Source organism: Tachysurus vachellii, chromosome 25 (genome assembly GCF_030014155.1).
Source record: "Tachysurus vachellii isolate PV-2020 chromosome 25, HZAU_Pvac_v1, whole genome shotgun sequence".
Classification (NCBI taxonomy): Eukaryota; Metazoa; Chordata; class Actinopteri; order Siluriformes; family Bagridae; genus Tachysurus; species Tachysurus vachellii.
Window position 1 is genome coordinate 13,627,674 of NC_083484.1, and position 72,089 is coordinate 13,699,762.

At 38.4% G+C, this 72,089-nt stretch overlaps 2 protein-coding genes across 4 annotated transcripts; one reads left to right on the top strand and one right to left on the bottom strand.

Moving 5' to 3' along the window:
- Nucleotides 1–26,878: 26,878 nt before the first annotated feature.
- On the top strand, nucleotides 26,879–42,309 carry fam110d (family with sequence similarity 110 member D). Of its 3 annotated transcripts, none has more exons than XM_060861463.1 (2): nucleotides 26,879–27,010; nucleotides 39,245–42,309. In XM_060861463.1, exon 2 carries the CDS (start codon nucleotides 39,864–39,866, stop codon nucleotides 41,133–41,135), a length of 1,272 nt encoding a protein of 423 aa, XP_060717446.1. In that variant the 5' UTR covers nucleotides 26,879–27,010; nucleotides 39,245–39,863; the 3' UTR covers nucleotides 41,136–42,309. The 3 variants fall into 3 exon arrangements, with proteins under 3 accessions (XP_060717446.1, XP_060717447.1, XP_060717448.1); XM_060861464.1 differs by having other exon boundaries at nucleotides 26,948–27,045; XM_060861465.1 differs by lacking the exon at nucleotides 26,879–27,010 and adding an exon at nucleotides 36,654–36,861.
- Nucleotides 42,310–56,901: 14,592 nt separating this feature from the next.
- LOC132840440 (uncharacterized protein C1orf232) lies at nucleotides 56,902–63,128 on the bottom strand. Its single transcript, XM_060862093.1, has 4 exons — nucleotides 62,888–63,128; nucleotides 59,382–59,459; nucleotides 58,330–58,439; nucleotides 56,902–57,620 (listed from the first exon to the last, which is right to left on the bottom strand). Exons 1-4 carry the CDS (start codon nucleotides 62,966–62,968, stop codon nucleotides 57,266–57,268), a joined length of 624 nt encoding a protein of 207 aa, XP_060718076.1. The 5' UTR covers nucleotides 62,969–63,128; the 3' UTR covers nucleotides 56,902–57,265.
- Nucleotides 63,129–72,089: the final 8,961 nt, after the last annotated feature.

The window sequence follows — 72,089 nt, forward strand, 5'->3', positions numbered from 1 at the left end:
TGACTATATATAGTGAGGGTGATAATAGTATTAGTAGTATTAGTAAAGTGATGTTTGGAATTCTATAATAGTTCTAGAGTTCTAGAGTGTAATATCTGTAGTGCACTGGTGTTCAAAACAAAAATTTGATGTTAAAACATGGCATATCCTTTACCCTGCCTGGATTAGGCTTATCAGAACTCACCCCTAGAGCCAAGCCTGGGGGTAGTGTCCATATGTAAGTGTGTGGTGACTGGGTCATCCATCCCATGTGACCTCGACAATGTTCATCCCAAAATGGCACTGTGAAGCCATCTTGAGGACCTGTAAAGTGAATGTTTGGAGTCAGGTGCAATGCCAGACAGGTCGTGGGTATGTGATGGATGGCAGGTGATGTTACATATGAAGCTGTCTTGCATGCTGAAGAATCTTACCTTTGAAATGTTTAACCTTTTGTAAGGCCAAACATCTAAAAAGAGGTGGGGTTGACTGAATAATATGTCCTGTCGTCTTTCTTCATAAACAGTCGGTGACAGAATAACTGCGCTCTCACTTTAATCCTTCACTCCTTACCCAAGGCCACTAAAAAAAAGCTCAAAATCTGCAATGCAGCTTGGACTTCAGCCATGACTCGGCATGAACCTTTTTTTGTTTTTACCTTTTTTTATAGGTTTAACTGCTATTTTAATAAACTGGATATCCTGAAAGCAATATTTTTTTGAGCTAGCTGTTTCACATAAGCCCTCAGATGAGTGAAATCAACATGACTTCAGAGAGAATCATCATGAGGTGCAATATACATCTAAAAATATGCTACAGTGATGTTTGGTTGTTTGTTGGACTCACATGACCGTACAAATATTCCTGACACACCGTTTCAAACATGAGCTCAAATGGCTCTTATTTTTGTCTAGCTGTCTTGGAAATGATTTGTTTCTGTCTTCATTTAATAATCAAAACAGTTGCATTAGACAGATATTCTTTTCCAGCCAAGCACATAACCACTGTTTTGGTGCCAAATGGATGAATATGAACTTCACCTGCCAAAGTTTATGTAGCTGTTTGAGTTGATTATACATGTCTTGGTAGAACAACACACACAGCTGTGACCTCAACAAGGAATTATGTTAATAACGTAACCTCGGACCACAGACGGATCCAAACGAGAGACAAACAAATCTGTCATTAGTCTGTCCTACACTGCTATGTTAAGTAGCATTGTTTGTTAACTATATATAGACATTTGGAATATACAGAACGAGGTCAAAGCTTTCAACTGTGTAACTGAGCAGAAGAAAAGTGCACACTGTAACTATATACTGTAAAATGATGAACCATATAAACTTTTTAGCTTAGATTGCTATCTATTGTGCATTTATTATTATCAGTAATCAGCAATACCAACATAGAGTATGGACAAATTTATTGTTAGTGTCATTGGATATATACTAACATGCCAGTTTAATAAGAAAACCCCTTTAATTTTTGCTTATTGATTCCAATCAGCCAATCCTATGACAGCAGTGACATGCATAAATTTACGCAGATACACTTTAAAAGCTTCAGTATTTACTGTTCATCAGGTTTACGGAAAAATGCGATCTCATTGATTTAATTGACGGTGGTGTCCAGGATTTTTGAAACTTTTGGGATTTTTATGTTCAGAATATATAAAAATATGTTTTTGATGAGACAGAATCCGAGAAGATCGGCCAGACATTGTCGAGCTAACAGGAAGGTGATGGTCACTTAATGAATGAACAGAAAAGAATATCAGAAACCACGTTCTTCTGCTGTTGTAGCCCATCTATGTGTGTTAAAACCTGAAAACCTGTTAAAACCTGGGGTTTGGGAAACCTGCCAGATTCCCAAACCCCAACATAAACTTAACAGAATGAAAAGGTTTGTGTAAATTAATATATACATCATACCAATATTTTCATAAAAGCAGTCAATCATCCAGTACATGAGCCGAATAACTTCAAGCTCTATTCAATTTATCCATTTAAAAGACAGACAGAAAGAAAAATGAAAGAAAGAAAGAGACTTTTTTTTTTTAAATTTTCCAATAAAGTTATATTTTTAAACAATCCAAATAGAAACCCAACTGATTATCCAAGACATGTTTGGTGTCTATTAAACTTAATAGAGCTATTAATAAATAAAAATCTGTACAAATCAATCTTTGGACAATTTTGTTAAGTTAGAAATTTCATTCGGGGGGCACAGTGGCTTAGTGGTTAGCACGTTCGCCTCACACCTCCAGGGTTGGGGGTTCGATTCCCGCCTCCGCCTTGTGTGTGTGGAGTTTGCATGTTCTCCCTGTGCCTCGGGGGTTTCCTCCGGGTACTCCGGTTTCCTCCCCCGGTCCAAAGACATGCATGGTAGGTTGATTGGCATCTCTGGAAAATTGTCCGTAGTGTGTGTGAGTGTGTGAGTGAATGAGAGTGTATGTGTGTGTGTGCCCTGCGATGGGTTGGCACTCCGTCCAGGGTGTATCCTGCCTTGATGCCCGATGAAGCCTGAGATAGGCACAGGCTCCCCGTGACCCGAGGTAGTTCGGATAAGTGGTAGAAAATTCAAGTTTGTAATAATGTCAGCTTGTGTACTTATTGTGACATCAGCGACATAAGCTCCGGATCACAATTCAAATGCAGATGTTGCCAAAATGGCTGCTTTTATAATAGGAACATATTGTAGCTTTATGTTTACAGAAGTCATACTGGCAGATATGAACAATTTGAATGGATTTAAACTCACAACCTCCCAGTTACTAGCTACCATTACTAAGCTACAAACTTCTAACCTACTAGCCTTCACATTTAACCACTGATATTTTCTTTTCTTATCAACAATGAGCGAGCGTCTTATCCTTCACAAGGCTGGAATTACACCTGTTGTATTCTTCATGATGTAAGCGCAACATGATGGTGGGTTACAACGGCACGGATTCTAAGTTCATCTTAATTATGAGTCTCGTGTCATGTTCAGTCCTCATGACCACCATCTTTAAAGTGAGGCTTCCCATTTCAGAAGGCTAAATTAAACCTTCAACAGAGAATGCGGTAAGCCTGATGAGCAGACACATGCAGTTAACCGAAACCACGCAGACGTGATGTATTTTCAGCAAACTTCCCAACGTTATTAAAAACTCACAAACAGAAGCATAACATCATTTGAACATGAACAATTTAACTACTACTTCAACACTACTACCATTTCAACTACTATGCTGTGATTTGGGTTATTGTTTCTAGAAGATTCTTGTTTATATTTAGAAGATTAAGTTAAAAATATATGATTAGAATGACGTTTTAAAAAAAATGTATAAATTTTGTCAAATTTTCGTCAGTTTTCTTTCTGAAGTTTCTGTTTTTAGCTTTTCACTGGAGACATGAGGCTAATTTTGCTAACATAAATAATTTATAAATGTTTCTGTAAATACACAACAACAACAACAAAAACAAGAACAACACACAGAACAAAACATGATTATATCCTGCTTCACTTTAAATTTAAAAATTGTCCTTTTTTTGTTATGTAGCTTAGAGATATGACCTGACTAAAGTAGGTTTAAAATGTGTTCTCAGAAAAGAACTGAACAACAAACTTCTTGTAGACTTTTTTTTACCAGTGCATCACTTTAATCCCCCACACACCCCACTGTTATTTACAGTGTTATTCCTACTTCAAAGCAAAAGATCTGTCTTCAGCCAAGACTCGTCCAAGTTATTTTTGGACTCCACCGATGATGGACGACAGGATGGATTCATTACAGGCCCCCCAAAGCAGACTCCTTTTTAATCACAAGCTTACTTAAAGGTACATTAGAGGTTCAGGGATGAAGAGTAGAACGTAGATGTTGTATTTATGTATTTCATAGGTCACTAACAGGCAGACCGCGGTCCGGGTCCGGACCCAGAAGCTGTCCAATACGGACCCGGAAATACAGCCAAAACAAAAGGTTATGATTTAAAACTTGACGATAAAAAAATAAATATTGTCAAAAGGTTTTTGAATTGTACTGAATTTATTTGATTTGACAGTCAGGTATTGATTGCTTGCAGATGTTGATACAACTACTAGGCTACTTATATATAGCTAGGCTATACTTATATATATACACTAGGCTAAATATATATCACACTAACTAGTTACACATTATGATCTTCCGGACCTTTGCTTCAAGAAAAGTTCTCTTATTGGACCTCTTTAAATTTTAGTTGAATACCTCTGATGTATTTAACTGATTGTATTTGAAGAGTTACACTTTCACAGTTTGTACATGTTTAAGTATTGAACATTTAATATTATTTACATGATAATGTGTATGTGTCCTTGTGCGCTAAATAATGTGTATTACTTTAAAGTTTGTGTCCTTGTGTCCATGAGAATGACGTCTTAGATGGTGATCTAATGTCCCTACATCTAATGTCTAATCTAATGTCAGAGTGCTGGAGGCATCTACAGGTGTTAATAACGTGAAACACTGTTTTTAATGAATTTTGGATTCTACTCTATTCCCAGTTTGCGTATGCTTCTATTTTCACCAGCAGGTGGCGCTATGTACCAACGTTCCATTGCTCGGATGGTCAGAACCCTCTCTGGTTTTACATTTTAAATGATTTTATACTTATTTTAAACATGGATTTTTTTATTATTATTATTTCCAACCATTTTATCAGGCAGCATGTAGCATATATTTATTATTATTATTATTAATATTTTTATTATTTTTATTTTATTATTTATTTATTTATTTATTTTTTAAAGTACACAAACTTACTTTGCGTCATTTAAAAGTTATTCCATTACCAGCTGTTAAATTGCTTCACAACACACACATACACACAATACAGTCCACAGTCAGCAGTAATAATAGAGCTATGGTTGTTTTCTGTCAGGTAAGAGTTTCCAACATGTGTGTGTGTGTGTGTGTGTGTGTGTGTGTGTGTGTGTGTGTGTGTGTGTGTGTGTGTGTGTGTGTGTGTGTGTGTGTGTGTGTGTGTGCGGGCTGTAAGCAGACCCCCAGGGAGAGCTATAACTCTTGCCTTGTAATGATGAAAGGTGTGCTTTCTCAGCAGTGAGGCTTGGACACATCTGGTGCTGGAGGAGAAGAGAACAGAGGAGTGGAGAAGAGAACAGAGGAGTGGAGAAGAGAACAGAGGAGTGGAGAGGGGGAAGAACTTCTTTAAAGTTCAAACAGGGAGGTAAAGACACAACTGTGAGCTACTGCACCCCCTCTACACATGATATACCTCCACTAAATACTGTAGGTAGATATCTGTATGTGTCTTCCTTCTGGATGTGACTGATCTAAAAGACAGAGTCTCCACAGTGTCTCTCTTACTATCATCAGAATTTCACATAAATTCACTAGATGGCTCATGAGCATTCTTCCTATCAGCGTCTACTTCTAGCCGACTTTCCGCTCAAGGCCCAAGGCCGAAGCAGGACCTTGGCTTTATGTGTGGTTATAAAAATCCAAACAGATCTTAGGATTTTATTTTCAACAGCTTTTCTTCTGCATTACCACAAAGTTGGAAAGAGTTGAAATTTATGTTTCACAGCATGACAATGAGGTTTATTTGTCAGTAAGCAATTTAAAATGTGAGAAAAGATGCTTTGAGCCAGCATTAGCTACTACCTCCTTTCAATCTGCACTCACTGGGCAGGTGAAAAGAGACAAATTGTGATAAAATTACACACCTAAAAAATACAGTCATGATTTTCAACCCAAATTCATGTGTGTGTATGTGTGTGTGTGTGTGTGTGTGTGTGTGGGATGGATAGATAGATAGATAGATAGATAGATAGATAGATAGATAGATAGATAGATAGATAGATAGATAGATAGGAGAGAAGTCTGTCTAGGGTCCTGTTCCAACCACAAAGCCTTTGTATACATGAACATACCCAGATACTTTGGATTTTTTTAATCACATAAAGTCATTCCATCAATATTAAAAAAAACTAGATTTGTAAAGTTCGTCACGACGAACTTTGATGTTGGCTTTGACGAGGCAAGTATTCGCAAAGGCCAGTGCTTTTTGGAGGCGAGTGGACATAAGAGTCAGTGTTACTTTTGGAGGCAAGTGGACAGAAAGATAGGGTGCCAAAACATTTGGAGGCAAGTGGAGATGAGCATGTGACGTCATCCGAATACTCCTGAGGAAGTTCCCCTCATTGGGCTGAATGTTTTGACATGTCACATGTCCATGTTGTGCAAATTTTTTTTATTTTCACGTGACATCACGTGACGTCACGTGACGTCATCAGAATACCTGTGAGGAAGTTCCCCTCATTGTTCTGAGTGTTTTAGTATGTCACATGTCCATGTTGTAAAAAGTTGTTTGAGTTAGCATACTTTGGGGGTGGGGCTGTGGCACAACCGAAAAGGCGCCATTTTGAGACCCGGTACCGGAAGTACCGGTACTCGGATCGCTTAGAAAAGTAATAGCAACAAACTTCAGACCTTCAGGGTCTACAACATATCTGTATTTGGTTCATGTGGCTCAAGTCCTAGGCTGCATTAAATTTTATAAATTTTTGTCTAAGCTTAAATAAGAAAACAGAATGTTGGCTTTTACAAAGCGACATAATTAAAGAATTGTGTGTAAATACGTGGGGTAGAAAAAAAAGAAGACCAAAATGACAGAAAATCTATTTTATCTATTAACTAAAAAAAAAGCAATATTTTTGACATGTACTATGTACTGTAGTATGGTTTAGGGCTGGTGCATTATGTACAGCTGATTTCTGAGGTAAAAAAAAGTAATCTATTGTGATTATTAGAGCCCAGTAAAAGGATTTTTACAATCTGAATTTAGGATTTTGTAGAGAAAGTTCATAAAAAACAGACAATCGAATAATAATGAATTATGTGAAGTGCAACAGTTAGGATTTACATTCATTACAGAAATCCTTTATCTAGAGATACCACAAGGGCTAAATCCCGCTGCATTACAATCAGCAGGTCATTGAAAGGCATTGTGGGTAATGTAGAAATCTGTTGTCAAAACAGTGAAAGAAGTTTGGGCTAAAAAACATCGTCAGAAATAATTTATAAAGATTAACATGAAAATAAGTGCATTTTAGTGCCATTTTTTTAAGTAGTCGTATTTATATGGAGCGATTATGTTCCACAAGCTTCATATGAGTCATACAAGCTCACAGCCTGGAGCTGAAGTCCCTCTCAGGTTTGTGCCGGATGAGTAGATGTCCCAGCGTATGCTCTTACATGTCAGTGAAGTGACTCACCACGGTAAAAATGCCTCAGTCATATATTATTAAACACAATAACCTGTCATTAAGGTCAACAGAGCTAAAAGTGAGTGAAAGCTGCCTTACAGATTCAGGGGAATCAAAGCGTGTAGGGATTTTGACTTATTGTATATTGTGGAGACCAAAAAGAAAAAGAAAAAAGAAAAAAATTTCAGTCTAAAAAATTTCAAGTTGAAGACTAAAATGACAGAAAATCTATTTTTTTAATCTATAATTAAAAATATGGCCCTATTATTATTAACATGTACTAATTCAGTATGGTTTAGGACTGGTGCGTTATATAGAGCTCATTTCTGAGGTAAAATTTAAAAAAGCAAGTAAATAAATAAATAAATAAATGCTATTGTGTTTATTAGAACCTAGTGCAAGATTTTTTTTAAAAATTTTATTTAGGATTTTATAGAGAAAGTTTGTAAACAGCACTGTTTTATCATTTAACATATAGTATTTTATGGATGAAAAGAGAAAAAAAAATCTGGAATAAAAAAAAATAAATAAATAAAAATCTTTCAATTTGTTTGTTATCTATTTTATCCATAATTAAAAATATAGCTATATTATTAACATGTAAGAAAATCTATTTTTTTAATCTGTAATTAAAAATATGGCCCTATTATTATTAACATGTACTAATTTAGTATGGTTTAAGGCTGGTGCATTATATAGAGCTCATTTCTGAGGTAAAATTTCATTCATTCATTCATCTTCTACCGCTTATCCGAACTACCTCGGGTCACGGGGAGCCTGTGCCTATCTCAGGCGTCATCGGGCATCAAGGCAGGATACACCCTGGACGGAGTGCCAACCCATCGCAGGGAGGTAAAATTTAAAAAAGTAAATAAATAAATAAATGGTATTGTGTTTATTAGAGCCTTGAGCAAGATGTTTGTTTTTTTTTCATTTAGGATTTTCTAGAGAAAGTTTTAGTAATACAAGTAAACGACATCGTATTGTATTGTAACCTATTATATTTTGTGGAGACCACAACTTTAGCACAAATGCTCACAAACTGCTAAATTTGATTCTGAGGCTAGACATAGTAAAGCCTCCTTAGTTAAACGCTGAGGTACTGCCCATGATAATGCAGCGTCAGATCTCCCAGAATGCAGTGTGTCACCCCACGCCGTGCCACATGAGAGAGGCGCTGTGGGATTCTGGACTATAACCGGAGCTCTTTTCACCCTGCAACGGCCACAGTCTAAACACGGCCAGGAGCTAAAGGTAAAAATAGAGACGGTTATTTGTAGAAGCGGTAAAAAAATGTGTGTTACAGGGTCAAGGCGACAGTTACTGACATAGAGACATTACTTGTGGGGTTTGTTTAGCTCAAACCTACAAATACGGGGTTTGTCTGAGATGTCGAGACCGCCGGCTGAGTTAAAGGATTTGCTGCTGTTTTTTTTTTTTTTGTTGGCTAGCAAATATCATATCGCTTAGTTGTATTTATAGACATTGCAAACAGTTTTTTTTTTTTTTGCTGTACCACTTTTATTGTGAATTCATATCTATACACTTTGGCAGACACCCTTATTCAGAGTGACTTACATTTTATCTCATTTACACAGGTGAGCGTTTGAGAGATAAGGGCCTTGCTCAGGGGCCCAGCAGTGGCAGCTTGGTGACTCTGGGATTTGAGCTCACAACCTTCCAATCAGTAATCCAATACCTTCACCACTAGGCTGCTACATCCCCACAATTGCTGTATGTATTTACATTTTTTTGAGTTTCTACTTTAAAACAGGAGACTGGACACATGGGCACTGAAACTGGACTAAAACAAATGCTGGCCTGTTATTCAAACCAAACTGTACAGGATACTGTAACTGCAGCATCTGGTATCCATGTGTTTTCATGTATGAAGCAAAATTAGCCTTAGACCCTAATAAGCACTGTGTTTATATTAACATCCCTGTCGCTGTAGAATGACTATGAAGAAGATGGCAATGTGAGGTCAAGCAGTAACCCTTTCAGCTTATCCACTCTTTAAGGATCATGGTACAAATAAAAAAAATGAGAAAAGAGAGAGTGAGAGAAAGAAAGAAAGAAAGAAAGAAAGAAAGAAAGAAAGAAAGAAAGAAAGAAAGAAAGAAAAGAGAAATGGAAGAATTAACAAAAGAAAGAAAGCCTGAGAAAGAAAGTGTGTGTGCACGTGTATGCACGTGTGTGTGTCTGTGATGTCACTGTCACTGAACTGCTTTATTTAACTGAACACACAGAGTCATTAAGCAGAGCAGTACAATCAGCTTACACAACCACAAGCATGCAGGCTTACTCACACACACACACACACACACACACACACACACACACACACACACACCCACACACACACACACACACACACACACACACGCACACACCCACACACACACACACACACACACACACACACACACACACACACACACACACACACACACACACACACAGAACAAGAGTGAGAGTGACTGAACAGTGATAGTGTGTGAGGTAATCAGTAATAAATCAGAACTCAACGTTCACCCTCAACTTTATATCTTAGATTTCTGTTGTATTTTTCTTCCTCTCACTGATTACTGATTCATATATTTCATAAGTTATTCTTAATTACCTACTTTGTCTTTTACGTCATTTCTATTTTCTATTTTATTTACTCTATATGGAAGATGCTTTATTATTATTATTATTATTATTATTATTATTATTATTATTATTATTATTATTATTATTATTGCTTCTGTAAATTATAATCCACTCCTTAATCAGACTTTTTCTTTTTTTGTTTTGTTGTATTAGTTTTACTTTTTGTATATATTCAATGTTGTCTATTGATAATTGCAGCACAATAATTGATAAATAATTAATAATTAATTACAAACTTGCCATTTATTGGAGCTTTTTACCCACAGAACCCAAACAAATTACTCTGAATGTTATTTTTTGTTTAAATTGAATAATTAATGATTTAATATGCCATTTAAAAGAATTACTTCACATTTCCCTGTATTTATTTATTTATTTATTTACTTATTGTGTATCTATCTATCTATCTATCTATCTATCTATCTATCTGTTGAGTTTTATTTTTATTGACACCATCAGCACAATAAAAACATTTATCAGTACACATATAAAGGTTTAATTGAAATGATGAATTATAATATCATTACAATATAATTATTTATTGATTTTATTCTTTTAGATCACCCTCAGCCTTGTGCTCTTGTGTCACATGTTCGGTTTTGAGTTTTGTGACGATTCCTTCCTCACACTTTCTGGTTTTCGGTTCAGGTCAAAGTTAAAAGACAAACAGACATTAAAGCAAGTGCATTACTGCATTAATACAGCTGAAGTTTCTGCTGAGCTCCTCATGGTCCAGAGTTACAACAGCTGTGGTGTTGCAGTGACATTGCAGTGACGGCTCCTGGTCGCTCTTCTCTTCACTCACTTTCTCACTCTCGTTCTCTTACACGCACACCACACCACACACACACACAAACACACACACATTCGCTCCTCTCTACTCATTATGCTCGGGCTTGGCTGTTGCTCACGAGTGGCAGAGAAGGAGCAAGGACAGATCTACGTTTGTTTTGTGCAGCTGCTGTCGTGAAAAGGGAAGAAAACGTGGCACATCTTGGAGTTAATTGACGTCAGCTGTCGTAAGGGCAAAGAAGAGAGCCGTGAGACAAATCTCTGTGTGATATTGTGTATCTGTGCACGCATCAGTTTATTACACTTCGAATGTGGTTGTAGTGTAAACAGTAATGAAAGAAACCACTTGCAGACATGCTGTTACAGGAAAATAATCAACAATGTGAAGCAAAGTTACCACCAAAAAAGTGGATTGTTTTCAGATTATATCACATTATAATAGCATTTCTAATTTATTGAATCAAAGTCTATACTTTTCTAACCGTTAGTGGTTATATTAGTATATTTAGAGAAACAGATTAGTTCCTGTTATCGAACTAAGTTGCCCCAGAGGAAACAAAATCCAGACTCAAATTCATGGATTGACAAAACCACCAGACACCAGGAGAAAAACTGAGCAACTAAAATACAAAACAATACAAAAAAAGAAAACCTAAAATATAAAACGGAGAACACCGGGTAACAAACAACGCACAACAACAAAGACTCAGCAAAAAACACACAGGTATAAATAAGGAGGGGAAATAACACAACATGAGGAACAATAGTGCAGAGGTTGGAACGGGATGAGGAAAGACAGCAGGGGAAAAAAACGTGAGAACACAAAACTCATCACACAAGACAGAAAAAAACAATGTCCAAGTCATCTTGATACAAGCAGCATGTCATGTTCCCTAGAAACATTCTGGGTCCTGATAACTGAAACTACTGACTACTGACACTGGAGACTCCTTCCATAAATAAAGTCTCACTGAGATTAAACATATTTCAGAGTGACCTGAAGGCAGCAAAGGACACAAGAAAAATGAAAGTCAACAGAATTTAAATAAATTAATACATTCATTCTTTCATCTTCTACCGCTTATCTGAACTACCTCACGGGGTCACGGGGAGCCTGTGCCTCATCGGGCATCAAGGCAGGATACACCCTGGACGGAGTGCCAACTCATCGCAGGGCACACACACACACACACACACACACACACACACACTCATTCACTCACACACTAGGGACAATTTTCCAGAGATGCCAATCAACCTACCATGCATGTCTTTAGACCGGGGGAGGAAACCGGAGTACCCGGAGGAAACCCCCGAGGCACGGGGAGAACATGCAAACTCCACACACAAGGCGGAGGCGGGAATCGAACCCCGACCCAGGAGGTGTGAGGCGAACGTGCTAACCACTAAGCCACCGCGCCCCCCCCAAACGTGTACATGATTATTTAAATAAAATGGTCATTCAAAAGATTTAGAAGAAGAGATTTTATCAGGATGCACTATGTAAAGAAGGCAAGTCAAAAGAGGCAGTGTAAAGCTCTTGGCAATGAAAACCCTTGGACACTGAAGTTCATCTAGATGTTACTGTACTTTGACACACATAGCATCTACCTAAACAGTGTTACAGACCACATTAACACCTTCGTGGCAGAACACTACAAAAATAGTACAGGAACAGTTTGAGGAGCATTACAAAGAGTTCATGGTGTTGACCTGGCTTCTGAATTCCACAGGTCTCAGTCTGATCAGGTATCTGTGGGATGTGTCGGATGAACAAGTCCGATCTATGAAGGCTCCACCTCTCAACTTTCATGAATTAAAGGATCTGCTGCTAATGTCTGGGTGTCAGATACCACAGCAGAACTTCAGGGATGTTCAGAGAAGAGGCAGAGCTGTTATGGTGGCACAATGGGGACACAATATTAGGCAGGCGATTTTAATTTTATGGTTGATTGGTATGTATATATAATTGTATGTAGCTCTGTGACATCTTCTTGACTATTTTTATTACATTTTATATAGTAGGTCACTTTATGCTAAGATTCTGAACAAAAGAACTTGAGGCACTTGTCTTACCATTACTTATTAGCTACATCATATGTAGCTTCTGTGCAGCAAACCTAGCGTCGTTGATTAGCCTGCCGTCTTCCTTTAAGCTGTGTCTGAGCTCACTGAGCTATGAAAACACAAAAACAGTGCCGTTTCTCAGCATCCTCCTGCCTCTGAGCATTTCCTGCTTCACGTTTTCAGAAGAACCCGAGGAGGTTCTTCCCGGCAACATCAGTCACACACATGCACGCCCGAATGCGCACACACTTACGCCGCATGCACACTTTTTGAAAAGGCCCAAGGGAGTAGCTCCTACAGGAAGAGACCGAGCTACACAAACACATTCTGTCTCAAATCCTTACATTTCCTCTCTCTCTCTCTCTCTCTCTCGTTATCTCCCTCCTTCTCTTCCTCCACCTCCTCCTTTACTCTCATCACCCTCTCCATGTCTTCCTCCTCTGCCTCTTATCTTTCTCCCATAGTTCTTTGCTTTTAATCCTCCTCTTTATTCACACTATGCTGACACAGCTGTAAGTCAAAGACGACATTAACAATCTCCATCTGTTAGGTCATGCTGTTGTATGTGTGTTTATTGAGAGAGAGAGAGAGAGAGAGAGAGAGAGAGAGAGAGAGAGAGAAAGAGAGAGAGAAAAGTTGTAACCTTTGTGTCTTTGAAATCAGTGACTTTTTAATACACATATTACCAAAAGTATTCATTATGTCATTTTTCCTTCAGGAAGCATGGATTCAGAACTGATTCCAAGATTTTAACAATATCCCAATGAATCACTGTTATCACACCATACAAAAAGAAAGGAAATTAAAACTTGTTTGCTGTAAATGCTGTACTTCTGGGAGACCAAACAGGAAGTTCGCTAGAAAGGGTAGGAAGTGTGCCATTATTTTCATACTCTGGCACCGGATGAGTTTTGTTTGTCCAGTATTATGGTTATAATGATTTTTTTTTTTTTTTTGTATTCAAACAAGTGAAAAGCAGATAAAAAAATAAGACAAGCTGCATTATTCTCTCATTAACTGATTAAAAAAAGTGAGATGAAAAGAAAGACGTAAGCCCCAGCTCTGCCAAGCTGCCACTGTTGGGCCCTTGAGCAAGGCCCTTAACCCTCACTGCTTCATGGGGCCCTGTATCATGGCTGACCCTGTGCTCTGACCCCAACCTCCAAAGTTGGGATATGCAAAGAATGAATTTCACTGTGCTGTAATGTATATATGACAAAATAATGGATTCTATTCTATTCTATTCTATTCTATTCTATTCTATTCTATTCTATTCTATTTGACCCCCACTCATGTCTGGACATCTCTGACAAGGACATTGTGTGTTTTCAGCTTTACCAAACGTCCTTTAAAATGCTCAGGAGATAGCTTTGCTCAGTGCAGAATGATGCAGCGTTTGTCCCGTTTGAGGGTTTTCTGAATATCCGATATGATAAAACGCCTGGGAGGACACTTATACCATGGATCTAACCAAATTCAGGAAAAACAAATGCAGAACGTGTTAGTTATGTCAATTCGTCAATTGATCAACTTTTGCTTTGTTGGTATAAAAACAAAACACTTTTGGAGAATTCACAGCAGAAACAGGAAACTGCAATGTGTTATCTTTGCAAAGAATCCATAGCACCATAAATACCGTCTTACCAGAACTCATGTGTTGAAAGGTCAGAGGTCTGGGTTTGTCTGAAACATTGTCTCAGGGTTGTGAAAGACCAGAGCTTTATCTACACTTAACAGAGAGCTGGTGACTCCAGTATGACACACAAAGTTGAGGTTCATTACTAGCAGAGGCTAAAAATAACAAGGAAACCTAGTATCAAATTGTCTACTACTGTACTAAATAGTATATAAAAATATAAATAGTATATACAAGTCCAATTGTGCATCTCTATCCGTATTTTAACAAACTATTTAATCCAAGCATTTCAGGTGATGTCACACTGTAGAATGGCTCTCATTTGGAGAACTGGATGGTGAAATGACTGCGCTAACAAGATTCCTTCAATTTGTTCTGCTATTGTTTTCAATAACCTAAAAGAAAGAGAAAGATAATTTTTACATTTGGATCGCCATCATAAAGTGGTGTCAAAAGAACACTCCTGACTGTAATGACTGCTTTACTTCATGTTAAGTTACTAGTCGTTATTCTCTGTTAGCAAATTCTTTGTCATTAACACTAGAGTTAGCCATTTCGGGTGTAGCTGGAGGTAGCTGAAAAACTAGCCTAGCTTAACCTATTTCGTACAGTTAAATCTGTTTAAACAATCCACCTTTTTTGATCAGAGATTTTGCTGTGAAAATTTATTTGAGTCCGATTACAGTTGTTGTTGGGTTTTTGATTCCCACTTTCATCCTGTGTGCTTGGAGTTTGCATACCCTCCCAGGTCTCTCTCCTTCATCAGTTTCCTCTGGGTTCTCTGGTTTCTACCCCCAGTCCAAGGATGTGTTATAGGCTGACTGGCATCTCTGAATTGTCCATAGTTTGTGTGTGTGTTTGTGTGTGATTGTGCCCTGCTATGGGTTGGTACCATGTCCAAAGTGTCCCCTGCCTTGTGCCCCGAATCCCCTGGGATAGACTCCAGGCTCCCTGTGACATTGTGTAAGATCAGCGGTCGAGAATGGTTGGATGGATGGATGGATGGATGGATGGATGGATGGATAGATGGACTGATAGATGGATGGATGGTTGGATAGATGGATGGATGGATGGATAGATAGATGGATGGATGGATGAACTGGTGCGATCAGTGGAGTATTGCCTAGTCCTAATAATACCATCAATGTGATGTTAAAATTCTCAGCTAAACTCTTTCGTCTTATTATTATTTAAATCCCACACATCACATACAGACTGAGGAAATTCCACCCATTTATATGCATTTATATTTAGGTTATGTTAAGGATTCTGGTTAATCCTTTTATACCTCATTTCCTCTGTTGCATACCTTTCCCACAGGAAAAGAAACTTTATTCTCTGGAGAAGGCAGAAATTCCACACCCCACTTCAGCACACATATACTGTATGTTTCAAACAGTAATCTGTCTCTTCATAATGATATTCTGCCTATCATTAAAGACGAGGTGCTTTTTATTCCACAGGATATAGCACATTAGCTCCAAGCTCACCTTATTTATATGATATGTTTGGATGAATCCCATGTAATTCAAGTGACTGGATGAGCATAAAAACAACTGTGAGATCTCAATAATAAATATGATAACCTCTGATAAAACTGTGATAATGGTGGGTTGTGATTTTCGACTAAAATTTTAAAAATAAGAGACTCCCAGCTTTTAAAACCCGTGACCTGGAGGAGGCTGAGAGGAACTGGAAAGAAAACTGGATTTTTTTTTTATTCAAAAAATTAATATTCAAGTATTTCTTTATAAAGGTCTTAAAAATTCATGTGAATTTTCTGTTACTTTATAAAATACAGTGCATGAGATCCTTTGATTATTTTTCCAGAGGCGACAATCAAAGTAGACACTCTGAACTTTACAAAATTGTAATATTTTTGTTTTTTTTCAGGAACAATATATTTATAGAAAAGTTCCAAAAAAAAATCCAAAAAAATTTTTTTTTTCACACAAAAGTTTCTAGCTTTAAAGTTTAAAGTAAATCGTGATATCAAACCCATTTCTGCTCTCTGAGATGCTCCAAGTGCTTGTTCATAAGCATTTATTCTGTGTATGGTAAATTCTGTGTAAGATTATCCCAACTGAGGGAAAACATACTGTTCCTGACTCATTTTAGATCAAACTTGCAGACACAAAATAATTCATTTACTTATACTGATTGAAAATGTCCTACAAGTCAATTTCCATTCCATCAGGCAGACTGTGATAGAAAATCTATCAACGTCTTCTGACCAATCAGATTCGAGGGTGTGGTTTAATGTAGTAAATAATGTTAGTTAAGAGAATCTTAATGTAAACTTGCCTGGCTGATCCAATAAAAAATAGTTTTGTGTATTTTATTGAAAATTAATATGTGTAAATTTCATTTTTGAGTGTAGTATCACTTTAATCTTTGATTTCAAAAATGTGCATTTTCCTCGTAGTACATATACAAGGTTCTGCTTATTTACGACTATTCTTACGTTAAAAAAACCTCATCAGTTTCAGACAAAAGGACCGATTTGTACACTTTGTCCATGTCTGTTGACTTTTTATGAGACCTGCCTTTCTAAATAAAAAAGAAACCCAATTCACTCCAGTTCTAGCCTGAGAAAAGTTCATCTGTGGCTGCGATGATGACATGCTCTTTAACCCCATGCTGTGGTGAAACCCGGAGACGTGTGAGGATAATACACACCCTTGAGTGTCATAAAAAGCCCTTATTGTGTCCAGGACAGACGGCGACCAACAGGCCCTGCGATGGCTGCATGAAGTCTTGCAGTGTCAAATGTGACCTCTCCTGTTCAGAGTAACCGTAAAGTCCATGGAAAACAAGCGTAGGACATCAAGCCCTGGGGTTATGTAAGCCTGGTGCCAGAGTGGCTGTGCATACACACTTCAGACAGACACACACATCCTCACACATACACATGCCCTCCAGATACTACTGTCTCCCCAGGTCATTAAAGAGATTAAATACAGCAGGCTTGTCCGTGATAATCGAGAACAGAGGAACAGTTTGGCATGAACTTAACGATACAAGTGATCGACTTTATTAAACCCTAAATCCTACTGAAGTCTAACTTCAGGGCAGACTAATAAAAAGTCAGTTGAAGCTTCATTTATATGTAACATACTCATCATGACTCTGAGACTCTATGCTGCATTCTGATTATTTGTAATGAAGACTATTAAAATGACTACAAACATTTGCCTCAGACTGAATCCATTTTTTAACAATGTGTTTGAAGACTAAAAACATGAACAAACCTTTTCAAACTAGACTATTTTTGAAATCAGGTTGGAAATGAGGGGGGCACGGTGGCTTAGTGGTTAGCACGTTCACCTCACACCTCCAGGGTTGGGGGCTCGATTCCCGCCTCCGCCTTGTGTGTGTGGAGTTTGCATGTTCTCCCCGTGCCTCGGGGGTTTCCTCCGGGTACTCCGGTTTCCTCCCTCGGGCCAAAGACATGCATGGTAGGTTGATTGGCATCTCTGGAAAATTGTCCGTAGTGTGTGATTGCGTGAATGAATGAGAGTGTGTGTGTGCCAGTGGGTTGGTACTCCGTCCAGGGTGTATCCTGCCTTGATGCCCGATGACGCCTGAGATAGGCACAGGCTCCCCGTGACCCGAGGTAGTTCGGATAAGCGGTAGAAAATAAGTGAGTGAGTGAGGTTGGAAATGAGTTTACAGTGTCATTTTAGTTGTGTATGTAAATTATCATGCCATGTATTTACAGAAAGCCCTGAGAGAGCTTGACGATTTGTTATCGTCGTTCTTCATCTAACATCCAACATTTTGAAGTACAAGGAAATTTGTCTATTCGTTTTTTTCCCTGATGCTTAATGGATGAAGAAAAGAAATCACATGAAACTGATCTGAGCTCGACTGAGAACAGTGCATCCAAGGGTACAAGCACTGTTAATGTTTGAGTTCTCCAGAAGCATTTAGGTTCCTCATTTCAAATCATTTCTCTTGGTTGCGTCTTCTCTAAACATTATACACAATAATTAAGGTGGAGTCATACACGGACAAGTCTGTACAGATTGAGTTTACATGGGGTACGTATCTTTTCTGATTCATCATCAAGCACCATTTGCTGAAGTAACAAAACATGGCAAGCTTTCAAAAATCTGCTCTCTCTCTCTCTTTCCTGCGGTCTCTAGCAGGCTGAATAAGCACACAGGAAACATTTGGCAGGGTGGGAACAACTCTTACAAGCCTCTGCAAATTGCTTTTCCCTCAGCCTGAAACTCATTAGCGACACTCCTACAATTCAATTTATAACACAATATTTTCGGTCTTGAAGAACGAACTGCCACATGTTTTCGGGTGGTTGAAGATCGCAAAGCGTTCTAAACAACAAACAGGTTGCACTCTTCTGCTTTTACGAGTCGTGTAAAAAATATCCTCTGTGTTCCTGTGCTCTGTGTTTCGTCTTCTTCACAGACTAGAGGGGGAAGAACAGAGAAGCCTCAGAGTTCAGTTTCCCACCCGATGGCACTCAGTTTCCAACGTAACACACACTGTCCGCTTACGGTGAACGATTATCGCTACAAAGCAAACAACAGCTGAGGTTCATCAAGCATATTTTACCTCAGATACTTACAAAATAGTTGGTAGAAGGAAATTTGCGTATACAATTTTTTCCTTTATTACAAAAGTGAAGTCAATAAACTATGCCATGTTTGGTTTTATTGTTTAGCTTTGAGCTAGAGCTACAAGGCTAATCTGAATAACAAAAGGCTGTTTTACCGAAACTGGTCATATCTTAAGACTTCAAGCTTGATATCATTTATTTACATTCAGTTTTAGACAAACTGCAGCTATATTATTAGCAACAAACTTTCCATTCCACTTTCTGGAAGGCAAAATAGTATTTAAAGATGGCCACCACCCTGACATTCAATTAGGCAGTAAAGTTTTATTCCCATGTTTAAGATATCTACAAAAAAAGAATGATCTGAACAAAATTATTTCTAGAAAGTGACCTCATATTGAGAAATATTACATCAATCTGCTTATATTCAAAAGATTTTCAGCTGAGTTAAAAGTGTGGAAATGTGATTTTTTTTCCCCTAATTAATCCTTCAAAGGGTTTTGTACCAAATAAGATACTATCATGTCCATTATGGCACTAAATCATTGTAGTTTTCGATGTTTTGAAAACTGAGTAAATCGGAAGGAACCGAAGGAAATGCTAACAATGTTGACTGATGCTAAGTGCTCGTCACACAACAGCGACTAATAAAAAAGCCAAACAGGATCTGAAAATACAGAAACACACTTTCATCTTGTCTTTACAAGCCATGTCCACTTAGACGTGTGTTTAGGGACAGCGGAGGTGTCAATGGTCTTCCTGTGCGGCCGCATCCTTGAAATATGATATCTGAATTAAACGCCTGACTTGCTGTAGCAAGTAGAAAGGAAGCGGAAAGGGAACTGAACAGCTATGACAATAGGACACTTTAGATAGAGACGTTTTTTAAATACATCCCTTCAGGACACAGGAGAGTGTTTGGTGTCGGTAAATGCCATCTGAGCAGACTGGAGGAGGAGAGCGATCACGTTCGCAATAAAAGGATATGCTAGCATTCTTTGCTAAGTGTTTGAAATGAATAATTTTTAAAAGAATAAAGTGTTTTTTGAGGACAAAAAATGAATAACTGAGTCAGCATAGTAACATATGTACCTCAGATTCTGGATCAAACTCAAAAAGGATGTCCAACATGCCATTTTTATTGTCATGTAATATTTACATACAGAAAGTAGTAGTGTCTCTTTAGGATATCTTGTTACATAACACTACAGAGTCGTGCTCAGCTCTTAAGCGCAGTGCTGTATTTATCTGCAGACCCTGCAGACAAGAAACAAACCTCACCTCATCTAAGGCCACTGCAGTCCAAACCAAAGCTAATGAGTATTTAATGCTCCCTTATAAGTTACTTTGCCCATGAGAGATGACCGTTATCCAGTTATCTACTTGCAGATTAGCAGTACAAGCCCAGGATCACAAAACCAGTCTGTTCCTAACACTTCAGTGTGATAGAGAGCATAAAGTAAAACACACTCAGATACAGAAGCAACCTCACAGGTATGCTTAGATAAACAGGGCTCTCTGCTTATCTGGGTATAACTCTGCCTTAGAGAGTGAAGAAAAAGCTCAAAATCCTGTTTTGATCCAACTTTTGGAGCCTGGAATGCCTCCTACGTCTGCAAGGCTTAATTTACATCACCTGGTCTGGCATATCAGGAGGAGATAAATATTTCTGCAGTGTGGCTTGAAGTGAGAACAGCCTCAAAGAAAGGAGTACAATGCAATAACACATAGATATGTTGTTTTTGTTGTTGTTGTTGTTATTGTTGTTGTTGTTGTTGGCTTGGGATCAGCATTGAGAATTAAACCCTCAGTGACTGCCTTGGTTCACGTGGTGAGAACACAGGTTCCTCTACATATAGATGAATTACGTTCACATTTAGCCCACAATTCTGACCAAGATTCTGTTTTCATATCTCTTTGATGCTGTTTTATTTCACTTTCTGTTATCAGACCCTCTTAAGGAGACAGTTTGCCAGATTAATACATTATTTCAGGCTTGTTCTTGGACAAAATCTTGGACAAAAACCAGATTTGTTGCTATCACTTTGGTAATGCAGAACTATATATGTTCTCTAATCTTAGTAGATCCTTTTGCCTGCTTTCCCAGAGCTGGTTTGTGTTTCTTAGCCTGCTTGTTTAGTTGCTGTCATCGCAAACTTCACACACTCTCAATTGAGGGTGATGGTGGACTTTACACTGGCCTGGGGTCATTTTCACACTTGAAGATTTGATAGGCTTTTTTTTTTGGTGTATGGCCTTTGGTTGCAAATATTGCCAATATTGCCACAAGGTTCCATCAGTGTCAAAAATGGTGACTGCTTTGTTAAATAGTTTACTTTTTTTTGCTCGTGTATTTGCTTGGTTATTACTGTTGTTTTGTTTTGTTATCACTGTCATAGGTTTGGTTGTTCCAAGTAGATAAACTAATCTCTATTATTCTTGACATGTATTATCAGTAAACTGAAAGCTGCTCACCGTTTTACACTGTAGTCCATTACTACACTGTATGAAGAATTATCATCATCATCACATTAGATTGATTTGTCTTCCATTGTCACGGACGCGGGGGTAAAAACGGACCCAAATGCAGGACAGCTTAACAAATAACAGGGTTTATTAACTTAAAAAAACACGAAACAGGACAAAGACGAACCAGGCGAAGACAACAGAGGATTCCGCGCTGCACAAGGCAACGCGGCTCAACTAAATAGTACAAATAATTAATCAGACATGAGGGACAGGTGTGCGGAGGCGGGGAGGAAAAGACAAGGGCGGGGCAGACACGTGAACACAGAACATAAACAAAAGGCACATGGCCAAAGTCCAGGCAGAGTCCTGACATCCATTTTAGCATTTCAGATTTTTCTTAAAAAGGTTGACGCATTAGTAAAGGAATAGCTGAAATTAGATGATATTAGAACTTAATTAGATGAAATATGCAGTATTTCATCTATTGAAATGAAATTCCAGAAAGTTCCACATGGCAAAAGGAAACAAACCTTTCACTAATGTTTCCAAGTAATGTTTTAATGTTTCATTAAAAGAAGCCTATAACCATCCAAAGTAAATTCATCACTACATAGTCATATTTATTTTAAATGTACACTCAAATCATATTTTATTTTAAAGATTTAAAGTTACCGTTTTTACCATAGTATTGTTCTCTAGTTGCTCTGAGGAAACCGATAAAGCTGTCATTGTGGGAACCTTTTTCAGAAAGTGTATATTGTGTTGTTTTGTGGTTCTGAGAACAATGTTATTAGAACATTGCAGGAAAATTAGTTAGAACCTGTCAAATACTGAATAATCTCTGTAAGGTGGAGACCTAAATTTGGGAATTATGTTCAGAGAAATTATCTAAAATCTATAAATACTTACTGAAACTTATAACATTCAAAAGGTTATCTATTTTGGATTAACCACTCCTTTAAAAATAAAACATTTATATGTTTAAAAAAAATTACATATGCTTTCATGAGTTTTTGACAAGGATTAAGATCACACAGTACATTTGTAAATATATTTTTCCAATCCTATAATTTGGTTTTCCATCAGACCAGCATAATTGTTCTTAGAATACATTGGCAGTATCAGACCCATTGAACTGCACACCAGAGTCTAAACAACATAACGGCTCCTAAACGACGCGGCTCATTTGAGACAAAACAACCTGAGCCGCCGAAGTCAACAAACCAGAGAGGACAGGCCACGTTTACTTCTTCACCCTCACCGGTGAGATTATGTGCAGTAAACAAAACCCCCATACGAGATGCACACTCCAAACAAAAGAGGGTAAGAAGAGGAGGGGCGAGGCCAAAGGTTAGGCTGAGGTAAAAGAACATGAAGAGAGCTGAGAACATCCAGCAGAAGACCTACCACAGTAAAACCTGCTGACCTGAGTGTGTTAGCAACAGTTCACCCCTGAAATCCGGACAGGTCCAAATATGCATAGCTGATTGTATACAATACCCAGATGCTGGAAAATACATGAGAGATAAATGCTGGGCATGTCATATTCATTACATTTTATAGCAATGACCAAAATTCCAAGCATAGGTGTTTATTCAAATGATTTATTTCATTCATTCATCTTCAGTAACTGCTTTATCCAGGTCAGGGTTGTGTTGGATCCATTCATACAATTTAACATAGCTGATCTATGTAGCAGCATGTTTTTGGAAAGTTGTAGAATGCCAAGGAACCTTGAGGAAACCATGAGATAACCAACATGCATGCAAAACATGTCACATAATAATGTGCATCAAATGAGTGGAAAACTTTACAGAGGGTGAGGAATTAGCCAGCAATGTCTATTTTTGTCCGGTACTATACTTTTTACTAGTGAATATTGTGTACTAGCTAAATATGACCATTTATACTTAATATAGAATAGAGATAGAACTTTTCCGATTAAATAGCTAGCATTTTGACACCTTTCGATGGACTGGCTAGCTAACTAATCTTTAACACCTACATTTGTAAATGTATTCCAGACCTTAATTCATAGGTTTATAGCTGAATGGATGAACCCAAAAAACAGCTAGATACACGATATCTATGGTGATGTCAATAGAGAGTGCATTGTTGTGACCCGACACCCTCCAGTTAAGAGTCCATACCAAAGAGGCAAACATTGTCTGGACATCAATGAGCTGCTTAATGAAGGTCTGCTAAAACCTGCCATGAGGTTCACAAGAGGCTCCTCAAAGTGGTAAGGAAAGAACCAAATGGCCTGTGCTTGTTTTCAGGCCAGGAAATTCTGGCTACGTCCTACCCTGAAGGTGTCGTCAATCTTCAGTTAGACTGTGTGTGTATGTGTTAGTGCGGGTTCACAGCAAATCATTCCTGAGGTCTTAACGGATTCGGAAATGTGGTGGAATATCAAATTACACCAACGGAGAACAGAAGAAAATAAAAAAAAGATGTGGTTTTATTTCTTCAGATGGAAATGTCTGCATCAAGTTTTTTCAGTAATATCACAATGAAGTTTGAATTATGTATCAAATCAAAAGTTAGATGCAGTTATGCTGGATATCAGCACGGCTGTGGTTCATCATAGGCTGATCACAACTGTGCTGATATTGCTTTTATATTTTTTAACAGTTCTCTAAACAAGTAATTAATGTTGACAATTAACAAAGCAAATTTTAGACATAATACAGCAAAATGTTTTGTCTATATTGTATTTACTCTGATAGCGGAAATAAATCCCAGTGAATCCACGTTTACTTGACAGAAAGATGTCTAGTTTCCTCAAATTGATTCCTACATTTCTGTTGAAGGTGCTTCTGGATAAATTAACATCCCTTGACATCTTCATATCAGCGATTAAGCATTTAGCTTTCTGTGTGGATTCTGTACAGTGTCATACAAGTCTATGTGAATAAATGTACAACTCTGACGCTGCTGTCAGAAAAGCTTTCATGGAAAATGACTCAACGCCTTCTGAGTAAACAGATTCCACAATGCAATGCTATAAGCACATTAACTATAGTTACACTTTAAAATTAATTTGATTTATGACATGTAAAAGTCCATAAATCATTTGCAGGAAGTCTTATCGACACTGTTTATTGTTCAATGTTGCTGCAGCCTTGTATTTTTCATCTAACCAGGTGGTCTGTAACGCCGTCTCTTGCTTGTGTTGCCGTTTTCCTCTTGCTTGTGATCGTAGCATCGCGGCTGCCTGGAGGTATGTGTGGATTTCCTCACCTGCTCTTTGAGGGGTTCTGGATGTAAAACTGACGCTTTACAGGATGTCAGGTCTCCTTAGAGAATTCCTGATGTACGTAGACTCGAGCTTACGGCCTCCTTGCTACAATTTACATGGTGGCCTACAGGAAGTCTGGGCTTTTGAGTTCCCCAGGGTTCAACATAAGGGTCAGTAGGATCAGGGTTAAAGGATACCAGGTTTCTGTTTAGAGATGTGTTTTAGAGGTCAGCGCTCCTGAAACACAAAAAAAGTAAAGACAAATCGAAACAGAGCTTATAATGCAGATTTAATAGGTAAAGCAAGTTGGAACAAATAAGTGTTATGGATTGCAGTGTTCATAAATAGGTTTAGCGTGAACTTCTGGAGAAAATGAGATGTATTTAGTTAATGTTGTGTCTAACAACACAATAAACTTGGTGTGTTCACGCCTGTCAAATTGACAAGACAGAGAATGAAAAACAGGTGGAAACGAGCCGAGCTGACCCCCTCTCCGTTTGCAGGTTGACATGCTGATCTATCTTTACAGTGGGAGAAAAAAAGAGGGGAGGAAGTAAGGAAAGCATTCTCTCTCTCTCTCTCTCTCTCTCTCTCTCTCTGTCATGATTCCCCTCTCAATTTGACCATCTCTACGTGTTTAGATTGAAACCCAAGCATTTTAAAACTAGAAAAACAAGATAAAGCCCTATTTAGACACGATTCATTTATCAGGGGGACGTCTGCAATAAAATATCGATACAACTCCTAATTCCATGCAGCAATAAAACGACCACAGAAGTGAGTTTCTAGATAGCTGTATATTTTAACAAACTCAGGTGTTTTTGTCACGACCATATGATCACGCTTCTCCGTTCACAGTATGGTGTCCAAGTTGTCAGCCTTGGAACGTTCAGTTTTTAGGATGGACGAGACCGAATACATCAAATAGAAACAGACAGACATCTTCGTATCTGGACGAGACTGAATTGTCAGTTTGACAAAAAACATAATGTACTTCAGCCAATAATTTTCTCAGAGCAGGACGAGGAAAAACACAGACGTCGTCAATCTGGACAGAAATTCAGAATGTCACAGAGTAGCATCTGTTAAATAGGAAATTAGGCCATAATCACATGCTAATTTAATTCCATTAAATCCATTAAAAAGAAATTATTTTTGTACAAAGCAAATGTTTTAGAAATAGATCCTAAGATAGTGTCACACTCTGTGTTATATCAATTACTATGTGGTAACTTTTTAAACTCACAAATCCTTTAACATCATTAGCCCAATAGCCCCTGCTCACTTTCTACCTGCCTACTCCTGCTCTTCCTCCTACTCCTCATCCTCCCCCCCACACCCAAAACAACCCCCCCTCCTGCTCTTCCTCCTACTCTTCCTCCTACTCCTCATCCTCCTCCCCATGACACCTGACCCCCCCTCACACACACACACACACACACACACACACAAACACACACACACACAATTAATGTGTGGTAACTTTTTTAAACTCACAAATCCCTTAAAACCATTAGACCATGTTCAGCTTCAGTGAGTGGAGACTGTTATCCTGCTCACTTTCCACTTGCCTCCTCCTGCTCTTCCTCCTGCTCTTCCTCCTACTCCTCATCCTCCCCCCCCATGCCCCCCCATTTACTGTGTGCTAACTTTTTTAAACTCACAAATCCATTAACATCAATAGCCCAGAGACTGTAATCCTGCTCACTTTCTACCTGCCTCCTCCTGCTCTTCCTCCTACTCCTCATCCTCCTCCCCATGACACCTGAACACCCCCCCCCCCAACACACACACACACACACACACAATTAATATTTGGAAACTTTTTAAACTCACAAATCCCTTAACACCATTAGCCCATGTTCATCTTCAGTGAGTGGAGACTGTAATCCTGCTCACTTTCCACCTGCCTCCTCCTGCTCTTCCTCCTACTCCTCATCCCCCCCCCATGCCCCCCCCACCCATTTACTGTGTGCTAACTTTTTTAAACTCACAAATCCCTTAACATCAATAGCCCAGAGACTGTAATCCTTCTCACTTTCTACCTGTCTCCTCCTGCTCTTCCTCCTACTCCTCATCCTCCTCCCCCGATTACCCAACCTTCCTCCCCCCACCCCCACCCCCCGCGCGCGTTGGTGGGACGGTCCCATTCCGCAGCTATCCGCGTCCTACAGCGCATGCGCGCCGACAGCACCAGTCTGGGGAGCGCACAGAGCCGCAGCACAGTGTGAAGCTGCGGAGGGACTGAAGGATCTCCGCTGTTTATGGCTGGATTTTTTTATTCTTTTTTTGTAGGTTTACAGACATCATTCGTAAAGGAATAAGGAAAGCAGATAAGGTGAGGATTTGATTTCGGACCTGTTATGATTCATGGTAAATAACCTGCTCTCATTCTCTCCATTAAATCACTGACTTATTAAAAGTGAATTTGATTAGAATTTAATCCTTTATAGAATCGCATGTCTTTATAGACTTGAACAAAACAACCAAAAAAAAATCATGTCAGTTAATCATTACAAAATATTTAAAGGTTGTAAAGGATGTGGATGTAAATGGGACATGTGGCTTTGTGGAAACTTGTAGGTTGAAGTGTGTGTGTGTGTGTGTGTGTGTGTGTGTGTGTGTGTGCGTGAACTTTGTCATTAGTATAATTATCATTTATTTGCATATGTCTAAATTAGATTTGAATTTATGTACTTGTTTATTTGTCATGTAGTGTTTTGTTTTTATTTTTATTTTTTAAATAAATAAATAAATAAATAAATATTTCATTATTTAGGGCATGTATATGTTCACTAACATGTTTTAATCCCTTGTGATGAGTATATACGTGTATTTTTTATATATGACTTTTCATATATACATTTTTTTTGTTATATTATAATATTATAATAATATTTTTTTATATAAATTTTTTCTTATATGTCTAGTATCGAGTCAAGAAGCTTTTTATTTTCATTTTAACCGTATAGAACTGACGCAGTACATAGTCAAATGAAACCATGGTGCTACATAAAACTATAAACTATAAAGCATATATTATAATATATACTATGAACTAGAAGATACTATATATATATATATATATATATATATATATATATATATATATATATATATATATATATATATATACATATATATACAATGTACATCAGTCATGCGGTATATTGTGATATTTCATAGTCATGTCAACATACAGACACCTCAAAACACAACCATGTTAACTTCGTGAAGCAATTTTTGATCAACGTTTGTGTTCTCGAGATGAAGTCTGTCCTGTTCAGACGGAAGCACAACAATAGGTATTTTCTTACTTTTGGACAGGAACTGTTGAGACCTCATCATCATGCTCTGTGGATGAGATTTCCTTTTAAAACAGGAAATGCTTGTGGTGATTGAGGACTCATGTACAAAGTACAATGATATTACGATCATTCTGAATATTTTACTAAGAATAGACGATTCTAATAAGATGGAAAGTTCTCAATGATTACAGCTTGCTAGGGAAAGTGTTCTACGTATGGCTCATAGACCTGGCTACTTATTTGTCATTTGTCCCTGAGTGATATTTTATTAAGCTGTTAGATAAACAGAGCGTAGTGTAAGACTGACGCCCAACACACAAGCAATCGATTAGAACCGCCTTCTATACAGGTAATTATATAGCACTAAATAGAAATAGCATAAATATTAAATACCATAAGATGAGCGATGGTCCATAAGGACTGAAGGGTAATCAGAATTATCATAAAGGATGGAGCGCGTTGAAAGTTGCCTAAATCTGAAGAGAACGAGTTACAGATTTAAAGAGCCTCTCCAGAGAAAGCATGATGCCTGAAGCTACAGATTTGAGAAGGAATAGTAAACAAGTGGAGGATCTGAGGGTGTGGGCAGACTGGTAGAGAAGATCAGCGAGATAAGACGAATTAAGATTATTAAAGAAGAGAGGAATTTTTTTGAGTGAATGTTTTGAACATTCTGGTTTCTAGTCTTGGAGATGAAGGATATGGTGCACTGTTTGTTATGGATTTGTCTGGAGCTGGATGTGATCTTCAGTTTGATATGCCTGGCGTGGAATATTGGCTTTGATGGTCATCAGCGGTGACAAATTTCTTCTCTGTTTTAAAGAGTTGAATAGATGAGTTTCTGATTCGATAAAGTGAACGGTGTGATGTGTATTGATCGCATGGACCATGGTTTGGTTACGATTAATGCTTTACTCAGTGATAATTACTTAGGCACATAGCTGAAGACCTCTTTGCTTTCTCTAACTATTATTGTGTCTCCTTTTGTGGTGAAAGTTATGTCATTTTTTTTCATCTATAGACACTACGCCCTTAAACTGTGACTCATTCACGCTTTGCTGCTATCTGAGGTCCTACATGGACACTCTTTAAGATTTAAAGAGATCTTTATCAATTTTTCACCATGAACATTCCACTTCTTTTGCTTTTCATACGTAAACAATTTAAGACACTTAAATAAAATATAGCACCAGATGCAACCGAGTACATTTCTGCACACAGTTCTGCATAAAATGTTATCTTCAATAACGAAAGCATCCATGTTTAAATATCGAGTTGATTTATGGAGATAGCTGAACTTCAGGGTCCGTTAACCTCAAGTGCCGGAGAGTTGATAATAGATCGAATGCCAGCAGACTGAAAAAAAAGGTGCAGATCTTTTTAGAGCAGCCAGCCAGCAGATCATATCCCAGACAGAAGGAAATACCATCCAATCTTCTTCAAAAGTGAGGATATTATATTTTTCATATCACAATAACTGTATGGCCTTTATTTAAAATAGCACTATGAAAATAACATAAAATAAAATAGCTCCTGCAAAAGATGTTTATTTAACATTTACGGAAGTAGGTCCTAGTTCCGGCACAAATGAACAGCAAATTTTCAACCAAAGGACAAAAGGAAATCTTCAGGATTTTGTCTTGGTGACTGAAAGACTGATTGTAGCTTCTATGTTGCGCTTAAGTGATGTTAAGAAACAGCTTATTTTGATGCAACATTAAATTGTAATCATAAATTAATTAAAATTATGACTTAATATTTCTGAATAAATATGCATTTTGAAATGTTTGTAAATTGTTGTGGTATAAGCGTAATAGAACATGCTTTGATTATAAAAACAGTCACCATCAGCGGGTTTTATTCTCTTTATACTGACAATTTGCAGACAGTTGCAAATATGGATTTAACACATGAGAAATCATACTTTTAATTTGGTTATATTCCTTACACAAATGATTACCAGTGCCAGGGAACTAATGGAGCTGAGTGTCTAACAGGGGTGAAGGAATAAGTTAGTCACATCCAGTCTAAACAATCTGATACTTAGACCAAACTGAAGAATTTCAGCTGTCCTCGAACCACTGCAGAGTTCCTGCCCATGTGGGTGTTTTATCCTCTCTCACTCAACCAGGATAAACATTACTCTGCGATATCTGTGTGCAGAAAAGCTAACAGCTTCATCCAGGTCATCTTAAACTGCAGAAATGACATGCTGTAAAACCTTTATCAAACCCATGTTTGCAGAGATGTAGACTGTTTGCAGATTAGGTATCGTCAAGGTTAAGGTTTACCTTAAGGACATTTTCTGTGTTATTTAACATCAGCTTATTACAATTTTTTTTAAAGTAGAAAGTAAGTTAGCACATGTATTAATTGCTTAATATATTAAATGTATTAAATAAAAGTGTAAATATTTAATTAAATAGACCTGCTATGACTGATGTTTATTCAGACTATGACAAAAAAAATCTAAATAAATTAGCAAAAAAAAATTTTTTTAAAAATTACTTAAATGTTGATAAATTCCAGAATTGTAACTTTGAAAGTTCCATTTAATGGCATGATTATCGGTTAAGACAGGTGTTTATTTACTTTTTTCTAAACAAACCAACCAACAAAGAAACTAAGAAAAAAAAATTAAACAAGCTATGTAAAAATGTAAAAACTGTAAAAACCACAAACATATAAACAAACAAATAATACATAAATAACAACAGATTTGTTATTTATAAACAAGTAAACAAGCCAATGTAAATAAACAAATAAATGAATAGAAATAAATAATATAATAGATAAATAATAAATAAATAAATAAATAAATAAATAAATAAATAAATAAATAAATAAACAAACAAACAAACAAACAAACAAATAAATAAATAAATAAATAGTGTGCAAAAACTCCAAGTGTTAGTGTCTGATATTTTAAAAGTGCCTTATACTGTGTTCGTTAGACCTTAATATTAACTAAAAATTAACATCTTCTAATTAAACCTTAATTTAAGGCATTATTTCTGTAGGTATTCACAATATTATACTGTAGTTCTCTACTTTTATTTTCTTAGATTTTTATATATGTACATAATACCATACTGCAAGTCAGACTTCCCATGTGGAGAATGAACCACTAAGTCAGTCTCAGTGTTTAAAAGCTGAGCAGTAAATGTGTTTGAGCACAATAACATGCAACTCGTCCTAATTATAACCTCAAACGAGTTAGGCACGCTCTTTATGAGGCACGTAAACCTCTTCAGACGAGCCCAATTAAGCAGACGGCAACACTTTTTTTTAACTCTGTTATAAGAGGAGGAGAAGCCCAGCAGCTCAAGCTCAAGTCCTGCCAAGTCACTTCCTCCGTCTGAAGTGTTGACAGCAAGCGTGACATCATCGAGACAGCAAGAGTTGTACCTCAGGCAGGCTCTCTCACTTCACTTGTTAACCCTAATACAGATGTGATTAGCAGTGGCTTGAGCTCCTGCAGTTTTTTCACCTTTCTCATCGCCATATTTGCATTTTAGCCTTTTTTTATTTGCTGCTGTAAAATACGCCTGGTGGAGAAGAACTGTGGGAATATAAGTCACTACATGCTTCAAAACTGTCACTCGGATTGAGCTGACCTTCTGCAATTCAATACTTTTGCATACTTCATGAGCCACATTAGCATTTTCTCAGGTAGTTTGATTACTTCTAGCAAAGTCTGCTTGACTCCCAACAGAAAGTCACAAGGCCTGAGGTCACCTAAAATTTGATTGCTAAGCCACGTGTCCACTCGTTCTCCTCGTCCCCTAGCTCTCGGAAAGCACTCACCACCTGTCTTTAACTCTCACCATATCTCTCCCACCGGACGCTACCACTAACCACATCAGTCTGGACTACAAGGAAAATTCAGAGCCCACAAACATTTTATGGCCAAAGCACATAATGCAGCAAGCTGTTCTTGTTTTTCTTTCTTTTTTCTCTCATGAGCTTTATAAATGGACACTTTGCTGTTCTTTTTCTCAACAAGCTCGATCTTGTAAACAGTCATTTCCCGCAACGGGTCTGCTCTGTATTTGTAGTGACAACGTCTGTAACCGTAATCCCGTCATAAAGCCCCCTCACTTACACCTGTTTCTAATTAGAGGGTAAGGGGTCAGAGAGTTTCCTAGTGACAACTTCCTCCAGCTCTGTAGGTAAGAAGTGCAGGGGTCCATAAGAGTAATGGTGTCTCTTCACACACTAGACAGCTGTTTGCGCACGGCTGTAAAAGTGATGAAGTGAAAATATCTGGATTTGACCTAAGTTGTGAATAAGAGCAACAGTTTTACCTCTGACACCGGAGACTCCTTCCAAAGCCTATTATATAAAAATATCCTCACAGAAAATCATCAATTTTTAAATCCAATTCTGCAAAGCATCCACCGTACAAGTCCCTGAGACGGTGATTACTATAGAAACACTAATGTATTTTTTTTTAAAAAAAAAAGTGATTTCTAGTTTGAGCTGCTGTCAGAACTGCTGTTTACTTATTGATCTTCTTACCAGAACTGACATCTCAACAGAGCTGTGGTGTTATCCATCTTAGCTGATATATAGATGGATGTCTATTTGCGGATGTAGGTTGCTTTGTCTGGCTGAGTGTGTTTATTTGTCTGTCTTCCTGTTTGTTTTTTGTTTGGCAGCTATAGGTGGGTGGGAGGAGAACATGTTAGTAGGTCCCTTTTTCTGGCTTGGTGGTGGTAGGGGGTAAGGGCGTTTTGTTGTGGTGGTGGTGGTGGTGGTGGTGAAGGGTAGGGGGTTTGTAAGGTGGCTAAACAGTATTATTATTGCATTACGATACGTGAAATAAAGAGCGAAATGTAAATACAAGGAAAAGAAGGAAAAGGGTCATTGTCCTGTTGGGGAGGCAGATATAGTTTGGCAAAATATGTAGATTTACATATATAATATTTTTATTTATGCATGTATATATTCACAGCTCTGTTTCAGTGAATTGAAATCAGATTGTGAGGTGTCAAAGATTCTTTATACTTTATCGGATTTCTTCTCCATCCAAACAACCTTCAGAAAGCTCATCATTTATTAACTATCCTTATAATAAATAATCAATTCGCTACAATCCCTAGTGGTTTAGTCGCAGCTCTCTCGTAGCGTCCCAATCTCTTAATTGTCCATGTGAGCAGCACTTAATGTCGCGACCTGCCAGTTCCGATCAGAGTCTGAATGATCTGAATACCCCATGTGACAAATCTTTGTCTCTGTCAGCAGTGAGGTTTGACAGTCGTTTCCTTGTAACGGATGGGAGGCGGTCGAAAGTGAAGGCGAGCCCTATTTCAGTAGCACTCGAGGCCTGTTTATGACTCATGCCTTGACTAGCGGGTAATGAAATTGGACAGGCAGCGGGTTCAGCTGAGGATCTGCAGCAAAAACACCAGATCAAGAACAACAGAAGAGACAGATCTTGGGCAAGCATGTATAAGCCTGGCTCTTTATGGTGGCCAGACATTTCCAGTGGGAATTAAGCTCATGGGCCAAAGTAACATACAGTAACTAGTCCACAGAGACACTCTGCCTAAAGCAAGTTGGGATAAGTGCATTGCTCAAGGGCATAATGGCAGTCACCGTCAACTGTGAATTAAATCCATGTGGACCAGACCACAAATACACAGCTTTGTGTAAACTATAACCTCACTCTAGATAAAAGTATTAAAAAGTGACACAAAAACATTTCAACCCGGAAATACAAACACAGCCTGATAGCAAGTAAACAGCTGTAAAATTTGCATTACAGTAATGATAATTGGTGAGTGCTAGCTCTTGTTAATAACCAGGTGTGAAAAGGTCCTTTGAGTCTTTTGTGACTTTTCACTACAGGGTGGGGGAGAGCTCAGTAAACAAGGCTCCTAATTTGCCACAACGTCTACAGTGAGTAGCTTAGGTACATCATGCAGCACACCCAGATCTGCTACCCTGAAATATCTGCAGCCAATAGTCCAACTGTATTGTATACAGACAGATATTGCACCATATTGCATTTGCCTTAAAGAGAAAATCACTAAGTAGGGCAGAGGGGCTGGAAACAAACACGATCAAACATGCTCCAGTTTCTAGTGCATGCAAAAGAGATGGCTAATGTGGCTAATAATGCTTATTGATGTAAAAAAAAAAAAAAAAAATCTGGAAAGGCTTAGCTGCACAAAAGAGGAAGTAAAATGATTAGTGAATGGTTGACAGCAATCAGTTGACGTATTGCCTGCTGTGTTTGCTGTTAAATGGAATAAAGGTTACGAGTTAAGGATAAGTTCTAGATATAGTGTGGGTGTTATGTGCGGGAGTTGATATTGCTTTCCTGTTGAGATGTGATCTGACTACAGCGGTAACACAGAAGTAGCAGTTGTTTGCTCCCTTGCTGTTAATATAACACTTGGGCTGCACTGCTGTGACCTTCACGCACGGTCGACACGTCATACTAACAGTTAGTGAATGCTGTGAAAATGCTTCTGGCTTCAGGCTGCTTTCTGAGAAACGTATGCAATGTGTTATCAGTGGAGGAAGAGAGATGGGTAAAGAGAGATGTGTTTGATCCTGGAGTGTTTAAGGAACACACCTATCTCAAGGAGATATGCAGAAAGCAGCTGTTGTTGATTTCCAACAATGGACACACCAAATGCTGTAAATACTGATGGAATTTTAACTGCTCAGATATAATGTAGTAGAGTCTCAGCTTGAATCAGATAGTAGATCAGATAGCTTCTTCACAAATTAATATTGCACTTAATAAACAGCATGACATGGTCAAAGCTATGAAACCAACTTTTAATACATTTTAAAACATGTAAATCCTGCTGTAAACTGCACAAAAGTCTATGGCGTTAAAAACCATTAAATTCGAATGCACATACAGAAAAATTCATTAATCTACAAATCCAATTTTACATTTACAGCATTTAGCAGACCCCCTTATCCAGAGTGACTTACAACTGAGCGTTAAGGGCCTTGCTCAGGGACCCAGCAGTGGCAGATTGGTGGACCTGGGGTTCAAACCCATGACCTTGCGATCAGTAGCCCAACACCTTAACCACTGAGCTACCACAGTCCAGTTTTGACACTTAGGTTAGATATTTGGTGCAGTGCTTCTGGAGATTAAGCACTGATCCTCTAATCTGACTACTTAATCCTGAGACCATTTGAAACACCATTATTCATTGATTTGTTTAATGGCTCTCTCGTGTCATATTTGAAAACAAATACTTTCACACTGACTTTGGATAAAGTATTTAGATGAATTAATTAATAAATAGATTTTGGAGAATGACAGTTCTTAACAAATTAGCACAAACAATATCCATGACTTAAACAGAGGGCATTATAACCTATTCGAATGTAACTTCCTCGTGATTTTACCATCGACAACTAATTAACAAGAACATCAAGCTGATTAAAGAATTTTCACACGTCACCTGTTAGAACAACGACATGTAGACTTGACCTTCTCTATTAATGCTAAAGAGACCGGTATCGTACATTTTCTAACATATTTTTTCGAGGCCATGGCATTTCACTCATCACTCATAAGGAATAGGTCGAGGGCTTAACATTCCACTAAAGTCTGGCAGGTGTAGTTTGAATCCCGTGTATCTGGATTAAGAGAAAGCTTCTGAGATGCAGGTACTGTTAATCTTGTAAAAATGATAGAACCTGCTTCAGTCAAGTGCAACTCAGCTCGCTTTATGGTTAATGGAATAAAGAAACAGTGAAACTTGTTTCAGATTATGATTTCACAGAGTTTAATGCTAATGCTAATGCTAATGTGAGTGTATATAAAGTGCTGCATGTACGTGACACATTGCGCGTTAGCAATAAGTGGGATGTAATGTGCCAAAGCACTATGGCAGAGTCAAAACAAAACAAATCTGGCCATTCCAATACACAGATTCCTTATCTCAGTCAGGTTTTGTTGATAAGATTGTAGGTTCTAGTCACATGATTTATTCATTCACAAAAGATTGTGTTTGGCGTTCATCAGCCAGGCAAAATTGCACAAGCAAGATAACTCAAAGGTGGCCTTTTGTCCGAACCCAACTACGTTAGGGCACTTCACACTTAGAACAATGCAGGTTAAAAAGCTGCTCAACGCGTGGTGCTGGTCCCTGAACTGCCCCCATTAAACACTTTCTCCACCCCAGTGTCTGCTTTAGTTGCCCTTCTATGGGTCTGCTGAACGTTAGTCATTGCTGAATAACAAAAGTAAAGGTGCATTCAGTCGGTTAAGTGGACTCTGTTTGAGAGGTGGGGGGTTGAGGAAGATTTAAAAAAGCTCCTGTGACCTTCCCGTGATCCAAACTTCAATATATCAACAGCTTAATGGTACTCAATGGCGTGGAGGATTTACGGCACCCCCGGCTTTGTCTTGAGAGGAACGTTTCCCTGGCATGACATTTATTATCATGTTTGGTTTTTTTTTACTTTGTCCTAATGAGGCACAGCACCCTGGCTTCTCGCTTATCTCAAGGGCCAGAGGAGTCTATTGTATAGACCTATCAATAATGCATGACCGTCTGGGTTTCAAGGGTTGTTTTCCTTGCTTTGCCCTAGATCCTGTTCCAAATTAGGACTGGCATGGCTTGACCCATTAATACCTCATCAAAGGAAACATTCGTTTTTGACTATTCATGTAGGATTTAATTGATTGCATTATCTGATCATTAAAATATCGCTAGAATGGAATTGAAACTATAGGGAAGTTGATGTATTACTAATCTAATCATGTTGATGGGTCATTATCAGAGTGTCTGAATAAAAATCCAAGCCAAAGGGTGGGATGAGGCAGATGCTTCTGAGAGAACAGAGAAGACACCATCGTTCTGCAACTTCAATTGGTCAGATAAACCTTACCAAGAAGGTATATACCATATTCTTGCATTGCTTCAGGCTTCACATTACATTCAATGTTTTAATTTTTTTTTTACAGTTAGTGGCCAAGAAACCCAGTGGTCAGGTGGGTGTTTGGTAATTTGTTAAAGTGCTCAGGATTTGTAAAGAACCCTGTGCCTCTCATTTCAAGTGTTTTTCCCCTGTGTATGATGGTCCCAAGATTGTTCTGCAAGCCTGGTACAGCATGACACTGCACATCTGGTTTCTTTTTAAGCATGTGTAGTGCCTTGTCCAGACTTCCCTGCAGGCATCCAGGCTTCTCCCTGGGTTCCGGTTGGAAAGATGGAAACACAGGAATGAAAGTCAGTAGAGATGAGAAGAAACTGGAACAGTGGGGGTTAATTACAAGCCCCTAGGAGAGAACCAGTACCTGGCTGAGTAAAGGAAAGGGCCTGCTGGTATTTCCCAGATGGCCTTTATTTCAGAGGCAAGATCACAGGAAAAGGGGAACAGCTTTAATTTGCTTCATTAGTGTAAAAAGAATACTTAACCTTCTGTAGTTAGGGTAGCAGCCCCTCGCTAGCAAGGTGCAAAAGTGATTATGCTGACCAGCTTGAATTTCTAATGTATTTTAGCCCAGAACTATATTTTAGCAAATGATAATTTTTTTTTCTTATTAGTTTTGATTTAGATAGATCTCACCGAAGGGGGGCACGGTGGCTTAGTGGTTGGGGGTTGGGGGTTCGATTCCCGCCTCCGCCTTGTGTGTGTGGAGTTTGGACCATGCATGTCTTTGGACTCCCCCGGTCCAAAGACATGCATGGTAGGTTGATTGGCATCTCTGGAAAATTGTCCGTAGTGTGTGATTGTGTGAGTGAATGAGTGTGTGTGTGCCCTGTGATGGGTTGGCACTCCGTCCAGGGAGTCCTGCCTTGATGCCCGATGACGCCTGAGACGCCTGATGCCCCGTGACCCAAGGTAGTTCGGATAAGCGGTAGAAAATGAGTGAGAGTGAGAAAGAGCTCACCGAATCGTAATATTAGTATTAATAGTAGTGCCTAGTATTTACATCATTTACATAATTTTTTTCTGGCATGACCTGCTTCCTGAGTAGAAGCAGTAGTTCTAATGATCTTTAAGGAATTATCTTGTAGGTCTACTAAACAGAAGTTGAGTTTTAATTTGACTTACTGCTTATGTATCTTAGCACCTATATAACTAGTGTGCAATTTCCTATTTTTCTATGCAAGCTTTAAAAGTTAAATGTGTTTGAAAATCATGTTTCAGACCTGCACACTCTTTTGTTAAGTTAAATGACCAGAGGAGTGTGTTATAAAGTGATACACTGCCTGTCTTGATCCAGGCTCCTGTTTTTGTTCCACACCTGTTCTGAATTCTTTCCCAAACAATAGTTTCTTTCCCACCCTCCCTGACATCTGGGAATGGCACAGTCTTCGCTTTGGGCTGATTTATGGCAGGAGGTTGTGGAGGAGGCTTTGGGAATGAGGGCCTGGTGTACTTACTCTTTGGAGCAAGGTGTACGATATGAAATATAGACAGTCATGAGCGAAGTGCAGGAGGTCCCGCTTTTTAATGGCAGACTGCAGTTTGTTATGCAACTATTTTTTAGTGATAAGTGGATTTTCCAACAAAGGCTGGTCTGAATTTTAGTGTCAGGACAAACGCTGACTGTGCGGTATTCACACTGTTTTACTACAAGCCCTTCAAACAACAGAGCTGGGAAGTCAGATCATTTCCGCACCCATTACTTTTAACTGGGTCAGCCAGCTCTTTCCGGTCTAACGGGCTACATATTGTTGTTTTTTTTTGTTGTTATTGCAACAGCTCACCATATGACAAAAGAGGATACACAAAAATAGGACTTTGATGTTTCATGTTTTGAATTATGTTGTTTGACATTGGCACGTCCTCAGACAGGCCGTGAGTCTGGAGTAAATCCGCTTGAGAAAGGTTGAGATATGAGAGTAGATATGAGACTTGACACATGATAGTCACCTGGTTTTTTTTCTCAGTAATAAAGCTGAGATGTATTCTGTTGTGTTCTAACTGTATCAGAATCAACATTATATAAATTCTGTGCTAGGAGTTCCGAATGAATGTTTCTGTACAGGAATATGAAATTAGACTCATCAGTAATTGCCTACACAATGGAGGTAGATTAGATTTAAAGTGAGTTCTAGTCTCTGTGAAATCCTGACCAGCTAATGCATTATAAATGAGAAAAGCACTGAGTTGTTTAAATTGTGAGCATGGTTCGTTCAGAGAAGATGTGAAGCTCTAGGTTTGATGCTTGATCCAGATATATCTGTCTGCTAATGCTCCTAGGAATCTACAGGGGTCTGATTCCATTCAAAACTTACTCTTTCATTGTCTTCCTTTTGTTTTCACAGTGTTCCAGCTTACGTCCATCCCTCTAAGTGTACCAGTGCCAGTCACAACCTGATGCTTGAGGACAAAAGTCTCAGCCCAAAAAAACCGAGACAGCTATCAAAAAGCAAACAGCCTACTGCATTGTGTTTCTTCCTCTTGATGACCTTCTCAGAAGTAAACTCTATGAAGGTTGAAGAAGTCTGAAAGAGAGGACTGTTGGAGGGGAGAGGAAAGAAAAGGCATATTTTGAGTTAAAGGCATAGTGAGACTTCTATTTCTGCTTCTCTGTGGTAAGGGGAACGTCTCATTTGGGATTACAGTTGGAAAGGATAAAAAGGATTTATTCTAGCCCTTCCCATCAAGTGGCTGTATAAATACTGCATATAGATCAATTTGTTCTTGTTCCAAAAGTGTCCAATCTAAACTAAAGCAAAAGCTGCTGAAACCTGTATCACATGGATATCTTTGATATTTACGTTTAGAATTACTGGTGCACACTTGGAACCTGGACAGAAATTTTTGCTCAGGACTATTCTGGTCCTGGACTCGTGGCCTTAAAAAAAGTGACTATCTTATATAAGGACACTGGCAGTGGAGGCTTTTGTTTGGGTGCTTTTATTCCCAGGCGGGAGGTAAATAATGAAGCCCTTAACACCAGTTGGCTCACCCTCGCCTCTGCGCCTTCTTAACAAGGGCCCAGATTACTTGCGCAGACAGATAGACAGTGGAAATCGGGGCCACTCTGTTAGTGCTGTGGAGCGATTAGAGGCAGACAAGGCCAAATATGTCAAAAGCCAGCAGGTTATCAACACCAAGCAAGAACCTGTGTTAGTTCCTTGTTCGACCCCACCACCCCCATCACGGCGTAACTTCATTGTACCATTGCCCTTGACACCTGTTCTGCCTCGACGACCACCACTCCATGCCCTCTCCAGTCCATGCTCTCTCTCACCCGGCAATAACAATGAGGATGATTCCAGGAAGGAGAATCTCAGAGCTCTGTATCTGGATGTAGAAAAGCAAAACCAAAATAACTCTAGCAGGGCACCTCTGCCGACTCCAAGGAGTCTAAATGGCACCCCACTGGTGGCACCACACAGTGCCCCCATGATAAGACGGAGCATTGGGAAGCGCATGCTGCGGCCTGACTCCCTGGTCATCTATAGGCAGAAGAAAGAGTGTAAGAGTCCTATGGGAAATTGTGACAGAAACGTGAGTGCAGAGGCGAAGGGATACAGCTTTGTACGCCGGCTCTTCCAAGGTTCTATGCGAGAGAAAAATAACAGGAATGATGATAAGATGACAATCAGTGAGGAGAAGTCTTCATCACGGGATGGAGACTCACGCATGTCATGGTCTGTTGACCGGGACACAGTAGATGGTGGGAACGGGACTAGGCGATCCAGTAGGACTGAGTCAAACACTGGCAATAGCAGCCTTCAGGAGCCTTGTATTTCCTTTGGAATGCCAAATTCCCTTAGAAATAGCATGGAAAATGGGAATGAGAATGATATGGACCCTTGGAAGCCAGCGATTCCACTCCAACGCTCTAAATCGGACCTTCGACTTTGTTCGTCGCTGGCACTGTCTGAACACGAGCGGTTCTTTGACTTCTGTGGGCTTGACTGGGACTTGGTGGATCGGCTTGGACCTGAGAACTTCCCATCAGGTGCCAGCTCAGTTGACACACTCTCACTGGTTTTGAGGAGTGTCAGGGGACTAGAAGGTGGCTCTGAGCCCAGTGAGTTTTCTCGCCACTCGGGAGAGGGCCTATTCCAGGAAGAAGTGGCTGAGCAGGTACCCTCAGCCGTGTCCATCATTGAGAGGAATGCTCGTGTGATAAAGTGGCTTTATAGTTGTAAGAATGCAGTGAGGGAAGGACCCAAAGGTCCAAAAGAGTCAACTGTGTAGCCACAAAACAAGACCAACCTCAAAACTCTTGGAATAAGTGCCACATTGGCTGTTACATTTGAAGAGCTACTATATTTATTTCTTTTGGAATATTTGTGTATGAAAGAACTTTACAGGATGAAAAATGGCACATCTATTTCTTACATTTGTTCGGGAAGAGAACTGGAAATATAAGACTGTTTTTAATTTTCTGTTTGTATTTTTTGGTGATCTTAGTTTTCCCATCCTTACAGTAGGCCCATTCTCTCTGTAGATAAGTAATACTAGTAAGTTCTCTTCATTTTGCTGTTGAACAACAGCGCTGTGTGCTCAAGTACATCTCAATAGATGGATAATTAAAAATGGAAAACCACTAAGCTCTTCCTGTACTGGGGATCTAATGTGTGAGTGTGAAGTGAACCGTGCATACCTCTAGTTTGTGTTGTTTATTTTCCCCCATTAAATGCAGGCCTTGGAACACACAACAACAAACAAAAATTTGTTTTAATGCACTAATGCACTGAATTAAAGGGTGTTGGTGTAGGTGGGGTGACACTTATTTCTAGCTTGTGAAAACTACACCTTATGCCAAAGAAATATCCCCTCAAAGTCTCAGTTAACTAGTTTGATTTCCAGTAGTCAAATTTAGCATATATTTATAAATCCATTTTAATTCTAATTATTTAGAAATTGCCATGACAATCGCGTTTGTTGTATTACTAAAAGCAAACAAAGCTGTTATTTCCAACCACATGCAGTACACAGACACATATTTTAGCTAAACTGACAAATTAGCATCAGTAACAGGATTAACCTTATGACCACACTCCCAAAATATAACCAGATTTCTCATGTCCAACAAATCAGATTCATCACAATGAAGCTGTTCGTTCCATCAGCCACAAGGCCAGGGTCATTTTTTTTTAGAAATGTTGGTAAAAAAATCAATCTGAGGTCTGCTGTGGAATTTCAGGGTCATAGGGTGAATTTAGAGAGAGGTGGTTAGGTGTAGTTACAGTAAATCAGACATTCCATCTGCAGATCAACACCCACATAAATCCAATCGCTCTCCTCGCTCTCTTGCATGTTTACAGGCCAAGTTGGGTTTTTTTTCTGTCCAGAAGAGATGTAGACTATATTTACAAAGGTTTATAATTCATGCAGGCAATGAAAATAAAATTGTATTTTTAATGAACTTTTTTGTTTCATGCCTTGTTATTTCCAAATCACATCATAATTCCTGTGTATCTTCATCATAATTCCTGTGTATCTTAATATTTAAGACTATAGTTTAATGCACAAAAGCACATTGCCTCTTGTTTACAGTTTACATTCATGCACATTATTTTCCATTCTACAGTATATATATATATCTTTTTATATATTTTATTCTTATATTTTCATTGTTTACTTTTATCTCATTTTTTCATTTTTGTGTTTTTCTTATAAGTGCAATGTCCATGGAGCGGACCTGACTCACATTTCACTGCTGGTTACATATGCCCTATATAATTGTGTATGTGACAAATAAAAATCTTGAATCTTGAATCTTGAATACAAGACCAACATTGGCCAAAGAAATTCCAATACATTCCATGACAAAAAAAAGGAACTCATGTATGTGGGCTGGCTTTTGATTGTTGAAACAGAAGTCATGGTTGGGTTAAAGTTTGTCTTGTTTCCTAACATGCTTCTCGTTTTTCACCAAGTCTCAAGTGCCTGCTATTGTTTTGGGAAATCATAGCGTGTACTCCACTTGACTCAGACACACCAAGGTCCATTTAAAACCAGCAAAATGGAGCCAAAGGGTCTCTGTTTTGTCTTGGTGGTCAAGTTACACCCCACTTTCTTTCCATCTATCCATCCATCCATCTGTTGGGTCCTCCTATCAAAACTGCTGTGCACCATCCTGTTTTTGGTGCTTTTTTCCTCACAAGTTTCTTTTTTTTATTTCTTTTTTTGCATCAGCCAGCGTTTCCATGAAGGCACTGTGCCTTTTGACAGTTAGGGTTATTCAGGTGATCCATGGAGACAGCATACATATCCAGGTGTGGGTTGAGCAATGCACTTCCTCATACAGTCCCAGGCAAAAGTTTACACACACTTGACTGAATATATGGCTGTATGGTGTAGGTTAAGGCTATGCATGAAATTTTTTCCTAAACAAGGAGTTTTCATTTAGAACCTAAAAACAGCAAAAAACTGTATGTGAATGTAGTGAATGTAGGCAATTAATGAATGTAGTGAATGTAGGCAATTAGTCATCAAGACTGGGTGATAAGTATCAGAGATGGTATTCTTATGAATCTGCTTTAATCAGAATGCCTTGTCCAAAGCGTCAACAGTAACCAGACTTCAATTTATACATAAAGGAACAGCTTGTCTTATTTTTTTTTTTATTAATTTATAGTCGCAATTAATGCAGTGGAATGCTTGATAAACAAGTTAGTTACTGTTACCTTTTACACTACAGTAGTGTTCCCTTTCATTTTGGGACCAAGCCAAATTTGTATCAGAGCCCTGCTGAATTCTCAACTCTCCATCTCCAGACGTTTCTGTTGTGGAAAACATACAAAAATTTACAGCATTAACTATGACTGAAATATATTTACAAATTCCCTGTGAATGGTCTGTTACCGGGGGGCACGGTGGCTTAGTGGTTAGCACGTTCGCCTCACACCTCCAGGGTTGGGGGTTCGATTCCCGCCTCCGCCTTGTGTGTGTGGAGTTTGCATGTTCTCCCCGTGCCTCGGGGGTTTCCTCCGGGTACTCCGGTTTCCTCCCCCGGTCCAAAGACATGCATGGTAGGTTGATTGGCATCTCTGGAAAATTGTCCGTAGTGTGTGATTGTGTGAGTGAATGAGAGTGTGTGTGTGTGCCCTGCGATGGGTTGGCACTCCGTCCAGGGTGTATCCTGCCTTGATGCCCGATGACGCCTGAGATAGGATAAGCGGTAGAAAATGAGTGATGAGTGAGTGGTCTGTTACCAGAGAAACAATAATGTAACAGCCAGCACTATTGTCAGAGCTGTTGTTATAGAAATTAACCAGCACTTCAAGACTAATCAGAAACAAGGACTGAACAGCACTGTGGTGTCAATGCTTGAAGATTTTCAGCTGCTTCTTGACCAATTGTCAAACTTTGACGACATTGCAACCGCTTATTAGTTCCCATTAAAATTGCTTGAAAAGGATGCCATTAACATTTAGTTATTCAGTCCAATACTCAGGCCACATTCGAATCTAATTATATGTAAACTCACTCCTACTGATCCCTGCTACTATCCTTAGTTTCCGAAGGCTGCCAGAGGCAACAGGCATCTATTTCTGGCACAGTAAGAAAAACAGCGTGTTAATCAAAGGGAATGATGCAAGCTCAGATTTTCAGTGACTTTAGAAAACACCCCAGATTCGAACAAGACACTGCTAAGTCCAACCACATTATACAGCAATGGTAAAGCGCAGACTAAGCTGTGGCCTGGCGACTCGGACAGACTGTGGGCAGCAACAGGGCAGAGTGGGCACAGCCAGGTTTGTGGACTGTGGCAAATTTGGCCTAATTCTTCTGCATCAGTAGCTCTAACATGCCAGTGAGATCCAGGCCTGACAGAGAGATGTGCATGACTCAGACAGAAACAGGGAGAGAGAAATATGCTTAGAGAGAGAGGTTTTGATAGAGAGACAACCAGATTCAGAGAGAAAGAGAGAGAGAATGTGCATTGTGGGCTAGACGCAGAATGCCTGTCTGAAATGTTTCTTAGTTTAGTCTGTGGTGGAGTAGAGGACAGTACTGGGATTGTGTGTTTGTGTCAGGGGTGGAGGGTGATGCCATACAACCACAGAATTTGAAGCAGGAAGCAACACAATCCAGCACAGATGCACACCTGTGAGAGATCTTTGTTTTGAGATGGTCTGAGAACAGCTTCATTCATGTAGAGCCATGCAGAGAAAAAACATCTAGAGGAATCCATAAAAAAAACCTTTATTCCATGTACAGACTTCTGTATATATGGGGAGGATAATCTCTCAGAGGCAGTAAGTTAGCATTACAAACAAAACTCTATTAAACAATTATCTATTAACCAACCATTTGCACCATGTAGCACTACAAACATTTGGGAAAACGATATTGATTGACAGGGTTACTGTTGTGGACAACTGTTACTGTTACCAGTTGATTATTTTTCTATAATAATAAGTTTCAGAGTGTTTTATTCCTCTTATGCCACATTTCTAATGACTACAATTTAACTGTAATTTTTATCTGTTTATAGCTACAACTAACATGGTGGAATCACACATTGGATAAACAAGTTACTGTTACCATGTACGTTACAGCAGCTATCAAAAGTTGTTCCCTCTCATTTCATAAGATAAAACAAATTCTAGTGGGGCACGGTGGCTTAGTGGTTAGCACGTTCGCCTCATGCCTCCAGGGTCGGGGTTCGACTTCCGCCTCCACCTTGTGTGTGTGGAGTGTATCCAGGGTGTATCCTGCCTTGATGCCCAATGACGCCTGAGATAGGCACAGGCTCCCCCGTGACCTGAGGTAGTTCGGATAAGCGGTAGAAGATGAATGAATGAATGAATGAAGACAAATTCTACATTTTCCTTAACATTTCCATAACTTTTTTGACACTAATTGTAATGTGATGTCAGGTATTAAGTGTATTAAGTGCTAGGTTTGAATTAGAGATAAAATGTTGTCCCAAATAATTGTTAGACATGAACATGAGCATGAACATGGATTATTGTAGAGGTTTTTGATCGGTTGGTAACTAGGTAGCTTAAATATATCTGTTCATCTAAGTGAGTCTCAATCACTAACTCACCAACTAAATTTCATGACCCACCAAAAGTAGGGATGGATGAATCTTCCCTTGAGAGAGTCCCAAAACTACCGAACAGATCGAATCACCTCTCTTTGGGATCAGATGGCACCAGTAGGTCATAAATCAGAGAGTGAGCCTTTTCTGTCCTCTCACTCTCTCATGCATGAGCTCCTGGTCAAAGGTCGGGTGGGTGCAGTGGGGGATGGAGTGGCTTAGCTCTGAGAACTTCTCACTGATACTTTAACTGTGCATAGAGAGAAAAGGTTAGGGTGTGTTCAAAGACAACGCACATGAAAGCCACATCATGTGGGTGCGTGTCAAAGGTTAGTTAACCCTCAACTGGGAAACCAAAATGGACCAAACTGAGCTTGAACCATCAACTAATCATAAAGTTAATTAATAAAATATTTACACTAATCAATAACTAAACTATATCCATTGATATGTTAATTCTTGGACGTGTTAATACAAATCCATTGATTAGGGATTAGGAGCATCTTGATAACCTTTAGGCACTAACAACAACACAGACACAGTGTGCTGATGACGTTAGCAGATGTTAAACATTTACGACGAGGTGACGAGAGCATAGCATCTTGGTAAATCCCACCGTTTAGTCTGTTTTGGGTCCGAGATCTGGATTTAAAGACTCCCGCTGCTTTGAAGATGGGGCCTGAGCTTGGAGAGCAACGTGATACCTAGACGTTCATTAGTGTCAAGCTAAACTACGTGTCTGCTAATGAAAGCCCTTGGTGTCAAAGGATGAAGCCAATAAAGGACAATTAGTTGTGCTTAAGGACAAATTACAAACAACCAGACATGTTTGATTTTTTTTCCCACTACAAGGAGCTACAAGGCTAATGGGGTTGACTTTACAGCTGTACATAACAAAATCTTGTTGTTGAACACCATGAGGCAGCCATCTTGAAAAACGAAATAATTAATGAATTATTCAATACCACTGTCCCCTAAGCCCCGCCTCTCCAAGTTGGACTCACTCTCACTCGCTCATTTTCTACCGCTTATCCGAACTACCTCGGGTCACGGGGATCCTGTGCCTATCTCAGGCGTCATCGGGCATCAAGGCAGGATACACCCTGGACGGAGTGCCAACCCATCGCAGGGCACACACACACTCTCATTCACACACACACTCACACACTACGGACAATTTTCCAGAGATGCCAATCAACCTACCATGCATGTCTTTGGACCGGGGGAGGAAACCGGAGTACCCGGAGGAAACCCCCGAGGCACGGGGAGAACATGCAAACTCCACACACACAAGGTGGAGGCGGGAATCGAATCCCCAACCCTGGAGGTGTGAGGCGAACGTGCTAACCACTAAGCCACCGTGCCCCCTCAAAGTTGGACTATTATATGTTATTATAGTTGAATAAACTAAGTATATATGATTTCGGTGGTCTTCATAAAAAAATTACAAAATGAAGATAATTTTTCTGTGAAAGTCCATATATGGTCCAAGGGTTCAAGGGTCAAAAGAGGTGATCCGATTACATATGTGTTAAACTGGCTCAGCCCGACAGCTGTGGCATGTTTAGTCCGTGTTCATCCAGACACAGAGTCACGGCATGATGGAACCGTTTTAACCGTGTGTTCCATGGAGCTGGTTATAAATAGTGAGGTTGTGCAGGTTCTCTGGAAATAAAACGTTCCATGAAGAAGAAGGGAGATCGGCTCTGTGTGTCAGGGTTAGAAAGCGACGGCGGGTGTGAGTGCAGATTTTTACTGTATAAATGTGCAAAACAACAGCAATTAGATTATTTTTTTAAACCATTAGTCAGGTAATTAGTATTTCAAGGTATTTTTGAGAAAATATTCAGGAGCTAGGATTTTATGCTTAAAAACCGCTTCATATCACATTTCAGTCTCTAGCCACTGAATCTGAACCTTGCCTAATGAGTTCAGAGTAATGGCTATTAATTTACTTAATTACAAAGCACACTGTGAGGACAGACAGATTCCCGGCTGATTTACTGCAGCTTCTGTAGCTACTCGGTCTCTGTAATTGGCAGAGATACTTCATCTCTGTGTCCATGGTGAGGTTCCCACAGCTCATAGCTCTCAGCCCAGAGGGGTTTGGGACAAGTTCGGCATTTTCTTTACCTTTCAGGTGAAGCTCAGGATTCAGCTTGAGGCTAAAGAAATGTTCAATTCCATCTGCTAAGCATGGGAAAGGACCTTCTGTTGTTCGTATGTGTGGTATGTGTGTGTGGTGTGTGTGTGTGTGTGTGTGTGTGTGTTTCCTTGCTCTAAAATGTCCTCGACTCTATCTCTAGAGTGCTGATTTTAGGGTGTAGGGTGTGTCCTGGGTTTGTGAGGTTTGTACTTACTTTTTTTATCTCCCCGACATGGAGCCTGGCTGAAAAAAAACAATAACAATTTCATGGGAAGTGCAGGTTCATGGCCACACGTGGAGTCAAAGGCTCAGATTATAAATAGTCAGTGCTAACAGTCACCTTTCTGGCTCAGTGTAGCATAAAATGACAAGGATTTGTGAACATTTATATCATTAGCTGAGCCTTAACGCACAATATATCAGGATTAGACCGTTAATATCAACGTAACATCGCTTTCTTCATCTGTGTGTCTGACACGCCAAGTTTGTTAGCAAGCTCGGGCTCAGTTAAACTGCTCAATACATTTATTTAAAAAATTACTGCGAGCAATTACTTTTATTTTATGAGGTGGACAAGAAACTATTAAAAATTGTGTATCTTAGCAAAACATACAGAAAAATCAAAATCCTTTCATTCATTCATATTCTACCGCTTATCCGAACTACCTCGGGTCACGGGGAGCCTGTGCCTATCTCAGGCGTCATCGGGCATCAAGGCAGGATACACCCTGGACGGAGTGCCAACCCATCACAGGGCACACACACACACACACTCTCATTCACTCACGCAATTTTCCAGAGATGCCAATCAACCTACCATGCATGTCTTTGGACCGGGGGAGGAAACCGGAGTACCCGGAGGAAACCCCCGAGGCACGGGGAGAACATGCAAACTCCACACACACAAGGCGGTGGCGGGAATCGAATCCCCAACCCTGGAGGTGTGAGGCGAACGTGCTAACCACTAAGCCACCGTGCCTCCCAGAAAAAGCAACAAATAAAAAAAAAACAGAAGCCTGACAAAAGACCCTGAAACACAAGTACAATATATATATATTATGGTCATCAGGGTGAAACGGGACACAGATGAGAGTGATGGGACACATGACAAGGAACCATGCAGGGGCTGATGGGTAATGTAGTTCAAGTAAAACCAACGCCTAGAACAGATGGTGGTCTACAGTAAGGTGGATCCCAGCTGTGCGTCCTAATGGAAAAAAGAAATCCATCTCTTTGTAGCATTTCAGTAATGTTCACTCTGTCATTACACCGCCCTCGCGGCTCATCGTACACTTTCATTAGTGGCACAGCTAATTTCCTATTTCCTGATTATACTCTGATGGAGGGTCTTGTGGATAAGATCTAAGGAAAACTCATGTTCGCTAGGAATTCCAGACAGCAATAATAAAGATGTCCAACAGACCAGGAGCCCAATCATGAAAAGACAACAACTCTGTTTTGTGTTCAGAAATATCAGTTAGAAAACAAATGTTAGTTTATATATTAATATGCCTTGTGTTTAATTAATGGGTAAATCAATGCATAAACATAAACCCACAGAAATTAAGAAAATAAGATTAACAGACAAAAAGCTCCACTGATTTAACAGCTAACAATAACCAAAACAATGGCAAGTCTGCTAGCAAGCTAGCTAACAGCAAATAAACTATTCTCTTGTGTAAAATACCTGCAGTAATTTATGGTGTATATAAAACCAGTAGCTTGGTTTTCACAAGCGCAGGCTAGCATTCAATGAGTTACTTTATTAAGTACATACAGCCAGCCAAGTTTGCAAGCATGCTAGCTAGCTTTAGGCTACAGAGCTATGGCGAGTTTGCTAACATCAGATAAACAAAGACAAATTAAATAGAAAGGATTAAGAAGAAAATTGTGAACTTAACTCAAGATTTTGGTTGAATATCACAGTGTTAACGAGTGCTAACAAGTTAGAGATGTCTATAGTAAAATAGTATAATTTCTTTTCTATAATAATTCTGTAAAACTGTATCTTAATACAATACAGAGGAGGCACAATTGGAAAGGCAGAATCCCTTGTGTTTATTGTTCAGAGCTGTACTACAACCCTGTTGAAGTCTTGATTCTGATTGGTCAGTTGTAACTAATTAATTTCCTAGCAATTAATGTCGTAATCAAAATCCCGTTGAACAAAAGTAAAGAGGATTAACAGCCATAAACTCCACTGATTTCTGTATTTTTGAGAAACAGTGAAGCTCTGATACACGCTCGACGGTGTCCAGTCTGAAACAGAGCTGTCTGAACCTACAGCCAAAGGAATTTCATGTAGGAGCTCTGAAACCGCTCGGAGAATCCGAGGCTCGGATTTTAATGGAATTGTGCTGACAGGATGGATGAGGGAACGGAGCACTAAGAGTCAGACAGGAAGGGTGAGAACACTTCTTAACATTTTATTTAAAACTTTAAAACGGCACTAAAGCTAAATGTTATTAATACAGCAAAAAAAAATAAATAAATAAAATAAATACACACACACATATATATATTAGTCTTTTTTTTTCTAAAGATAGAAACATTTGTATGTAAAAAATAAAATTCAATTCAATTCAATTCAGTTTTATTTGTATAGCCATTTTAACAATGGACAGTTTAAGCCCATAAGTTTAATATTATACAAAGATAAATATAATACAAAAGTTCAAGATTAATATTAGACTTATATGTAAATGTGTTTGTATTTATCCCCATTGAACAAGCCTGAGGTGACTGAGGTGACTGTGGTGAGGAACAACACCCTTAGATGGAAGAGGAAAAAGGTGAACCTCACGCATGTCCTAAATTACACGATAATAAATTTGAATGGTGAAATTGAAGCACTGAGAATCTGTTTGTGTCTCTGTGTGTGTGTGTGTGTGTGTGTATGTGTGTTATTATTAGAGATAAGTAGAAGAGACGAAGCTCCTTTAGAGCAAAGAGAAAAAAGTCAACATCCCCAACAGCTGTAGAAACAGTAATCTGACACTGACGTGTGTGTGTGTGTGTGTGTGTGTGTGTGTGTGTGAGATGGGGGGTCATGAGAGTCCTGTCATCACTAACACACCTTCAACTCAATATACACTCTCATAACTGATTTGTGTTTTGACACAAACACACGCACACACACACACACACACACACACACACACACAGAAGAAGAGTAAACACCACTTATTAGATTTATTGATGGACGTCTCTTGACAGCCAAATTCAACTGTACAGAGGGACCATTAGAAGGCAGAAGAAGACGACTAGTTATGAAACAAGTCTCACAGCCTTAAAGTGTTCGGTCATCCCTCTAAAACCCGAGCTCAGAAATCATTGATGATCTTTAATGATTCCTGATGAATCGTTGTGTTTGTAGAGATCCCTGCACTCACATGGGAATGGAGATCAGGTTGCATCCTGCAGGCTTGGTGGTGGGGGAACAGGGCAGTTAAAGGCAGGATTGAAGTGAGGATAAGGAGCTGAGAAGGACTTTAGGATGATATGATTGGGTTTCATACAGAGCTGGAGTTGTGTAATGAATTCAAGATATATTACAGGAAATTTGTAGATTATTTTAAAATAGAAAATCTCACAAATTTGTGAACCTTAAAAAGACAGGAGGCAAAACAAATCCAAGAAGGATTAGGACAACAACAACAACAACAACAACAACAACATTTAGAATGATGATGACAAGGATAAGAACAAGAAGAACAAAAAAGAGGGAGGAGTAGAAGAAGAATGATAAGAAGGAGAAGAATGAGCTAGGTGAAAAAGATGAGGAGGAGAAGAACACTGAGCAGAAAGAAGAGGAGGAGGAAGAGAATGAAGAGGCATAGATAATAAGAAGTAGAAGAAAAAGAAGAAGAGGAAGGAGGAGAAGAATTAAGAGACGGAGGAGAAGAAGGCTGCGATGAAGAATGAAGATGAGGAGAAGGAGAAGGAGATGAAGACAAAGGAGAAGAAGGAGGAGGAACAGGAGTAGAGGAATCAGACAATGTGGGAGGAGCAGAATGAGGCGGAGAAGAAAAAAGGAAAAAGGGATGATAAAGAGTAAAATTAGAAGAAGAATGGAGAAGAGTGGGGAGGAGAATAAAGACGAGTAGAGAAAGGAGAAAAAGAACATGAAGTATTAGATGAAGAAGAAGAAGCAGAAGAAGATTTGCATGTCTGCGTATTATCAGTAAATCAAATAAACTGTAGTCGATATGAATTAATAAAACTATAAATATTTCTAAACAATTTATTTTTAAAAAAACGCGCAAAACCAACACAGAGCAAGATTCTTTTTTTCTAAAAGTTTTTTATTGTGTTTCTTTTGCAGAAGCCGTGAAGCAAAGAGGACTCACAACAAGGTGATGTCAAGGGTCACCGTCACACTGTCTGCACACCTGAGAGTGTGTGAGTGTGTATGTAGCATTGTGGGGGGCAACACCTGGTCTGTTGTTCTTAGAAGGAAATGTAAGTGGTGTGTGTGTGTGTGTGTGTGTGTGTGTGTAGTCCCACAGCTTTACTCCAGATGGACCTGCTGCTCTCATGGATGACTCAGAGGCCCTTCTCAGATGCTGCTCTGTCACACAGGTGCTGTGGGGCATGTCTGTGTGTGTGTCTGTGAGTGTGTGTATGTGTGTGTGTGTGTGTAACCAAGGCTGAATTTGTATTTATTATGGTTGACTCATAACTGCAGGTAAATGTGAAGTGATTCAGTGGGTGATTTCTTTATGGAGCGAGACAGAGTGACAGAACAGACAAGACATAAACACACCAGAGCGAGGAACAAGAAAGGGATGAAATATGATCAGAGGAGAAGAAAGAGACAGACAGAAGGATAGACGTGTTGTTCATGGTGAAATAACATGGTGTTTTCCACAGGAAATGGGTCTTGAGTGAAAATCCTGGATTGCCGCTCACAATTTCTAGCAACTTTTGTAAACTATACAGTAGACTTTTACGCTACGTTACATTCTAAAACAGCTCATAGTTTAGCTCATAGATTTTTTTTAATCCATGCTAGGATTAATAAATGAGACCCAAATATCAATGAAACTAAATATCATACCAAAGAACACTGAAGAAATTTCTTTCCATGATAGAAACACTTATAGTATTTTAGACCAGAACAGGATCACATGTGTATATCATTAATGGTCAGAAGATTTCCATCGTAATTGTTTAAGAAGAAACAAGAAATGTGTTAAAATGTGTTATACAGCTTCAAATGAAAAAAATTGAAGTCATCATGAGGCATCCAGAGATTGTACCAGCTCCAGTTGTGTTCCATGTAATAAAGATTTTGGACCTTCATTGAGTTGAGGCCAACCCTGTGAGGATCCTGTGGCATCTAGAGATGTACCAGCTCCAGTTGGATTGGTGATGCAATCTAAGAGGAGATACCAACTACATGTGGTCTTTTAGGACAACAACTTCCTCATCAATTCACAATTGTCAGACTGTATATTTATAATCACACCCTCCAGTGTCACCCAAATGAGGATGAGGTTCTCTTTTGAGTCTGGTTCCTCTCAAGGTTTCTTCCTCTTCCATATAAGGGAGTTTTTTCCTCACCACAGTTGCCTCAGTCACTTATAAATCTAATATTAATTTCTCTCATATCTCTCACTCATTTTCTACCGCTTATCCGAACTACCTTGGGTCACGGGGAGCCCGTGCCTATCTCAGGCGTCATCGGGCATCAAGGCAGGATACACCCTGGACGGAGTGCCAACCCATCACAGGGCACACACACACTCTCATTCACTCATGCAATCACACACTATGGACAATTTTTCCAGAGATGCCAATCAACCTACCATGCATGTCTTTGGACCGGGGGAGGAAACCGGAGTACCCGGAGGAAACCCCCGAGGCACGGGGAGAACATGTAAACTCCACACACAAGGCGGAGGCGGGAATCGAACCCCCAACCCTGGAGGTGTGAGGCGAACGTGCTAACCACTAAGCCACCGTGACCCCAATATTAATCTTCGTATTGTATTAATCTTTGTATAATATAAAATTACTTGTATTATGTATCTGTAAAGCTGCTTTGAGACAATCTTATGTAAAATAAATCATCTGAAGAATTAAGAAAAGTTTGTTGTAAGGTAAAAAAGAATCAACGACACAAAATTCCCATCTTAATTTCAATCTCATTTTTCCAATTACAGCACATGATGAAGAGTTTTATTCCTGTTATATCTCCTTGTTTTGCTGTTTTTACTTCTAGTTTCTAGCAGCTATAAACGTCGCTCCCTAACGTTCACTTGTGCTTAATAAAACAGACATCTTTCAAAACCCACCCATGTTAAGATTACATAGATTATAATCCCTTCATAAGTCCCTGTGAATGAGCTGTTACTATAGAAACAACTATGACAGCTGGAGCTACTGTCAGAGCTTCTGTTAGAGAAAATGACCCAACACTTTATGACCAATCGGAATCGAGACTGATGACCCGAATATCCCGTCGCTCTGTAAATTCATTATCTGAGTAACTCAGTGAAACAATTGCAGCGCTACTGTTAGCAAGAATGATGTCATGACATAACAAATGTATCACTAATCACTAAAGTGCTCAAACTTTACATCACGTCATTGGAAAGTCATGTCAAGACTGGTGTACACCTTTCACCCAGTTCTTCACTTCCCTGGGACTTTAAAGCGAGAGTTTCTCGTCACTCTCACAAATGATTTAGCAAGTTAGCTAAAAATTCTGTATTAGATCTCAGTGCATGAGCACCAAGTACCCCATTTTGCCCACTACGCTCTCAGGCTCCTCTGGGTGTGTTAAATGGGCTGAATCAGATCCTCGCAGTTCTATACACCATATGTGATAAAGGCTCCAGCTGTGTGTTTAATGAAACTGAGGCTGTACACACGCTTCCCTGCGCCCTCTGGCTCAAACCATGTCTGCTGATACTCTGTACTGGAGGAACACCATAAAAATGTTTTATTACAGGACGTCGTGATCAGAACCGTTTTTATAGCATTTTTGACACTGGTGTGATTTTAACGGTGGATTATTCATCGGAAATATTTGGTAACAGAATATATTTTAAAAATCATTAATTATACATATTATAAATTATATTGTGAACGTTAATTACCACTGTGGTGTTTTGTGTGAAATTATATTATTTTGATTATCAGCAATGTGTCAAAAATCCGGGCTGTCACAATAAGTTGAAAATGGCAGCGCAGCCCATTGAGATGTTATAAATAAAGAAATAACAAAATAAAACCACTAATAATAATAATAATAATAATAATAATAATAATAATAATAATAATAATAATAATAATAACAATAATAATAACAATTATTATTTTTGTTATTGTTATTATTATTATTATTGTTATTATTGTTACTATTATTATTATTATATGCATTATGAGGTGAAAATATTTTTAATATGGGAAAATGTAACTGTTTATAAAATTACATTTGTTTTCAGATGCTTTTTCAATTCCTTAAACTTAAAGATTGCTTCAAAAGTTCAAAATTAATTTAATAATGTCGAAAATTTTCTGGCAAAAGAAAAGGACTACGTCAAGAAAAATATTACTCACAAACGTTGAGACAAGGGTTTTATAATCATATGATTGTATATTTGGTTTATTGTTTATTGTATTATTATAAGAAATACAAGATATATTTTCTATATTCAAGATATATTATTTCTAATCAGGCCAAGGTGTAATTTACTTGTAGTACGGAAAAAAAATATATTATATTTTGATATTTTAATATTCAATTTAAATGATTGAATTTAAATATAGTTTTTATACTGACACACAGACTAGATATAGAAGCAGCCTGAGGTGAATCTAAACGTTTTGCCTAAAATAATATGTGAGTGCAGTGATTTATCTGTTCATCTGGAGCCCAAATTACAATTTTACAATTTAACAATGAAACGAGTCTGAAAGATAAAAACAAATATGGACTTCATCATTTATTTTAGATTCTGTTGTTGTGAAGGTGAAAGAATGAAACAGAACAATACATTCAGAAAAATATGGACAAGAGAGCAAACAACTTACAGCAGGCATCATGATTACATCGCTCTCTCTCTCTCTCACACACACACACGCACACACACACACACACACACACACACACACACACACACACACACACACACACACACACACACAAACACTCCGGTTTCACATATTAAACCAAACTGAATTTCAAAGAACAATGACAGGAAAAGCAGAAAACAATCAGAACTGAAATTATCCTGTTTTCTTTCTATATAAAAGTGCATTCGTTCTGCCTGCTCTAGCAATACTATCATTATTATATTCTTACATTATAATGTTTTTTGTTTTGTTTTTTTCCAGCATGTATTTCAACAGTAGTATTTTATCGATGTGGAGACTAGACACTACAGTATATGTGAAATTTGATCGTGATTACATTGAATTATTCAACACCATGAACAAGAACAAAAAAGTATCTAGAACGATCTGAAATATCGCTGCTAGCACGACACCTTCCTTTCCGGCGTGCAACTTTTGTATTATGTTGAAATCCAAGTTTCCTAACAGAAAAATGCGTTCACTGCATATGCTGCCATTTTATTTTGTCTCTGAAGTTTGTTTACGAAATGTCCGCAAGGAACTTTGCTAACTCAGTGTTCATCTTTTATGATTATTGAGTAAAATAAAATGCAGCAAAACATGATATTGAAAACCATATATCTAACGGCATTATAGTGTGCTAATCTTTAATGCTAATTAGACGGTAATAAGTCTGTAGCTGCTTATTAAATTAATTAATGAAGGTATACAGCACACGATAACGTCTTTATATGATGATTTAAGGATTTACAGTTACGATATTGATGTCTGGGAGACGGTTTAAAGGAAAACTAGACCAGACTGAGTATATTATAGTGCAAAAAAAAATAACAGGGATGTTTCTTATACTATGGAGCAAAATTGCCATCAGGAGAATATTGTGATTGCACATCATGTTTGTTTTGTGATTGTAGCTTCAATATTGTATGTTGTGCATAATTCCCTGAAGTGTGTGTCATGAAGCAGTACATCAAGTAAAACTGGAAGCCAAGAAGAAGAGAGGTTCATTCAGAAAGAACAACCAATCCAGATACAGACAAAATCCCACCCGTTTTTTTTTTTTTTTCTGTGTCTGGCGTCTTCTTATATCGTTGGCTAGTTGCTCTTGGCCATACTTTTGCTTTTCAGCTCGGCCAGCTTGCTGGTCATAAAGTTCCATTTAGAGGCAGGTGTATCATCATTTGACCCACCCAGAGAGGCATATCTGGAGAAGCTGTTGCCCTGGCCACCTCCACCTCCATCTTCATCTCCATCACCCACTGTGTTCTCTGCTCCTCCCTGATTTCCTTCTTCTTGACTCCTCGCATCGGATCTGCCCTCATCGGCCGCCTCCGCTGCTTCGGCCTGTCTCATAGCTGCTGACTGGTTCCACTTGGTGGCGAAGGTGTCCCAGAACCCTGTGTTGCGTTTGTTGGGTCGTGTCGGCTCTTCTGGCTTTATCGCCAGTGGGCTGAAGAGAGACGAGGAGTCGAGTCAGAAGTAAAGTTACAGCAGGGTTCTGAGTAGTAGAGTCTTACATCTGAGCAAGTTTATTTGCTTTACTACTGACAATTCTGAATTTTTCAGCTTAATCACTAAACTAAAGTTACAAAAGTTACACTTTAACTTGCACTTTCAGACTCAGACACTTAACTTTGGCCTCTTATAGCTTTATAAATTTCGACCTAGATTAAAAACTATATTTCATATATAATGTTTTATTCAATTACTTATTTAATTATTTTTGTTTTCATATTGTTTTTTTTTTTGTTCGTTTGTTTCTCTTTTCTTCTGTTTCTTTAACTATATAGAACAACGACATTTACATTTCTAGCATTTAGCAGACACTCTTATCCAGAGTGACTTACATTTTTATTTCAGTTTACACAATTGAGCAATTGAGGGTTACAGGCCTTCCTCAGGGGCCAAGCAGTGGCAGTGACTTTCCGATCAGTAGACCAACACCTTAAACGCTGAGCTATCACTTCCCACTAACACAACTAACTGTTGCCTACAAATTTCTCCAGAACAAGTAAAGTACCTCTTATCTTATCTTATCTTATCTTATCTTATCTTATCTTATCTTATCTTAAAAAATACAAAACTGAGCATTTTACAATAGCACAAAATGTTGAACTGGCTCCAGACACATTATGGAGGTGAACTGGGAATTCACTTACTGGTCCGGTACAGGCTGACTCTCAGTCTCAGACTCCAGGAGCTGGTGCTCGTCGTCTTTATTAAATAGAGCTGACACACTCTTCCAGCTCTTCGTCCCCACACCCTGTACCTGGGGGAAAATGGTGTAGGGGTATTTTTCACTCACCTGTAGTAAGAGCGGTAGTGTACTATAATGTAACTCTGATGTATTCCTGTACTTCTTGTAACACAACACACAAGTTCATTAAAAATACTATAGCCAATTGTTGCTAAATAGTGTGGAAAATGTCAGTATGACTGTAGACTTTTAGTAATCATATCATTTCTATTTATAATATTACATTATCCCTGCAATGAATATGGCAGTTTTTTATTTATTTATTTATTTTATTTTTTATGCCTATTGTTATCAATTTTCAGGCCCTAAAATAAGTTCCGCCCACTAGGCTAGATAAAGATACTACACTTTGGACCATTTCCTTAATAGGCAAGTCAAGAAAGCAATAAAATGCCAGGTTCTTAGTTTTATTTGCAATTACAGTTCAACTATTTGGCAGCAGAGGGTGACAAAATTACAAACTGCTCCTTTAAAGATAGAAAATCAGTTGAAAGGGCAGTTCTACATTTACTTAAGAAACAGAAGAAGCCATTATTTTTGTCACATACACATACATTACAGCTCAGTGAAGTTCCTTCTTCACTGGATATTAGGGACATAGCGTAGGGTCAGCCATGATACAGTACTACTGAAGCAGAGAGAGTTAAGGGCCTTGCTCAAGGGCCCAACAGTAGCAGCTTGGCAGTGCTGCGGCTTGAACCCTGATCCTCCAATCAACAACCCAAAGCCTTAAGCTCTTGAGCCAACACTGAAATTTTCCTTAAAAAATCCTCACATTTTTATTTGTCATTTTCTTTAAAAATGGGAATTTAAGTACACACCACAATATACTGAAAACTCTAACACAACATTGTGTGATTATGATGCTGGTCCTGTGCAAGATTTCTAAATAAGTGATTAGACTGTAGATCTGTTAAATTATGATGTGCTTGTAGTCTGTGGATGTGGTCTTACTCTTTTCGCCAGCTGTGACACAGCACTGGGTCCTTCATCCTGTTCGACAGGAGTCATTTCCTCTTCTGTCTCACACACCTACGTGCAAAGGTAAGACACAACAGCACTGACATGTTTAGAATGAAGGAAGGGGGTTTTCAGCAGGGTGCTGCCAATTTCCACGCAGTGTACATGAGATTTCCAAAATGACTCAAATCCAGTTACAGCTCTGCAATGGAAAAGCAATATTAAGCCACTTGACCCACTATATGAACTGGAAATCAGGTTTTTCAAACAATTGTTTGTTGTTAGACTGGTTGTGTAAAATTGATCAAATTTATCGTAATCAAACTTGTTGCAGTGTTTGATGCATCCTTAACAGTCCAGGTACATTACAGAAATGTTTGAAGATTTACAAATAGTTGTTTATCAATGACAATTAGGTACAAAATTGCCTTCGGTTGCAGGCTGTCTTCATGTTAGACCTGTTATGTCTTGACGTATGTCATATGTTATGAATTCCACATGACTAATGAAGATATTTTGATCTAGATCTTAATCACAGTGCTCCAAAACACCAAAATAGTCATCAAGGACATTGTGTCTACATTTTAGTGTCAATATCTCCAAAGTGTGTTTCTTGGATCTCAAAGATTTGGTTGTGAGCCACAAAATAGAGGCTGGAATAGAAATACCTCCATCTAGTGGTTTTTTTTGAGCAACACACAGTGTAATCTAAAGCAGTGTTTTCTATTTTTTCCTTCCACAAGTTCATTCATTCATTCATTCATTCATCTTCTACCGCTTATCCGAACTACCTCGGGTCACGGGGAGCCTGTGCCTATCTCAGGCGTCATCGGGCATCAAGGCAGGATACACCCTGGACGGAGTGCCAACCCATCGCAAGGCACACACACACACACTCATTCACTCACGCAATCACACACTAGGGACAATTTTCCAGAGATCCTTCCACAAGTTAATAAGGAAATTATTCCTAACCACAAAAAATTGCACAATCTGATATAATCCATTATTTCATTACCATTTATTCAGATATTTGGATGTTCCTGGTTTTAAAAATGTTTAAAAAGTTGTAGTTATCATTCCTCCAGATAAGGGTATTTGTCACTTGGTAGCTGCATTAAGCAACAGTCTGAACTGCAAACTGATTGATGACACACACTGGACTAACTGCCTGTTATTATAATTAGTGTTAAATTCTCAAATCTGATTGGTCAGAAGGTGTTGAAATTTATCTGCATTTTCTATATTGTCATTAACTTCAAAAGAAAGAAAAAAAAAAGAGGCTGGTCACGGAATTATGTTTTTATTTTTTTGTATAGCTGCTATAAAGTAAGTGGTAACAGGAACAAACTTTCCACAACCTTAAATGTAGAAATCTTAAATATTTTGTTGTTGTTTATGTTTTAATGAAAGACGTGATTTTTAGTTAATTAAAAATCTTAATTGTTGGCAAATTAATGTGGTATAAGAATGAGAAAAAACTAAATTAAATATCGAGCGGTAACAGTAACTCTGCTTCATGTTAGACTGAAGTGTTTTATTAAATATTTGTCCTGTTTGGCAGATAAGAAGCAGAATTTAACAACATGCTGTAAACACATTTAATTGTAAAATTAGATTGTTTTTAAATGTATTTATTTTTTTGAGTGAATTTTTGAGGTTTCTTTTTGACCGTACACCTGAAATGATCCGATCTCGTGCCACACCACAGGTTCAAAAACACTGAACTAGAGACAAAATAAGAAACTTAACCAGACAAAACAACAGGAAATAAGGTGGAAGTTACAGTTTGGTAGGGGGATGATCACTGTAGTCTATATTATGATAGTTAAAAAGGACTATGTATAAGATGTACATACTGATATGCAGTTATAACTCTAGAAAAAAAGGTTCATTAATTATTACTAACTATATCTAAGGAGTTGTAGTTAGGAGTATTTTCCTACCAGCTTTATAATAAATGGTAATTTGATATTAAAGAAAAATCAGGAAATCAGGAATTTGGCTTCTCCTACGTCAAGACTCAAGAAAATTCTAATAACAGTAATAATGCATTATATCTGGGCATTTATTTGTGTAAGAGCTGGTTCTGATAGATCTCCAAATAGTATGTCTCTTATTTTTACGTATATTTTTTTTCTCTCTCTCTTATAAATTGTTTTCTAATTTCTATGTAAAGCACTTTGAATGACCTCTGTGTATGAAATGTGCAATACAAATAAACTTGCCTTGCCTTGCCTAATAATTTCTCATAACAGTCCTTTTAAATGGTATCACAATGATCGTAAATGTTCGTAACTGAACACACACACACACACACACACACACACACACATAGAAAACCTTGAACACAATCCTAAACTGTTTAAAAAACCTGAACATGTATCAGTTTACCTTTATTTGAATTATTACAGCCTGCTGTTTCAGATTTATACATGGTAAATAGAGCTGAATATAAGTGACTGTGTGTAAATAATTTTATATGAATATTAAACATTACAATTCTGGAGATATGTAGATATATCAGTGTGTATATATATATACTGACAGGCTCATTAATGTTGGAACGGATTCTCGAAGGAATTTGATAGCCGCTGTAAATATACTCTATTTTCTACCTCTTTCGGGTTGAGAGGTCTGGTATTGGCACACCAGCTCAAGCCTCATTCCTGCTAAATCAGTAAACTGGCATTTGAAGCCGGGCTCCTGTTAAATATCAAATTACTGCAGGCCTTAAAGAACTGGGTCACGTCCCTCCTTCTGCTCCATTTCACCTGCAGCCATCTGACCCAACTGTTGCATTACTTCTCTGAATTTATTTCCAAAGTAACAGTGACTGAGATTTGGATACTGAAGCGACTTGTAGCGCTGATATTGTGTCGGTTAATAAATGAAAAGATTAAGGAGTATGAGGCTCTCCTTTAACTTCATTACGATTTAGAGATTTGGTTATGTAAATTCACTGCCGTCCGCTTCCCAGAGGACATGTTCCACTTCAATTGTCCCCATCTGACCAAGCTTAAGAGAATGGCTGTGCATAATAATGCCCTGTATTCTGAGGTGCATGTTTATCCGCTCCTCTTTGGACAGTAACTCTATGTATTAATGTTGAATCAACATTAACAACAGCCAGCGTTTTGTACATATGTGTGTGTATATATATATATATATATGTGTGTGTGTGTGTGTATCTGTAACCAATGAGTTAATTTGCTTCTAGCTTAACTATGCTGATAGCAACATGGCAGTGGCTGAGCTATTTTCAACATAGTGTTGTTTTTCCTCCAATGAGTTACTTTCTTCCCACTAAGTAGCGGTGTAGCTTGGCAAAACTACCTAGTTAGATATTTCCAGTAGAAGTCTAATGTCAGAGAGAGTCAGCACTCGCTCTGATGCTATTCCTAGTGATTTTTTGCTTATTGTTAGTTACATCTTACAAAAAGTAGCTTACAGATATTTAAAAAGTTGAGTAGACTCATAATTGTCATTTCTAACATTACCTCTTCAGCAGGCTCTTCCTCTGTGTCAGGGTTGAGGGTCTTCATCACCTTGCTTTTATACACTTTCCAAAGCGGATTCATGGTCACTTTTTCCAAAAAAAACCCTGGGGAAGTGAAAACCGAGAGTGAGAAGTCCCTCAAATGTCCAGTCAAACCACCATCGACTGAATTCCAGACTTTATATTCAATTTTCAACACTGTCTGTGGTCCATCTGCCTTAAAACCTTCAAACAATACACATGGACATAGATTATAGTGGTGGTGGTGGTGGTTTGAGTCCAAAATCCAGGTCAGAGATTCTTCATGATCTTGTATTTTTTTCAGGTTTGCTTGCAGAAGCCCTGGTTACTGATCGAAGCAGAGAATGAGAGAAACAGTTACCAGGCTGATCGCTCCCTCACATACACACCGCTACGGTTCAGGAGTCCAGCATCGGTTACCTGGAAACAGGTGTGGGTTACCTTATGAATATTTAAGCTGTTCCTTTTGAGAGAGGAGCTGCCATTGTTGGCTGGATGTGGATTGTGCAACTCAAACCCTCTCGCCTGATAGGGTTCAGGAGGATTATACAAACATACATCTGCTACGAATGTTTGCAGATATGGATCTGACTTTTCATGTGGATCGTGTTATTAGAAAAAAGCTTTAATCGTCCGTAAGTTGCAAAGATTTGTCTTGTGAAACTAGTTACAATATGAAATGTAGAATTACGTATCATAAAACAGAAGAAATAATAATAATGCAATAAATAACAACAGAAAAAAATACCCTCTGGGGGGCACGGTGGCTTAGTGGTTAGCACGTTCGCCTCACACCTCCAGGGTTGGGGGTTCGATTCCCACCTCCACCTTGTGTGTGTGGAGTTTGCATGTTCTCCCCGTGCCTCGGGGGTTTCCTCCGGGTACTCCGGTTTCCTCCCCCGGTCCAAAGACATGCATGGTAGGTTGATTGGCATCTCTGGAAAATTGTCTGTAGTGTGTGATTGCGTGAGTGAATGAGAGTGTGTGTGTGTGCCCTGCGATGGGTTGGCACTCCGTCCAGCGTGTATCCTGCCTTGATGCCCGATGATGCCTGAGATAGGCACAGGCTCCCCGTGACCCGAGGTAGTTCGGATAAGCGGTAGAAGATGAATTAATTAATTAATTAAAATAATAAAATAAATTGAACTTGTAGGCATAAGTATCGCTCCCTCTGAACTTTTCCATATTTTGTAGCGCTTACATGTAACGGAAATTAACTTAATTGTGATTATATGCCTTAAATTGACAAAAGATATTCTATCTTTTAGGAATCTACATAGTTTGCAAAAAAATAAAAAATCTACACATAAAATGAGTAAACATTTACTAACATGGTACTAATACATATAGCTATAGACAGTTAAGCGTGATGTGATATAAATATAAATACACCTCAGAGTTATTAAAAAATACAAATCTGACTAGTCTGTTATTCTTCCTAAAGGAGTCAGTCCAGGAGAAAGTCTGCAAAGAGAGCATTAGTCTGAGAAGCAACCAAGTGGCCTCATGACCTATAGATTTCACTTAATGACCTAAAACATCTTGAACAGCTGATAAGTGTTGTATAAAGAAACAGATGTGATGCAACTATTGCGAGAAATCATTTCAGCACAAGGAAAAAGTCCACAATCACGATAAACAAGGTACTGTAGAGGTTAAGACTTTCACAACGTAACTTGTGTTAAAATTGCCGAAATCGTCTGTTTTGTCAATCATGTTGTGTAGAAAGCTTGAGTAAAGGTGGGAAAGGGGGTTGGTTACTCTGTGATGATTGGGTTCATCATGATAAGTTCCATCCCATTAACTCATGGTTGTCAGAACAGTTCATACAAGAGACGTCCTTTAAATGCATCAGATGTTCAGAGGTACCTGTGGGCCAAAAATGCTCCTTGAAAAGCTTCATTGTGTCTAATTAGGAACATTTTTGTGAGTGATGTGATAGCCTAGTGGTTAAGGCGTTGGCCTATTGATCAGAAGGTCATGAGTTCAAATCCTAGGTCCACCTAGCTGCTACTGCTGGGCCCCTGAGTAAGGCCCTTAATGTTCAGTATAAATTAAATGTAAGTCACTCTGGATAAGGATGTCTGTTAAATGTGAGAGATGTAATATCCTACACTTAATTCTTTTAAGCTATCATATTTGACCAGCATCTAAGGCCAGGAAGAGCAACAGGGAGTGGAATGTAATTATGCTGATTAAGTGCAAAAGCTTCACACTAACTTGAGCGATCTAAACATGTTAGACATCCATTAAGGGTCACCGTTATCGGTCCTGTATTCGGTCAGTCGAAACCTGCCCCCGATTAGACCGCGATGTTTGTGAAATATCACCCATCTCATAGTCTTCCTGTTGTTTGTTTCTGAGCCACCTGATCTGGAATGAAAGATCACTGTAGATGAGGCCAGCTTTCATAAATAATGCAGAACTCTGAAGGTTTCATTTACCTCTGCTAGTTATTTTCCTGATAAGGTTCACTATAAATATAAGCACTTATTGAACTCCAATGTGCAATGCAGTGCATCAACAGATTAGAACCTTCTACAGCGACGAGCCTCGATGATGATCCATTCAAGTACGTATTTCAGATAATATAGATATATTTTGGCTGAGTTTGTAATGAACACTATCTAAAAGAGACCTTTTTTTAACCTTGCAGCTTTGTGAACATGGTGTACAGATGTTAGTGTCACCAAATTTGGAAGGATGGAGTAGGCGGCTGTGTGCAGTCATGCATCCGTCTCTCTCTCTCTCTCTCTCTCTCTCTCTCTCTCTCTCTCTCTCCAGTAATGTGCGAGATCTGGAGTATTTAGTTTCACAGAGCTGGCTGCATAATTCAGAGGACCGATTCAATTCTGGAAACATGATCCCATTAATGTTACATGTGAGAGCCACTGAACAAACTGATGATCCTAGATTTTGTATTAATTACAGAAAATCATACTGAGAATTTCCACCAATCGGAACCCATGATATTTGTATATTTAACAAAAATGTCTCATTTATGTTTGTCATTTATTGCATGAAATCTGCAAAAGAGAAGCCCCACCGCAATTTAGTCCACAGATGATTCATGATCTAGTAAGCACTTTTGGAATAATTTACACTAAATTATTAGTGTATAGAATGCAGAATATCTAATTACATAACCATGCGTTGTTGCGTGCTCGAATTTAATTGGTCATCAGGTGTTAATTTTCTATAACAGCATCTCAGTAGCTCAGGTTGAAATCCCAATCGATTCAAATACTTATTTATTTTTCTTTCCTAGCTTCAAACTGTAGATCATGCTCAATTACTTATGTTATATGATCTTTTAAATATATTTTTTATATTTTATCCGACCTTTTATATTTTGTGTACTTTTATATTTTGTACACTTGTCTTCTTTAGTGACACTTTTTGTTACATTTTTTTTTTTAGCTCTATTCTGTATATAATGTATATGATGTTCTGTTCTCAATAAAGTCCTGTTGTCTCTTAAAATATTTATATGAAGAATCACATTTTATATATCTTATCATTTCTACAGTAACAACACAGGCACAGACTTGTTTGGTGGATCCTCCACATAATCAAAGCTAAAAATAAATTATTTAATCATTTAAAAATAAGTAAAAATTAAGTTATTTAACAAAGAAATTCGGGGGGCACGGTGGCTTAGTGGTTAGCACGTTCGCCTCACACCTCCAGGGTCGGGGTTCGATTCCCGCCTCCACCTTGTGTGTGTGGAGTTTGCATGTTCTCCCCGTGCCTCGGGGGTTTCCTCCGGGTACTCCGGTTTCCTCCCCCGGTCCAAAGACATGCATGGTAGGTTGATTGGCATCGCTGGAAAAAATTGTCCCTAGTGTGTGATTGCGTGAGTGAATGAGAGTGTGTGTGTGCCCTGCGATGGGTTGGCACTCCATCCAGGGTGTATCCTGCCATGATGCCCGATGACGCCTGAGATAGGCACAGGCTCCCCGTGACCCGAGGTAGTTCGGATAAGCGGTAGAAAATGAATGAAAATGAATGAATGAACAAAGAAATTCATCTAATGATTGATATGGTGAGAATTTGTAATTAGATTCTTATGTAGCATTAAAGAAAGGAGTCTCCAGTGCCAGAGTGTTGAGTAAGTGTCAGTAAGATTTCTACCATGATAAAGCCATGAGAATTTCCACCGTCTTGTGAGGGAACAACTGCTTATATCTTCTTAAATGTAAATAAGAACCTTTTTCATAGATGTTCACAATGTTCCAAATGTAGCTGTAAACAGTTAAAAAGTATTCATTAAAAGAATAAAAAAGTCTGCAAATCGTCTGCAAATTGGAATGGTGGCAGCAAAAATGGTATTCCTGTTACTGTTACTATCCTGATAACAATAACAATAACCCAAAACTTTCCTGCTTCCTGGTGGTCTATATATTCATGTAAGAATGTTTTATAAATGTTTGTGTCCATCCACCAGGTGGCGCTGTCTGACTAAATACATTCATTCATTTTCTACCGCTTATCCGAACTACCTCGGGTCACGGGGAGCCATCTCATCTCAGGCGTCATCGGGCATCAAGGCAGGATACACCCTGGACGGAGTGCCAACCCATCGCAGGGCACACACACTCTCATTCACTCACACACCGGACAATTTAGAGATGCCAATCAACCTACCATGCATGTCTTTGGACCGGGGGAGGAAACTGGAGTACCCGGAGGAAACCCCAGAGGCACGGGGAGAACATGCAAACTCCACACACACACAAGGCGGAGGTGGGAATCGAACCCCGACCCTGGAGGTGTGAGGCGAAAGTGCTAACCACTAAGCCACCGTGCTCTCCTTCTGAAATACAGGAAAAAGAAAATACACCCTTCGTCTGATGTATTTAATTGCATTTTATTGATTAGGGCCTAAATAACAATTGTGTGCCGCTCAACCAACTTCTATAAGAGAAATAAATAAAATAAGGTGACAAAAATACACAAGAGATTTAACATGTAGTGGTTTTTTGTTTTTGTTTTTGTTTTTTGTTTTTTTTACCAAAAAGGAAACCAAGTTTTCAGATTCAGGTAAACCCTTCCTACATTCACAATCATTAAGAAAGAATTTAGCAGTCAAGCGATATTAATGAAATGCACAAGATTAGCAAATAATCAAGCAGTGAGACTAGCTCTATTAAAGCAGAACTTTTGGATGTTTGGTGTTCTGAAGCATTAAGGTGTGTGTCTGGGTCGTGCCAAGAAAAAGGGACATCAGCCATGACATCAAAGAAGTAATTGTTGCTGCTCATCAATCTATGAAGGCCACCTCCAGAACAATGTGAAATTCTACTATTCTACAGTAAGGATTGTTTACAAACGGAGAGCCTTCCAGAAAGATTGTTTTATAGCCAGAAACCCTGGGAAACTTGCAGTTGCTGGGACAACTTTCTACCAGAATATTCTTCCGACATATTTGAGGCCATCTGTCCAGCAGCTAGAGCTGGGCCAAAATTGGTTCAGGCAACAGGACAATAATCTATCAAACACACCAGCAAATCAACATCTAAACATCTAAAACATCTAAAGTAGAAAAAAAAACCCTCAAGGATCATGATGTACTTTTACTTTGTACCAAATCGAAATCAAGGAGAGACTATGAATGAGCCCAGATTAATTCACGATTGAATAATCCCAATTTTCCATATTTCAGTGTCCAAATAATCCAGGTTTAATAAATGTATACTTAATGTGTGTAAAATGATGTCATTATTTTTTATAACAAGGTAATCACTTAACAACAAAATGTCTATATACCTTTTTTATTGCCAATAAAGACAATAATAAAAGTTAAATGATTTTGGCCTGACACAATTTTGCCCTAATAAAAAGTTATGGTGACTTGAACAAAGTGTGAACTAAAGTGTATGTTTTTTCTTAACCCACTGGACGGCTCATGTACAATGACGTTTCAGGCATAGAGGTATATAATAGATTTACAGATAGATAGATAGATAGATAGATAGATAGATAGATAGATAGATAGATTATATTTTTTAATATAAAATTTTTTTTATATAGATTAATATATTATATATATATATATATATATATATATATATATATATATATATATATATATATTTGTCGATGAGCACATGCTTATTATTTTACTTAGCATTATTTATTTTTAATTTGAAGAATATCATGTTTTTCATGTATCTTCCCTTGGCCCTTTTGCTTTTTTCTCTTTTTCTTCTCTCCATCTTTGTAATAAAAACAAACAAACAAACAAACAAACAAATATAAAATGTACCTGTATGCAGTGGTGGAGAAAAACTATATAAGGTAGAAAAAAGGATTTTTTCCTCCACAAATACATATTATACCGATAGATGGCGCTAGAAATGAACTCATTCAATAATAAGCATTCATGAAACATGGAACAAAATGTACAGAAAATCTGCGTTGCTCCACCTCTCCCTCCAATCCCACCTCCCACTACAGAAAGCTCACGTGTGGGCCATGTGTACATGCATCTGTACATACATGTGCTTTGTGCTGGTGTCCTTCTGTGTGTGTATGTGTGTGTGTGTATCCTTAACATGGAGGAGGTCATGCAGTTCTACAGCACACAACTTAAAGACACTAAATTCTCATACAGACCAATGTCAATCAACTCATTATTGCTCATTTGAAAAAAATCAATTGCAACATATTAGTAAATGAATGTGGAGAATCAAGTTACATTATTAGAGACCACTATTAGAGTCTAACATTAAAATCCCAATGTATTCCAATAGTCCTGTATTAAACGCTCTTCAGAAATTGTGATTATTTATGAGTTATTCCTATTTGTTTGGTCGTCTCCGTTTCCCTTTCTGTCCATCTGACTTCCATCAGTCTTACGTTAGATAACCTCAGGCGTGTCCGACTGTCACACATACACACACACACACATACACACACATGTATGTGTGTGTGTATGTGTATACATGCATCACAGCACAGAATGTTCTTTCCGAGAATATCTTCTACAACGTAATTCAAATCCGGACAGGATTATGTTTTCCAAATTCAGGTCATCCAGGTTTTGCTTGAATTACTGAAGCTGACCATGTTCCAGTGCTGTACTGGTTATGCGGTTAAACCCTGGTAATATTATATTTAGTGTTAAAGAAACCTTAAATCTTTATATCTAGGTAATGTCTAGCTAGTTGTCCAATCACGTTTATCTAGCCAATTTTAAATAATGGGATTGGAAATACCTCATAAAACGCATACACATTTGTATCCAGGTCTGTGTACAATTATGTTACAGAATGTAAACAATCTTCTCAAAAATTTTCTCATTTCATTTAATCTTACCGTGCAGTTCAAATGAATTTTTTTGCAAACAATTTTTGTTAAAAACATAACTATTCACGTGATTTCATAAACAATTGTAAAAAATAAAAAACAAAAAAAAAACACAAGGTCCAGAGCAGTAAATAAAACACACACACACAAAAAAAATCAAATAACATAAATAATAAATCACAATTTGCAATTACTTTTAGATTAATTAAGTTGAACAGTTTTATACCCAAACCCACAGTTTCTCGAAAGCTTCATTCTGATTATAATGGCTATAATAATTCCTTTTATACCTGGATGTTTTGTATATACAGTATGTATACCCGTATTTTATTTTAAACCTATCAGCAAATACAGTCACTATATATGAGCTGCCTGCTTGTACAACACAAAGATCACACCCAAACCACTCATAACAACAAAGCTCCAATCTGGATCAAGTTCAAAGCTTAGACATTTGCATATGAGAAGTTGATACACGTGTTCATGCTATTCACATTCTTTTGTTTTTGATTCTTCCAAAAAAGAAGTTGAATAAAATGTATAGTATTATTTTTTTATATATATATATATATATTTTATAGCATTAGCATTAAATGGCATGTGCTACAGTAAATGTGGATATAGAAACGTGCATGAACTATGTAAGGTGTATAGTAAACAGGCTAAACAATGAACTAGCAATACACAAACTAATCTACAAAATAACGTAAAAAATATAAAATAGTACTATTGAAAAAGTTAACCAATGATACATGGGAACATGCATAGATTATAGCAAATTCATGAGCTAGCATTGCAGTAAGCAGGTTAAAATATGAGCTAGCATTACAGTAAACAAACTAAACCATAAATTAGCATTACAAAAAAAAACTGGCTAAAGCATAGACAAGCATTACAGCAAAAAGAATAAACCATTAACTAGCATTACAGTAAACATGGCTAAATCATGGACTAAGATTACATGCTAACAGGCTAAATTAGGACTCGCATAATAGTAAACAGGCTAAACTATGGGCTAGCATTATAATAAACAAACTAACACAAAAACTTGAAGTTCTTAATAAGATCTCATAGCAAAAATACACATCTAGCTTAATACACTGACATGAGAGTTGTGATAGTAAGCCACAAGATGCAAAATGACTTCATTTACAAATCATTAACAGCTTAACAGAAACAGGGATTTTTATAAATAAAAGACACAAAACAGGACAACGACAACAGAAGACAACGACAACAGAAGACAACGACAACAGAAGACAACGACAACAGAAGACAACGACAACAGCGGATTCCGTGCTGCACAAGGCAATACGGCTCAACTAAATAATACAAATAATCATGACACATGAGGGACAGGTGTGCAGAGGCGGGGCGGAAAAGACAAGGGCGGGGCAGACACGTGAACAAGGAACATAAACAAAAGGCACATGGCCAAAGTCCAGGCAGAGTTCTGACATCTTCATTAGTCTCACATACTATAGCTATATGCACAAAAGTGTGCCATTACTGTTTACTATAAATGTGTGTTCATGCGAATATAAATTTCCAGTACAATTCAAGTCCACATTTGCCTTGGTAAATATTAAACATCAAGAGCAGCTGAGGCTCTGCCACAGGCCTGACAATACAACATGATGCAGATATACAATATCACTTCATTAAATCTGTGAACATGTGCAACTCTTTGGTATTTGTTGGAAAGATAACACATATTCGATATGCGCTTAACTGACCAACAATAGCATCAGTAAATCCACATCATTCAAATGTTTACTGCAGCTAAATAAATCAAAATTCTGAATAGATTTTCTGGTGCTAACCTCTGATAGGAATACTGCCAGGTTTGTTGACCTCACTGCATGACTATC

Excerpts from the sequence above, each read along its gene's own strand:
- fam110d (XM_060861463.1), top strand. The coding sequence starts at position 39,864 with ATGAAGCCCTTAACACCAGTTGGCTCACCCTCGCCTCTGCGCCTTCTT.
- LOC132840440 (XM_060862093.1), bottom strand. The coding sequence starts at position 62,968 with ATGAATCCGCTTTGGAAAGTGTATAAAAGCAAGGTGATGAAGACCCTC. Across the intron at positions 59,460-62,887 it reads AGGAAGAGCCTGCTGAAGAG|GTGTGTGAGACAGAAGAGGA; the intron begins GTAATGTTAGAA and ends CTTTGCACGTAG. Across the intron at positions 57,621-58,329 it reads AGTCAGCCTGTACCGGACCA|CCCACTGGCGATAAAGCCAG; the intron begins GTAAGTGAATTC and ends GTCTCTCTTCAG.